Here is a 72,089-nt window from a genome sequence, read left to right on the forward strand (position 1 = left end):
AAGACAATGGCTTCGGGGAACAATGTGACAAGTATTGGTAAGTATGTTACTATATGTTATATGTACTGTATGTCTATGTATGTATTCTATGTAGCATGCATGTAGTATGTATGTAGTATATATGTGGTATGTATGTAGCATGTAGTATGTATGTAGCATGCATGTAGTATGTATGTAGTATATATGTGGTATGTATGTAGCATGTAGTATGTATGTAGCATGCATGTAGTATGTATGTAGTACATATGTGGTATGTATGTAGCATGTAGTATGTATGTAGTATGTATGTAGCATGCATGTAGTATGTATGTAGTATGTATGTAGTATGTATGTAGCATGCAGTATGTATGTAGCATGCATGTAGTATATATGTAGTATGTATGTAGCATGTAGTATGTATGTAGCATGCATGTAGTATATATGTGGTATGTATGTAGCATGTAGCATGTATGTAGCATGCATGTAGTATATATGTAGTATATATGTAGCATGTAGTATGTATGTAGCATGCATGTAGTATATATGTGGTATGTATGTAGCATGTATGTAGCATGCATGTAGTATATATGTAGTATATATGTAGCATGTAGTATGTATGTAGCATGCATGTAGTATATATGTAGTATGTATGTAGTATGTATGTAGCATGCATGTAGTATATATGTGGTATGTATGTAGCATGTATGTAGCATGCATGTAGTATATATGTGGTATGTATGTAGCATGTAGTATGTATGTAGCATGCATGTAGTATGTATGTAGTATGTATGTAGTATGTATGTGGTATGTATGTAGCATGTAGTATGTATGTAGCATGCATGTAGTATATATGTGGTATGTATGTAGCATGTAGTATGTATATAGCATGCATGTAGTATGTATGTAGTATGTATGTAGTATGTATGTGGTATGTATGTAGCATGTAGCATGCATGTAGTATGTATGTAGTATATATGTGGTATGTATGTAGCATGTAGTATGTATGTAGCATGCATGTAGTATGTATGTAGTATATATGTGGTATGTATGTAGCATGTAGTATGTATGTAGCATGCATGTAGTATATATGTGGTATGTATGTAGCATGCAGTATGTATGTAGCATGCATGTAGTATATATGTAGTATGTATGTAGCATGTAGTATGTATGTAGCATGCATGTAGTATATATGTGGTATGTATGTAGCATGTAGCATGTATGTAGCATGCATGTAGTATATATGTAGTATATATGTAGCATGTAGTATGTATGTAGCATGCATGTAGTATATATGTGGTATGTATGTAGCATGTATGTAGCATGCATGTAGTATATATGTGGTATGTATGTAGCATGTATGTAGCATGCATGTAGTATATATGTGGTATGTATGTAGCATGTAGTATGTATGTAGCATGCATGTAGTATGTATTTAGTATGTGTGTAGTATGTATGTGGTATGTATGTAGCATGTAGTATGTATGTAGCATGCATGTAGTATATATGTGGTATGTATGTAGCATGTAGTATGTATATAGCATGCATGTAGTATGTATGTAGTATGTATGTAGTATGTATGTGGTATGTATGTAGCATGTAGCATGCATGTAGTATGTATGTAGTATATATGTGGTATGTATGTAGCATGTAGTATGTATGTAGCATGCATGTAGTATGTATGTAGTATATATGTGGTATGTATGTAGCATGTAGTATGTATGTAGCATGCATGTAGTATATATGTGGTATGTATGTAGCATGTAGTATGTATGTAGCATGCATGTAGTATGTATGTAGTATGTATGTAGTATGTATGTGGTATGTATGTAGCATGTAGCATGCATGTAGTATGTATGTAGTATATATGTGGTATGTATGTAGCATGTAGTATGTATGTAGCTTGCATGTAGTATATATGTGGTATGTAGCATGTAGTATGTATGTAGCATGCATGTAGTATGTATGTAGTATGTATGTGGTATGTATGTAGCATGTAGCATGCATGTAGTATGTATGTAGTATATATGTGGTATGCATGTAGCATGTAGTATGTATGTAGCATGCATGTAGTATGTATGTAGCATGCATGTAGCATGTAGTATGTATGTAGTATTTATGTAGTATGTATGTAGCATGTAGTATGTATGTAGCATGCATGTAGTATATATGTAGTATGTATGTAGCATGTAGTATGTATGTAGCATGCATGTAGTATATATGTGGTATGTATGTAGCATGCAGCATGTATGTAGCATGCATGTAGTATATATGTAGTATATATGTAGCATGTAGTATGTATGTAGCATGCATGTAGTATATATGTGGTATGTATGTAGCATGTATGTAGCATGCATGTATTATATATGTAGTATATATGTAGCATGTAGTATGTATGTAGCATGCATGTAGTATATATGTAGTATGTATGTAGCATGTAGTATGTATGTAGCATGCATGTAGTATATATGTGGTATGTATGTAGCATGTATGTAGCATGCATGTAGTATATATGTGGTATGTATGTAGCATGTAGTATGTATGTAGCATGCATGTAGTATGTATGTAGTATGTATGTAGTATGTATGTGGTATGTATGTGGCATGTAGTATGTATGTAGCATGCATGTAGTATATATGTGGTATGTATGTAGCATGTAGTATGCATGTAGCATGCATGTAGTATGTATGTAGTATGTATGTAGTATGTATGTGGTATGTATGTAGCATGTAGCATGCATGTAGTATGTATGTAGTATATATGTGGTATGTATGTAGCATGTAGTATGTATGTAGCATGCATGTATTATGTATGTAGTATATATGTGGTATGTATGTAGCATGTAGTATGTATGTAGCATGCATGTAGTATATATGTGGTATGTATGTAGCATGTAGTATGTATGTAGCATGCATGTAGTATGTATGTAGTATGTATGTAGTATGTATGTGGTATGTATGTAGCATGTAGCATGCATGTAGTATGTATGTAGTATATATGTGGTATGTATGTAGCATGTAGTATGTATGTAGCATGCATGTAGTATGTATGTAGTATATATGTGGTATGTATGTAGCATGTAGTATGTATGTAGCATGCATGTAGTATATATGTGGTATGTATGTAGCATGTAGTATGTATGTAGCATGCATGTAGTATGTATGTAGTATGTATGTGGTATGTATGTAGCATGTAGCATGCATGTAGTATGTATGTAGTATATATGTGGTATGTATGTAGCATGTAGTATGTATGTAGCATGCATGTATTATGTATGTAGTATATATGTGGTATGTATGTAGCATGTAGTATGTATGTAGTATGTATGTAGCATGCAGTATGTATATAGCATGCATGTAGTATATATGTAGTATGTATGTAGCATGTAGTATGTATGTAGCATGCATGTAGTATATATGTAGTATGTATGTAGCATGTAGTATGTATGTAGCATGCATGTAGTATATATGTGGTATGTATGTAGCATGTAGTATGTATGTAGCATGCATGTAGTATGTATGTAGTATATATATATATATATTTTTTTTTTAAACATTTAACACATTAGCCGGATGATGGGACTACTACTGTCCCATCATTGGCTAATGTGTCAATCACTGTCATGGTAGCAGGCATCGCCCGATGGGACTTGTAGTCCCATCGGACGATGCTTGCACAGACCCCCGGACATCAGCACAGCCCCCCGGCAGGCCGGCACAGCCCCCCGGCAGGCCGGTACAGACCCCCACAGGGTGCACAGACCACCGGCAGGCCGGCACAGCCCCCCGGCAGGCCGGTACAGACCCCCACAGGGTGCACAGACCACCGGCAGGCCGGCACAGCCCTCCGGCAGGCCGGTACAGACCCCGGGCAGTCCACACAGCCCCCCGGCAGGCCGGCAGAGACCCCCGGAAGGCCCGAAATGACGGCACAACATGATGCGCACACACCGCGCATCATGATGACGTCATTTCGGCTGTCAATCAACTTTGAACTTCCGATTCCGATGCCGACTTCCGATATTGAAAAAATATCGGAAGTCGGTATCGGAATTCCGATACAGCAAGTATCGGCCGATACCCGATACTTGCGGTATCGGAATGCTCAACACTAATAATCACACATGTGGGCCAAGTTCCAGGTGTCAATAATGCACTGCCACTGCTGGGTGGAAAAGCACTTTCTAGCAAATCCACATCCCTACAGTCACGCACAAAACCTGTACTTGACCTTGAAATGTCAACATTTTCTCTTGCCCCTGAGAAGCATCCTCCTGCCCAAAATAATCATCCCCCTCATCCTCCTCCTCCTCTTCTTCCTCCACCTCGTACAGGACAGTTCCCTGACCAGACAATGGCTGACTGTCAGCAAGGCTTCCCTCTTCCTCCTCCTATTCCTCCTCCGCTGCAGACGCCTGATCCTTAATGTGCGTCAAACTTTGCATGAGCAGACGCATAAGTGGGATGCTCATGCTTATGATGGCGTCGTCTGTGCTTACCAGCCGTGTGAATTCCTCAAAACATTGAAGGACTTTACAGAGGTCTTTCAGCTTTGACCACTGCACACCCAAAAATTCCATGTCTTCCCTCAAACTGCCTGCCCGTGTATCCTCCCACAAATGCATTACAGCCTGCCTCTGTTCGCACAGCCTCTCAACCATGTGTAGGGTGGAGTTCCACCTAATTGCAACGTCTATGATTAGACTGTGCTTGGGGAGGTGGAGCAATCGCTGCAGCTTCTGCATATGACTTGAGTGTATGGCCGAGCGACGGATGTGCGAGCACAGTCTTCGCATCTTATGTAGCAGGGATGTTAACTACGGATAATTATTAAGGAAGCACTGCACCACCAGGTTCAAAGTGTGAGCCAGACAAGGGGTGTGTGAGTTTTGCAAGGGCTATGACTGTCACAAAATTACAGCCGTTATCACTGACTACCTTGCCTGGCTCAAGATGTAGACTGCCCAGCCATGACTCAGTTTGTCGCTGCAAGTAGTCGGCCAGTACCTCCACGGTGTGTCTGTTGTCGCCCAAAGACATCATCTTTAACACAGCCTGCTGACGCTTACCACTAGCTGTTCAATAGTGCGATACCTCGTGTGCACCACTGCCAGCTGCGGATGAAGTGCTCGTGCGACTGCGCTCTGTGGACGAGCTTTTGCTTATGGAGGAGGAGGAGGAGGGTCGAAAGCCTACAGCCAACTGTTTCCTATACCGTGGGCTAGGCAGCATTGTTCTGCTGCCACTGTCCCCTGTGGACCCTGCATCCACCACATTAAACCAGTGCGCAGTGATGGACACGTAACGGCCCTGGCCATGCCTATTGGACCATGCATCTGTTGTGAGGTGCACCTTTCCACTCACTGATTGCTTGAGTGCATGGACAATGCGGTCTTTCACATGCAGGTGGAGGGCTGGGATGGCTTTTCGAGAAAAGAAGTGCTGACTGGGTAGGTCATAGCATGGGACTGCATAGGCCATGAGCTCGCGGAAAGCTTCGATTTCAACCAAACAGTAAGGCATCATCTCTAATGAGATTTGTTTGGCAATGTAGGCGTTCAAACACAGTGTATGCGGATGAGAGGATGAGTACTTTCTTCTCCTACTCAGAGTGTCAGGTAGGGTGAGCTGGACAGGAGAGCTGCATATGGGGGAAGTAGCGGTGGACCGGACGGAGTAAGAGGGGGTTGGTGATAGTATTGGTGTTGATGGGCTAGATTTAGTGTTGTGTTACAAAACCATTGTGATTCCCTGAGTGATTTGGCCTTGCGACGACAGCTCAACATTTAGTGCTGGTGGTGTGCTTAACGGTGGTGGTGGTCTTACAGTGGGGGAAGCGATGGAGCATTGCTGGCTACCTTCAATCGGAGCAGGTGCACATGTGCTACCTGAGGTTTTGTAGTCCGTCCACACTTGCAAGTGCATGTTGTTTAAATGTCTAAGCATGCAACTGGTATTCAAGTTTCTGAGTTGTTTATCTCGGCTAAAGGTCGTTCCGCACTTCTTACAGGTAACCTTTGCCTCATCAGTAGGATTTTGGACAAAGAAGTGCCACACTGCACTCTTCCTACTATGTTATACATTTTCTGGCTTTTCAGGCTGTGCTAAGTTGACCGTCTGGCCAAGCTGTCCTGCAACTCTTTTAGTTTTTGGTCCTCTTTTTTGGACAGCTACGGGCCTGCCAGATAACCGCTGCTGCGATGTCAGTGCCTTCTGCGGATCCTTCTCCTTATCTGAACTATTGCCAGCACCACCATCCTCCCCCAATGGATGCCAATCCAGGTCAAGAACTGAGTCATCCATCACCTCCTCTTCAAAGTCATCTGCACATTTCTCTTTACCTTCCTCTGTGTCACCATGTAAGGTGGTATAGTATGCCGGAAGGGGCCCCTGAGTTTCATCAGGGTCAGATCCTGGCTCAGTAGACTGCGAGGGCAATGTAGTGCTCTGGGACAATGTACCAGCAGAATCATCTAGCAGTGGCTGTGCATCAGTGCACTCCATGTCAGATTCATCTTGGCCTGGGGAATTCAGGATTTGACTGGATAACCCAGGCATGGTATGTGAAAAGAGCTCCATAGAGTAATCTGAAGTGTGGGCTGCCGCATCCTTAAATTTTGGTGGGGGTTAAGGACACAAGAAAAGGTTTTTTCCTGACCAGAACCCTGCACTGACGAATCAGTGCTTGCAGATTTCGAACGTTCAGAAAAGGAGGCAATAGAGCTGGTGGCTGTTTCGGCAATGTACTCCAAAACCTGTTCCTGATGCTCCGGCTTTAAAAGCGGTTTTCCTACTCCAAGAAAAGGCAACCTTACAGGCCTTGGGCCAGACGATGGTGCAGGCTCAACACCTCCTGCCTTAGCTACTATTGTGCTTTTGCCAGATCCAGCCGATGCACCACCACCACCATCAGTACCAGCTGCGCCCCCTGCCCACGTCTGCGGCCTCTTACACTATACTTCCTCATGTTTGGGAAAATGTACCAAAAATACCAGCAGAGAGATGGTACTGTATGAGGAGTGTCCAACTGTGTAAGGTGTATTAAAAAAATTAAATCTATGTATATATTTTGTAAGTCACAGATGCTCTCCCAGTATGTATTTGACCGTAATCCAACAAGCAGATATACATTACTGTATCAGAAGTATACAGCTGTATACGTTTTTTGTGTAACTAACAATTTCCGTATATGTATTTACGGAGTTTCACACACACACACACACACACACACACACACACACACACATACACACACACACACACGCTGACTCTGTATAGATGTGACTGGAATGTGAACAGCAGATATACAATACTGTTTGAGAATCGGACAGCTCAATACGGTATATGGAGAAATGGAAATGTACGCATATGTATTTATGGAGTGCCACACACACACGCTGACTCTGTATAGATGTGACCATAATGCAAACAGCAGATATACAATACTGTTTGAGAATCGGACAGCTCTATATGGTGTCTGTATGGAAAATTGTAAATTTCTGTCTATTTTTATACGGAGTGACACACGCTGTCTCTGTAAAGTTTTGACCGTTATCAAACAGCAGATATACGAAACTGTTTGAAAAGCGGACAGCTCTATACGGTGTAGGTCTGGAAAAATGGAAAATCTTCTCTTCTTTTTTCCGGAGTCACACACAGATAGCTTGTATTTGTCCGTGATACCAGCCAGTACATGGTAGTGTGTGAGGAGCGTACACCCGCTATACGGTGTATGTATGGAAAATTTTAAATCTTCGTCTATTTTTATACGGAGTGACACACGCTGTCTCTGTATAGTTTTGACCGTGATCAAACAGCAGATATACAAAACTGTTTGAAAATCGGAGAGCTCTATACGGTGTAGGTCTGGAAAAATGGACAATCTCCTCTCTTTTTTTTCCAGAGTCACACACAGCTTGTGTTTGTCCGTAATACCAGCCGGTACACAGTAGTGTGTGAGGAGGGTACACCGCTATACGGTGTGTGAAAAAACGAACGCTCGGTAACTGACCAGAACAAAATAATAAAAGTTGGTGTGCTTTGAAAAAAGCAGTTTGAACAGCAGTGTGCACACTGCAATGCAGCTATCAGGTAGCCTTAAAAGGCAGGCTAACCACCACCAGCGCTGCAGCACACAACAAAAATCCTCCCCTTTCACTGCTTACTAACTGTACAGTGAAAAGCGCTATCAGCAGAAGCAATTTTTTTCTCTTCTTCCCTGCCTAATGCTCTCCCTATTCAGAATCAGCAGCAGCACTTCTCCCTATTCTAAGATCGGCAGAAGTATGATGGCAGTCGGCGGTCATGGCCTTTTATAGTCTCTGTGTCACGCTCGCGCCTTGCCTGAATGGCACGAGCCGGGGGGCTGTGGCCCCACTGTGCCACATACCAGACTACCCTGGAAGGGGCGTGACTATGACAGCTACCTCGGTCTTCGCTGGTGCCTCTGATATTGAGGCCAGGCTTGTGCGGCAGATAGCTGTCGGGTGCCACTCCAGGGGGGGTGTCTGGCTGTGGCTGCTGATCCCACTCAGGGACAGAGTCACTTGGACAGGTGTTACTAACAGGCAGGCTGAGACACAGGGCAAGCAGGCACGGCTTGGTACACTGGAAGGCAGGCACAGCTTCGAGACACAGGGCAAGCTGGCACGGCTTGGAGACACAGGGCAAGCAGGCACGGCTTGGAGACACAGGGCAGGCAGGTACGGCTTGGAGACACAGGGCAAGCAGGCACGGCTTGGAGACACAGGGCAAGTAGGCACGGCTTGGAGACACAGGGCAAGCAGGCACGGCTTGGAGACACAGGGCAAGCAGGCATAGCTTGGAGACACAGGGCTAGCAGGCACGGCTTGGAGACACAGGGCAAGCAGGCATGGCTTGGAGACACAGGGCAAGCAGGCACGGCTTGGAGACACTGGGCAAGCAGGCACAGTATATGAGGGAACAGGTAGAGACCTATTCACACAGCGGGTACAGGAGTTACAGGTATGGATACAGGCAGGAAGGAGTGGAATATGAAGGAACAGGTTTGGACCTGTTCACACAGGAGGTACAGGTATGGATACAGGCAGGATGGAGTGGAATATGAAGGAACAGGTTTGGACCTGTTCACACAGGAGGTGCAGGTATGGATACAGGCAGGAAGGAGTGGAATAGGCGGAGACGCAGGAGTGCGGAGTAAGCTGAGCCACAAGGTCTGCGGAGAGAAGCTGCAGCAAGAGGTTCTGCAGCTGCACAGCAAAGCTGAACCACAAGGTCTGTGGAGAGAAGCTGCAGCAAGAGGTTCTGCAGCAGCAGAGCAAGCTGAACCACATGGTCTATGGAGAGAAGCTGCAGCAAGAGGTTCTGCAGCAGCAGGAGAGGAGCAGGCAGAGCTGCAAGGGTGCAGCGGCACAGACAGAGCTGCAAGGGCGCAGAAGCTCAGACAGGGAGGACACAAGGAAAGACACAGCAGGGAAGGAAGCCAAAGAGGAAGCAGGGGTAGGACAAAGTTCAGACAAGGTACAGGGACAAAGACTCAAGGACCAGGATATTCTGCCTCCTGGCAGGTGGAAGGACAAGTAAACACAAAAGCTAGGTCCAAGACACAGAGACCAGGATATGTAGCCTCCTGGAGGGCAGACAAAGAACACAAAGCAAGGCTAAGCGTATTCCTACAGAGAAGGCGATACACAGAACAGGGCCTGGCTTCCTCAACAGCAAGATACTAACTGAGTACAGACATTGCACAGGCAAGGGTTAGTGGGTGTGGTGGAACCAAATAGTCAAGGGCTCTAGGTGATTGGTCAGGGACAGATTACACAGGTGCACCCTGACTGCATAAGAACCAGAGAGTTCTGGCGCCGCCCCCCTATACACACACATAGCTTGGAAGCATACAGGAGAGCAGAGGGACGGAGCACAGAGCACAGGGCTGGTAACAGACAGAATTCACAGCATGGCTTGAAGCAGAAAGTAAGTTGGTGTGCAGGGGATGGGAGGCCATGAAGTGATGCCAGCAGGGTTGTTACTGTACCCCCCCTTTACAGCCCCTCTTCCTCAAGCCTGCCAGAATGACCTGAAAAAGGAGTATGGAACCACACACAGTCCAGGCTGACATGATTCTCTTCAGGTAGGGAGAAGTATGTGGGCCATCAGGAATCCTATTGTGCCAAGTCTCTTGGTGTCCAACGGAGTCAGCTTCCAACACAGAGGGTACAAAGACTTCTTCCTCCTGATTGGCAGAAAGCAGGGACCTGGAAGCTTCAGACTTCACCCCTACATCAGCTGGCCAGCTAGAAACTGAAGACACCTTCACCGAGTCCATTTTTAGCCCGTTATCCCAAGAAAATTTGACCACCTCCTCCAGGTGGTTGGGAAACAGAGAAACATAGGCCATTGTTTCCACCTCTACATCCACCTGTCACATGGAAGCTGGAGGCATACATACAGGGAGCCATTTCAGCCTGTTACCCTGAAAAAACTGGACTACCTCCTCCTGGTTAGAGGTTGAGTGAAGCTCTGTCTTGGGACCTTCACCACTAGGCCACAGGGAAGCTGAAGGCATACACTCCGGATCCATCTTCAGCCGATTATCCTGGGGAAGACAATCAAGAGGCAGGGATGCTCCAGGGAGCAGATGAACGGTATAGTCGCTGGGGATGTGTGAGGAGACTGAGACTGCCTCCCCCACTTCAGAGTCATCCTCACACCTTGACTCGTCGACTAGCAAACCAGGCGAAGACGACCTTGCTGACTGAATGCATCGCAAGGGAACCAGACACCTCTTGTCACTTGGTTGTTTCAAGTGCGGTGCCCTGCTGGGTCTCCTGACGAAAATGGGCACAAGGATCTCTGATTCAGAATGACCCATGGGCATACCAGTCACCAAGTGGAAGATGAATTTCTTCATGTATAAAGCTCCGACCTGGAGATGTAGTTGTCCTTGTAGGACTAGACTGTTCTCCAATAGGGCTCGGCCACCTCGAGACAACGCCCATGTCGGCTTTGGGAGCTGTATGACAGAGACCACACACTGACTCCGTATGGCTGGCGGGTTATACACACCAAAGCTCCCTGAAGGCAGAGAAACAGTCTTTGGCTTCACAGGACAGAGACCGTCAGGATGTTCCTTCACCAGACCAGAATGTGGCTGCAGGCTTGCCAGCCGCTTTTTCTTAGACCGCTTGGATGTTACACGGGAGGCCAACTTGGCAGGCTGTGGAACAGGAGTGTCGGGGACGGTCACAGGTGGTTGAGACGATTCACCCACAGGTTCCTCTTGTCTGGTCTGTCTCTGGAAGCTTGAAGGGGAAGACTTTTCAAGAGCAGCTGGACGAGGCATGTCGAACACTTTACGGAAGGCCACCAGGAAGGACCCCAGGCTCATGAGGACAGGGTCCCCTGCTTCACAAAGGGGACAGATCAACATCAAGGCATCACCAGCTAGGTAGGACATGATGTATCCCACCTTGACCTGGTCAGAGGGGAAACAAGCTGCATTCTGCAGGATGTTGTGCAGGCACTTTTTCAGGAACCCTTGGCACTCTTTAGGGTCCCCATAGAACCTAGGCAGGTCTGCTGGATCATGCTCTTCATAGGTCAGGAGCTGCTCATAGATGGCCTTGGAGACTATGAGTGGTTCAGAAGTCTCAACAATCGGAACCACGCAAGGCGGAACAAATTCTTCCGGTGGCTCATACTGGCATTGAGAAAGTTCATCATGCTCTGCAAGTGGAAGGACATGGGACTCGGTGGGGACCATGGCCTGTGCAAACTGTCATGCTCGCACCTTGGCTGAATGGCGTGAGCAGGGGGGTTGTGGCCCCACTGTGCCACATACCAGACTACCCTGGAAGGGGCATGACAACGACAGCTATCTCGGTCTTCGCTGGAGTCTCTGATGGTGAGGTCAGGCTTGTGCGGCAGATAGCTGTCGTGTGCCACTCCTGGGGGGTGTCTGGCTGTGGCTGCTGATCCCACTCGGGGACAAGTCACTTGGACAGGTGTGACTAACAGGCAGGCTGAGACACAGGGCAAGCAGGCATGGCTGAGACACAGGGCAAGCAGGCACGGCTTGGTACACTGGCAGGCAGGCATGGCTTGGAGACACAGGGCAAGCAGGCATGGCTTGGAGGCACAGGGCAAGCAGGCACAGCTTGGAGACACAGGGCAAGCAGGCACGGCTTGGAGACACAGGGCAAGCAGGCATGGCTTGGAGACACAGGGCAAGCAGGCATGGCTTGGAGACAGAGGGCAAGTAGGCACGGCTTGGAGACACAGGGCAAGCAGGCATGGCTTGGAGACACAGGGCAAGCAGGCATGGCTTGGAGACACAGGGCAAGCAGGCACAGTATATGAGGGAACAGGTGGAGACCTGTTCACACAGCGGGTACCAGTACTGATACAGGCAGGAAGGAGTGGAATCTGAAGGAACAGGTTTGGACCTGTTCACACAGGAGGTGCAGGTATGGATACAGGCAGGAAGGAGTGGAATATGAAGGAACAGGTTTGGACCTGTTCACACAGGAGGTGCAGGTATGGATACAGGCAGGAAGGAGTGGAATATGAAGGAACAGGTTTGGACCTGTTCACACAGGAGGTGCAGGTATGGTTACAGGCAGAAAGGAGTGGAATATGAAGGAAAAGGTTTGGACCTGTTCACACAGGAGGTGCAGGTATGGATACAGGCAGGAAGGAGTGGAATAGGCGGAGGTGCAGGAGTGCGGAGTAAGTTGAACCACAAGGTCTGCGGAGAGAAGCTGCAGCATGAGGTTCTGCAGCGGCAGCAGGAGTGGAGCAAAGCTGAACCACAAGGTCAGTGGAGAGAAGCTGCAGCAAGAGGCTCTGCAGCAGCAGAGCAAAGCTGAACCACAAGGTCTGTGGAGAGAAGCTGCAGCAAGAGGTTCTGCAGCGGTAGCAGGAGCGGAGTAAAGCTGAACCACAAGGTCTGTTGAGAGAAGCTGAAGCAAGAGGTTCTGCAGCAGCAGAGCAAAACTGAACCACAAGGTCTGTGGAAAGAAGCTGCAGCAAGAGGTTCTGCAGCAGCAAAGCAAAGCTGAACCACAAGGTCTGTGGAGAGAAGCTGCAGCAAGAGGTTCTGCAGCAGCAGGAGAGGGGCAGGCAGAGCTGCAAGGGTGCAGCGGCACAGACAGGGCTGCAAGGGTGTAGAAGCACAGACAGGGAGGACACAATGAAAGACACAGAAGGGAAGGAAGCCAAAGACAAGGAGGCAGGGGTAGGACAGAGTTCAGACAAGGTACAGGGACAAAGACTCAAGGACCAAGATATTCTGCCTCCTGGCAGGTGGAAGGACAAGTAAACACAAAGCTAGGACCAAGACACAGAGACCAGGATATGCAGCCTCCTGGAAGGCAATGAACACAAAGCAAGGCTAAGAGTATTCCTACAGAGAAGGAGATACACAGAACAGGGCCTGGCTTCCTCAGCAGCAAGATACTGAGTACAGACATTGCACAGGCAAGGGTTAGTGGGTGTGGTGGAACTAAATAGTCAAGGGCTCTAGGTGATTGGTCAGTGACAGATTACACAGGTGCTCCCTGACTGCATAAGAACCAGAGAGTTCTGGCGCCGCCCCCCTATACACACACATAGCTTGGAAGCACACAGAAGAGCAGAGGCACGGAGCACAGGGCTGGCAACAGACAGAATTCACAGCATGGCTTGAAGGAGAAGGTAAGTTGGTGTGCGGGGGATGGGAGGCCATGCAGTGATGCCAGCAGGGTTGTTACACACTGTAACGCCACACAAAGCCAGCCAATCACTTCAATGCCCTTCTCTAAGATGGTGGTGGCCACTGCCCATGTCATCGCGTTGCCCACAGTGTGCATCCTCCATCATTGGCTGAGAAAAGGCGCTGGAAGCATTATTTGAAACGCGACTTTGGCGCTCGGGATGGCGACTGTTATGAGCTCATTTTCTGCTCCACCAGCTGGGAGTTCTCCTTCCGTTGTCCCTCTGGTAGTAACAGGAGGTAGTGAGGTTAGTTTAATTGGTAATGGTCTGCCACCTGACGAGGAGGATAGTGATTGGATCTCTGGAGTATCAACCTGGATATAAGACAGCCAACGCCCTATCCTGTTGCTGGTGATTCAGTCTGTTTCTCAGGTCTTGGACTTCAGCTCTGCTCCAGTCATCTCAAGTTAAGTTTGTTTTTTGCTAATGTTCACACTTGCTCTTGTTGGTCAACTCAGCTTTTGTGTGGTCAGCCAGCTCGGCTGGGCTGTGCTGAATTTCCACTCTTATTTATCTGTATTTGCCAATTTGTCTTTATGTCCTTTATTAGATTGGCCTCTTTTTGCTCTTTCTCAGAATATTCCAGAGTGCTGATATAGTGGGAGAAGTCTAGTGACTTCAGGGTTAATTTTGTTATCAGAAGCGTTGGTAGGGTTTTTTTGGCAGACTGCAGACAGTATCTTTCCATTCCTGTCCTTTCAAGTTAGTTTGGCCCCATCGTTTGCTCAGCCTATTTTTCTGCCTTTGTTTGTGTTTTCATCTTGCTTCACCGTCAATACATGTGGGGGGCTGTCTTTCCTTTGGGGTCTGATCTGGGGAGTTAGTTCTCCTCTTTTCTTACTTTAGGCTGATTTAGCTCTCCGGTTGTGACGAGGCGTCCAGGACCACCGTAGGCACGCTCCACGACTGCTTCTAGTTGTGTGTTAAAATCAGAGCTCTGCAGTCTGCATAGTTACCAACCTCTCTGGTTTTCGCAGACTTAGCGTGTGTTGCTTTTTTCCTCCTCAGTGACCCATTCATAACAGAATCACCAGCCATACCGCAGATTCTATGGTACTCAAAAGCAGGAAGGAATTGTTTAAGAAAAAAAGGGAAAAAAAAAAGTGTCAGAATTTTTTTTTTTTTTTTTATATATTTTTTCCTCTTTTTATCTGGGGCCGTAGGAGGATTTTTTTTTTCTCTCCTAAGGGAGATTAAGCAACTGTCTGATCGTGTGGAGCAGCTTGCTGCTGAAGTGCAGGGAATTTCTACCTACCTCATTCAGTCACAAGTTGCTGAACCCAAAATCCCAACTCCTTATGTGTTTTCTGGGGATCGGTCTAAATTTCTGAATTTTAAGAATAATTGTAAATTATTTCTTGCCTTGAAGCCTAACTCATCGGGTAGCTCTGTGCTGCAGGTTAAAATTGTCATCTCCTTGCTGTGCGGCGATCCCCAGGATTGGGCGTTTTCTCTGACACCTGAAAATCCTATTCTGACTAATGTGGATGCATTTTTTCAGGCCTTGGGGTTGTTGTATGATGAACCTAATGCCGTTGATCAATCTGAGAGAACCCTGTTGGCATTAAGCCAGGGTCAGGATCCTGCAGAGTTATACTGTCAAAGATTCTGAAAGTGGGCGGTCCTTACTACATGGAATGATAGTGCACTGGCAGCTCTCTTTCGGAAAGGTTTATCAGAGACCGTAAAAGATGTTATGGTGGGATTTCCTGTTCCCTCAGGTCTGGATGGCTCTATGTCATTAGCCATTCAAGTTGATCGGCGTTTACGTGAACGTAAGACTACACGGGAGGCGCTGCCACTTTCTGAACAAATGTCTGAACCTATGCAATGTGATGGGGTGTTGTCTAGGACGCAACATCAGGAGTTTAGAAGGCATAATAAGCTGTGTTTTTTCTGTGGAGATGCCTCTCATATTATTTCTGTCTGCCCTAAACGAGAGAAACGTTTTGCACACACATTTGCTGTGGGCAGTGTACAACCTAAGTTCCTTTTGGCAATTACTTTGATCTGCTCCTTGTCCACATTTTCCACAAAGGCTTTTGTTGATTCAGGAGCAGCTCTGAATCTGATGGAATTGGACTTTGCTAAACCTTGTGGCTTGTCCATGACGCCTCTGCAGACGCCTATTCCTTTGAGGGGTATTGATGCCACTCCTTTGGCAGAGAATAAACCTCAGTTTTGGACCCAGGTGATAATGCGAGTTGCCCCAGACCACCAAGAAAGTTGTAAATTTTTGGTTCTGCATAATTTACATGATATTATTGTTCTGGGTTTCCCCTGGTTGCAAACTTATAACCCAATTTTGGATTGGAAATCTGTGTCTGTGGTGAGTTGGGGTTGTCAGTGTGTTCTTAGGGACGCTCCTGTTTACTCCACCTCTCCTCAGTCTCATGATATTCCTGATTATCTGGCTGATTTCTCTAATATATTTAGTGAGAGTAAGTCTGCGTCTTTGCCACCTCATAGAAGTTATGACTGTGCAATTGAGTTGATTCCTGGGTGTAAATTTTCCAAGGGTCGGCTTTTCAATTTATCTGTACCCGAACATGATGCTATGCGATCCTATATTAAGGAGTCGTTGGAGAAGGGTCATATTAGACCATCCTCATCACCTTTAGGTGCTGTTTTTTTTGTGGCCAAGAAAGATGGTTCATTAAGGCCCTGTATTGATTATCGTTCCCTTAACAAGATGTCGGTTAAATATCAGTACCCGTTATCTCTGATGTCTGATTTATTCTCCAGAGTTAAGAGTGCCTGCTGGTTAACTAAGCTTGACATCAGGGGGGTGTATAATCTTATTTGCATCAAGCACGTGGATGAAAGGAAGACGGCGTTTAATACTCAGGAGGGACATTTTGAGTACCTGGTGATGCCTTTTGGGCTCTCCAATGCCCGTTCTGTCTTCCAGTCCTTTATGAATGATATTTTTCGAGGCTTTGTAGATAAGTTTTGATCATCTATCTGGATGATATTTTGATCTTTTCTGGTGATTGGGATTCCCATGTGGAACATGCCCGGACTGTGTTCCGGATTTTGAGGGAGAATTCCCTGTTTGTTAAGGGATCAAAATGCCTCTTTGGTGTACAGAGGATTTCATTTTTGGGATTTATCTTGTCTCCATCGACTATTGAAATGGACCCGGCCAAGGTACAGGCCATTTATGATTGGGTTCAGCCTACTTCTTTGAAGGCTCTCCAGAAGTTTTTGGGTTTTGCTAATTTCTATTGTAAATTTATAGGTAATTTTTCTAGTATTGTCAAACCACTGACAGATCTGACCAAGAAGGGAGCTCATGTGCTGAATTGGTCTCCTGAGGCTGTCTCATCATTTCGGGAGCTTAAGCGGAGATTTACTTCAGCTCCAGTTCTACGGCAACCTGATGTCTCACTTCCATTTCAAGTGGAGGTAGACGCTTCTGAGATTGGTGCAGGAGCTGTTTTGTCCCAAAAGATCCTGTGACTTCTAAGATGAATCCCTGTGCCTTCTTTTCTCGAAAGTTCTCCCCATCTGAACGCAACTATGACGTGGAGAATCGGGAATTGTTGGCCTTGAAATGGGCATTTGAGGAGTGGAGATATTGGTTGGAGGGAGCTAGACATCAAGTTGTTGTCCTCACCAATCACAAGAATCTGATTTATCTGGAGTCGGCTAAACGCTTGAATCCTTGACAGGCTGGATGGGCCTTGTTTTTCACGTGTTTTAATTTTGTGGTCTCTTTTCTTCCGGGCACTAAGAATGTTAAGGCAGATGCCCTTTCTAGGAGTTTCTTTGCTGATTCTCTTAATGTGACTGAGCCTACTACTATCCTAGGTGAGGGGGTAGTTCTTTCTGCCATTTCGCCCGATTTGAGACGCGCCCTGGAGGAATTTCAGGAGGATAAACCTGAGCGTTGCCCTATGGGAAGATTGTATGTTCCTGACCAGTGGAGAAAGAGAGTGATGTCTGAAGTCCATTGCTTCGCATTGGCTGGTCATCCAGGTATTTTTGGTACCAGAGATTTGGTGAGTCGGTAGTTTTGGTGGCTTGCCTTGTCTCGTGATGTCAGGAATTTTGTACAGTCCTGTGGGACTTATTCTCAGTCTAAACCCTGTTCTCGCTCAAGTGGGTTGCTGATGCCCCTCCCGGTGCCAAGGAGGCCATGGACCCATATCTCAATGGATTTTATTTCTGATCTTCCTGTCTCTCAGAGAATGACTGTTATCTGGGTGATTTGTGATAGATTTTCGAAGATGGTCCATCTTGTACCACTCCCAAAGTTGCCATCTTCCACTGAGTTGGTACCCTTGTTTTTACAACAGGTGGTTCGGTTACACGGGATTCCTGAGAACATTGTGTCCGATAGAGGGGTCCAGTTTGTTTTCAGATTTTGGAAAGCCTTTTGTTCCAATCTGGGAATTCAGTTATCCTTCTCCTCCGTGTTTCATCCCCAGAAAAATGGGCAGACTGAGAGAACAAACCAGACCTTGGATTCTTATTTAAGATGCTTTATATCTGCTGATCAAGATGATTGGGTCTCATTTTTGCCCTTGGCCAAATTTGCGCTGAACAATAAAGCTAGTTCTGCCACTTTGATGTCACCCTTTTTTTGTAATTTTGGGTTTCATCCTCGATTCTCTTCAGGACAATTGGAATCTTCGTCCTGCCCAGGTGTGGACACTGTGGTTGTGAGAATGCAGCAGATATGGGACCAAGTGGTGGATAAGTTGTCACTCTCTCAGGAAAAGGCCCAGCGTTTTTCCATCCGGCATAGGACCATTGGTCCCCGGTTTAAAGTGGGTGATATGGTTTAGTTGTCGTCAAAGAATATTCCTATGAAAGTTGCACCTCCAAAATTTAAGCCAAGATTTATTGGACCTTATAAGATTTTGGAGATTCTTAATCCTGTTTCTTTTCGATTGGCTCTTCCAGTTACGTTCAAAATCCATAACGTATTTCAGAAATCACTGTTGAAGAGGTTTGTTGAGCCAGTAGTTCCTGTGGCGGCTCCTCCTGACCCTGTTTTGGTTAAAGGCAATGTGGAATATGAGGTTGAGAAAATATTGGATTCTCGCTTGGTCAGACGGGAACTCCAGTATTTGGTCAAATGGAAGGGTTATGGCCAGGAGGATAATTCTTGGGTCTCTGCCACGGATATTCATGCCGATAGATTGGTTCGTGCTTTTCACCGGGCCCATCCTGATCGGCCTGGTGGCGTGGATGAGGGTTCGGTGACCCCTCCTCAAGGGGTGGGTACTGTTATGAGCTCATTTTCTGCTCTACCAGCTGGGAGTTCTCCTTCCGTTCTCCCTCTGGTAGTGACAGGAGGTAGTGAAGTTAGTTTAATTGGTAATGGTCTGCCACCTGACGAGGAGGATAGTGATTGGATCTCTGGAGTATCAGCCTGGATATAAGACAGCCAATGCCCTATCCTGTTCCTGGTGATTCAGTCTGTTTCTCAGGTCTTGGACTTCAGCTCTGCTCTAGTCATCTCAAGTTAAGTTTCTTTTTGCTAATGTTCACACTTGCTCTTGTTGGTCAACTCAGTTTTTGTGTGGTCAGCTAGCCCGGCTGGGTTGTGCTGAATTTCCACTCTTATTTATCTGTATTTGCCAATTTGTCTTTTTGTCCTTTATTAGATTGGCCTCTTTTTGCTCTTTCTCAGAATATTCCTGAGTGCTAGTGGGAGAAGTCTAGTGACTTCAGGGTTAATTTTGTTATCAGAAGCGTTGGACATTATTTTTGGTAGGGTTTCTTGGCAGATTGCAGACAGTATCTTTCCTTTCCTGTCCTTTCAAGTTAGTTTGGCCCCATCATTTGCTCAGCATATTTTTCTGCCTTTGTTTGTATTTTCATCTTGCTTCACCGTCAATACATGTGGGGGCTGTCTTTCCTTTGGGGTCTGCTCTGGGGAGTTAGTTTTCTTCTTTTCTTACTTTAGGCTTATTTAGCTCTCCGGTTGTGAAGAGGCATCCAGGACCACCGTAGGCACGCTACACGACTGCTTCTAGTTGTGTGGTAAGATCAGGGCTCTGCAGTCTGCATAGTTACCAACCTCTCTGGTTTTCTGAGACTTAGTGTGTGTTGCTTTTTTCCTCCTCGGTGACCCATTCATAACAGGCGACCTCATGGCCGACCTCACACTATGGTCAGTTTTCGATTGGCGAAACCAGACTTTAGCTAAAGTCGGCGACTTTTGAATTTGACTGACCCGTTTCGCTAAACTCTACTTAAAGCCAATGAAAACCCAAAAGTCATTATCACAGTAAATTAGAACAATTAGCAAAAAACACCAGCAAAGATTTCCTAAGTGTTTGAAAAGGTCTCTTAGTCTGTTTCTGTAGGCTCCACAATCATGGGGAAGACTGCTGACTTCACAGATGTCCAGAAGGCAGTCATTGACACACTCCACATGGAGGGTAAGCCACAAAAGTTCATTGCTAATGAAGCTAGCTGTTCACAGAGTGCTGTATCCAAGTGTATTAATGGAAAGTTGAGTGGAAGGAAAAAGTGTGGTAGGAAAAGGTGCACAAGCAACCAGGATAACCACAGCCTTGGAAAGATTGTTATGAAAAGGCCATTCAAAAATATGGGGGGAATTCACAAGTTGTGGACTGCTGCTTGAGTCATTGCTTCAAGAGCCACCACAGACAGACATATCCAGGACATGGCCTAAAAGCATCACATTCCTTCTTTCAAGACACTCTTGACCAATAGACAATGGCAGAAGCATCTGAACTGGGCCAAGGAGAAAAAGAACTGGACTATTGCTCAGTGGTCAAAGATGTCACTTTCAGATGAAGGTAAATTTTGCATGTCATTTGGAAATCAAAGTCCCAGAATCTGGAGGAAGAGTAGAGAGGCACACAATCCAAGCTGCTTGAGGCCTAGTGGGAATTTTCCACAATCAATGATGGTTTCGAGAGCCACGTCATCTGCTGGTGTATATCCACTGTGTTTTATCAAGACCAAAGTCAGTGCAGCTGTCTACCAGGAAATTTTAGAGCACTTCTTGCTTTCCTCTGCCCACAAGCTTTTTGCAGATGGATATATCATTCTCCAGCAGGACTTGGCACCTGTTCACACTGCCAAAAGTACTAACACCTGGTTTAAAAACAATAGTATCACTATGCTTGATTTGCCAGCAAACGCGCCTGACCTTAACCTCATAGAGAATCTATGGGGTATTGTCAAGAAGAAGATGAAAGACATCACACCCAGCAATGCAGACAAGCTGAAGGCTGCTATTAAAGCAACCAAGGCTTCCATAACAACTCATGAATCATACAAAGAGAAAAGAAAACCATATGCCATAAAAACAGTAGAATTTTACTATAAATAAATTATAAAAAGCATTGAAATACAATGCAATCTTATTTGGAGGCAATAAATGCAAAAGAACAACGGCCTATACAACAGGTACAATAAATTGTGCATACATATGTAATTCAACAGTCCATATGGAGATAAAAAGGCTTCCAGGGAAACGCACAATCCCTTGAGCTAAAGCTTCACTGCGAAACGCACGTCAGGTGTGCCTTGGCCACTTAGGTACAGTATTGTTTTTAAGTTTTTATGGCATATGGTTTTCCTTTCTCTTTGTATGATTCATGAATTTATTGGAAATGCTGCCGTTATTAGGCAATATATAATAGTATGATTTCCATAACAACTCAGCAGTGTCACAGGCTGATCGCTTCCATGTCATGCCGCATTGATGCAGTACTTGATACAAAAGGAGCCCAAGTATTGAGGGCATTTACTGAGCATACATTTAAGTCGGTCACCATTTTGTGTTTTAAAATCATTTTTCAAGCTGGTGTTATAACGTTGTCCCAGAGTGACTGACCAGTGTGACACGACCCAACGGTTGGTTGGTCAGCAAACGGCACAACACAACGCCAATGGAATAGGGGAGAGGAAGGCCCTGACAATAGGGAATCATTGATGGTCGCATCCTGAGCGCCAACCTGAGCCTGTCCCTGTTCTCACCTAACATCCTATGCAGGGCAATCCCCCTGCCGACGTCAGGATACCTCATCCCTATTTGTCACCTAGATCTGCCCTGGCTAGTGCACTGGCCAGGAAGGAGCTATAACCTCACCTCTGCAGATAAAACACACAGGGGGAAGTGACAGACACCAAAGGGACAAGGTAACAAAAATATAGCACTTAGCTTGTGCACACTGCTTCTTAACTCCACACCACAGATAGAACAGCAACAGGACTCCAAACATCCGACTTGGTTCATACCAGAGAGCTGCTTCTGCAAAGGTTCGTCTCCAAAGAGGAACTGTATCACAAACAGTCAGCTGATACATCAGGTGACCTTTTAAAGGATGTGGGAGTGTTCACGAGCAACATGAACAAACTGGAGAAAGTTCAGAAAAGAGTGACCAGAATGGTGACCGGTCTGCAAACCATGTCTTATGAGGAAAGGTTGCAGAATTTGGGAATGTTTAGCTTGCAAAAGAGAAGACTGAGAGGAGACTGAATAGCTGTCTACAAATATCTCAAGGGCTGTCACATTGTAGAAGGATCATCTTTATTCTCATTTGCACCAGGAAAGACTAGAAGCAATGGGATGAAACTGAATGGGAGGAGACACAAATTAGATATTAGAAAAAACTTTTTGACAGTTAGAGTGATCAATGGGTGGAACAGGCTGCCACGAGAGGTGGTGAGTGTGGAGGAACACACACACGGACCCGTTCCTCGCACGTCACCACCGTGACGTAACTACACAGGCACAGCTCTCCGGTGCCCCCCTTTGTCTCTCAGGTCAGTAAGGGAACTGCACCTAGAGCAAATGGTCGCCAGGGAGGAGGTCCTGTTACCCGCTGGGGGTTCTAAGATTCGTGATCAGAGTAAAAGCATCAGCCCAGATTAAGTTTATAGTTTAATTGCCTTAAGGGCGCACTAGATAATTACAGAAATATACAGTAAATTTGCAGTCAGAGAAAAGATATAACAATAGGTTACAAGGCTTAGAGATATTAAGCTGAGGTCAATTTACCAGATTGTATTGTAGGGTGCATGCGGTTGCCGGGGAGCTCTGCAGTCCACAGGTACAAGAATCTTAGTTGCTGGACAGACCCCCAAAGCATGGGCCGCTGCTCTCCTCAGCAGGTCTGTCCCCAGGTCCTTCTTAGATCATCATCGTCTGGATCTTCTTTGTGAATGACTGAATGCCAGGGGCTGCCAGCCCTTTAACACGCTGGGTTCCTCCCCCTGTGTCAGAGGGTGGGATAATAATCTCCACCCTTTAGCTCTTTGCAGAACTAATTTCCAATATCTAAGAAAGGGGATAACTTTCTACAGCATAATCGAATCAGAACATGAGAGGTACCATTGAATGCGGTTTGCTTTGCCGGTCATGTGGAGTGCAAACATGGCCCTATTGGGTCACTGTAGAGGGCCAATCTCTATATCTCAGGAATCAGTGCTCTCATCGACTCGGGAGTCACACTGCCAGATGCACGATTCCCTCAGGGTCACTCAGATATTTTCATGTGTCCATAACTCGAAAGATGAGCTCATAATTCGTGTTCATAGGATGGAGCCACAGTGTCTGGGACACACAAAGGATGCATATTCCTGTGTCTGCTAGCAGGCACATTCTAATTGAAGCCCTCAGGCTTTATCTGGCCCCCTGCTGGCACGGCTCTGTACCTGGGCTTTGAAGCTCTGTTTTGGGCCTATCCTCATTATCACACCAATGCCCTGGCTATTTAGCATTGGAACACTAAATCCTGCTTGTATTCACTAAGTACACAGCGCCTGGGGGTATAGAAGCCTTTAGCTGCCTGTAATTTCTGAACTTAGACCAAAACGGATGCCAAGCTCAGATATGTGGCCCCACATCTAAGATGGTGGCCGCTCCTTCATCACACCTCCCTGCTTTAGAGGGCGCTAGGGGGTATCACATTCCTGTGATCCCCCATGCGCCCTTCTGCACCCTCTCCTTGCCGGGACAGCCCATCAGCGTTACCATGGTCCCTGCCTCTTTTGTGGCAAATAGTGAAGTGATACTGTTGGAGAGAGAGGCTCCAGCTTAGCAACCTCCCATTCGTCCCAGAGACCGTGTGTAACAAGCTGAGGGGGTTGTGGTCTGTTTCCACGGTGAATTGGCGTCCGTACAAGTATGGCTGCAGACGCTGCAGGGCCCACACAATTGCCAGACATTCCTTCTCCATCGTGGAATAGGCCACTTCCCTCGGCAGGAGCTTCCGGCTCAGGTACATGGCCCGTAGTGTCGACCTGGCTGAGCACAGCACCGAGGCCGAAGTCACTGGCGTCGGTCTGCACTACGAACGGCCGCGTGAAGTCGGCTGCCTGTAGTACAGGAGAACTAGAAAGGGCAGTCTTGAGCGCCTGGAAAGCTGTCTCGCAGGCGCCTGTCCAGTCGACTACGATGGGCAGCCTCTTCTTGGTGAGGTCTGTCAGGGGCTTGGCCAGGGCACTATAGTGTGGAACAAACCTCCTATAGTACCCGGCAGTCCCCAAGAAGGACATCACCTGCTTCTTGGTCCTGGGGGTGGGCCAGGATGCGATGGCATCCACCTTCCCGGGCTCTGGCTTCAGAGCTCCCCCACCTACCCGGTGCCCCAGGTAGTGGACCTCTCTCATACCCAGCTGGCACTTTTCGGGCTTAATGGTCAAGCCTGCTCGCTGGATCCGCCCGAGCACCTGCGCCAGGTGCTCTAGGTGATCTTCCCAGGTGGGACTGAAGATAGCGATGTCATCTAGGTACGCGGTCGCATATCCTTCCAGTCCCTCGAGCAGTGTGTTGACCATCCTCTGAAAAGTGGCAGGGGCATTCTTCATGCCGAATGGCATCACCGTGGACTCGTACAGTCCGAATGGGGTGATAAAGGCAGAGCGTTCCCGTGCCCCTGGGGTCAGGGGAATCTGCCAATACCCCCTGCTCAGATCCATGATGGTCAGGTACTTGGCCCCAGCCAGCCGATCGAGCAGGTCATCGATGCGCGGCATTGGGTACGCATCGGTGACCGTCACAGCGTTGAGCCCCCAGTAGTCCACGCAGAACCGCGTAGTTCGGTCCTTTTTAGGGACGAGGACTACAGGTGAAGCCCACACGCTGTTGGACACTTGGATCACCCCCAGCTTCTGCATATCGTCTATCTCTTGGCGCATGTGCTGCTGCACCTCAAGAGAGACCTGATATGCTGAACACCGGATAGGGGGGTGGTTGCCGGTGTCCATGTCATGGACAGCTGTCTCAGTCCTTCCGGGCAGGCTGCTGAACAGCTCCTGAAAGGGGTGTAGGGTGACCCTCAGCTGGGAACGTTGGTCCTCCGAGAGCTGGTGGCCAACCCCCACATCCTCGATGGATCCACCCACCTTGGCTTGGGTGAGCAGATCCAATAGGGTTTCTACCTCTCCTTCATCGGGAAGGTTGCACACTGGGTGGGCACAAGCCTCCCGCTCATGATGGGCCTTCATCATGTTCACGTGGAAGGCCTTCCTCCTTCCACAGGCGTGGTCCAGGGTGACCAGATAGATGACAGTGTTGAGCCGCTGGTGCACGAGGTATGGACCCTCCCAGGCCGCCTGAAGCTTGTTTTGGGGTACGGGGACCAGTACCCACACCTTTTGACCCACCTCGTAGGTCCGCTCACAAGCATTCTAGTCGTACCACCGCTTCTGGTCAGCCTGGGCTTGGGCCATATTGTCATGCACCAGCCGTGTCAAGGCCATCATTCTGTCCCGGAAGCGCACGACATACTCAATGACCGACACTCCAGGGGTAGCCAAATCCCCTTCCCATGCTTCCTTCACCAGAGCAAGGGGCCCCCGTACACGTCGCCCGTACAGGAGCTCAAAGGGAACCCTGTTGAGGCCTGTGGGACCTCTCGGTAGGCAAATAGCAGGTGTGGGAGATACCGCTCCCAGTCTCTCCCGTGGGAGTCGACCAACATCTTCAGCATCTGCTTTAAGGTGCCATTGAACCGCTCACACAGGCCATTGGTCTGTGGGTGGTACGGGCTGGCTACCAGATGTTGCACCTGTACCTGCTTACAGAGAGATTCCATCAGCTGCGACATGAACTGGGTCCCTCGGTCGGTGAGCATTTCCTGGGGAAACCCCACTCTGGAGAAAATCTCCAGTAAGGCAGTGGCCACTTTGTCGGCCCGAATGGACGACAAAGCTACCGCCTCCAGGTACCGGGTGGCATAGTCCACTACCGTTAGTATGAAGCATTTCCCGGAGCGGCTGGGAGTGGACAGAGGTCCAATGAGATCCACAGCCACCCTCGAGAAAGGCTCTTCGATGATGGGCAGAGTTACCAGTGGGGCTTTGGGGTGCCGCCCCGCCTTCCCCACCCTCTGACAGGTGTCACACGAACGGCAGTAGGCAATCACCTCGGTCCTCATTCCTGGCCAGTAGAAATGCTGAGCTAGCCTGGCCCTGGTTTTAGCGATCCCTAGGTGTCCGGCCATGGGAATCTCGTGTGCGATCCGCAACAATTCTGCCCTGAACGGATAGGGTACCAGTAACTGTCGGTCCCTGGGCCACGCCTCCGGTGAACACTGCTGGACCATTACCCGGTACAGCCGTCCCTGGTCCCAGACCACTCGCTCACGGTCGGACTCCAGGGGAGGCTGTGCCGCCTGCTCCTTGAGAGCTTTCAGGCTAGCGTCAGCTTCCAACGCTGCCTGAAATCCCTGACTCGATGTGGCAAGAATTGACGAAACTGCCACCTCCTCTGTCAGCTCCCCGGGATCTGTCTCCTGGCCGCTGTCTGACTCGGCAGCCACTTGGTCGGAGAGAGGGGAACCGTCGGACCTCCACGAGGCTCCTTGGGCTCCGGCGCTCCTACTCCTGGTAACAGCGGCCACGACCGCTGAGACCACAGGTAGCGCCTGCTTCCCCTCGGCCCCCGACCAAGCCGCCGGGTCAGGCAGACTTCCCTGGCCTCCTGACATCCCGGATGTGGGGAACTCCTGCCCTGGGGTCTTACCTGGTGGCTCCTCTCCTGGGACGCCCCCTCCCCCCATGGCCTGCTCCTCCTTCTGCAGAGGACCTAGACTCAGCAGGCTGGATTCACTTAGGGGCACTATACTGCCCATAGCAGCTCCTCCCTCCACCTCTGAGCTCCACCCTGCAGTCTTCTCACCTGTCCTCACTGTGAGCCCTATGTGGGTAGTGTCAGTGCATGGCTTACCATCAGGTTTCACCCCCTCCTCCACTGTTGGAGGCACATTCAACACATTAACATTAGCATTCACAGTAGAGACATGACATTCTTGGGGAGCCGGACTTGGGGGTTCAGTGGCCACATACTGAGACACTAGCCGCCCCAAATCGGTCCCAAGCAACACATTGGCAGGAATATTAGGCGTTACTCCCACCTCCACTGTTGGAGGCAACTTCAACACATTAACATTAGCAGTCACAGTAGAGTCATGTCATTCTTGGGGAGCCAGACTTGGGGGTTCAGTGGCCACATACTGAGACACTAGCCGCCCCAGATCGGTCCCAAGCAACACATTGGCAAGAATATTTGGCGTTTCTCCCACCTCTCGCATTCCCCTCCCGGCGCCCCAGTCCAAAAACACCTTGGCGACGGGCAGCGCCGGTTCAACACCTCCAATTCCGGAGATGGAAAGGATTTTCCCAGGCACCAAGTCTTGAGGGGACACCACCTCAGGACGTACCAGGGTTCGTTCAGTGCCTGTGTCCCGCAGTCCCATGACCGCTGAGCGGCCGATGGTGACGGGTTGGTAATTGTCCAGGGACCTCCCACCACCCCCTCCCACACACAAAACAGTGAACGGTTTCTGGGACAGGGATGGGGCCTTATGGCGCTGGGGACACGCAGCCTTAAAGTGTCCCGGCTGGTTGCAATGATGACAACGTCTGGGTTCTGCTCCTGGCCTGGAGAGGGCAGCAGGGGGGTACATCCCTTGCGCTCTGGGGGCTGGGGGGACTGGGCTTACCCCCTCTCCAGGTGCTGCTGGCTCAGGGGCCCTGTTGTTGGCATACTCGTCTGCCAGGGCGGCTGTAGCAGAAGCCCCCTTTGGTTTCCGGTCACGGAGGAACTGCTGGAGGTCCTCTGGGCAATTCCACAAGAACTGCTCCGTGACAAACAGTTCCTGGACCTCCTGGCGGGTGGTGAGCTCTAGACCCGAGGTCCAGTGCTCCGCAGCTCTCAGCAGGGCTCGCATGTGGTCGGTCCAGGTGTCCTTGGAGCCCTGCTGCAGGCTCCGGAACTTCCTGCGGTACGACTCCGGGGTGAGGTTGTAGTGCTGGATCAGGGCCCGCTTGATGCTGTTGTAGTCCTGCTCCTCCCCGGCAGGTAAGTCCCCCAAAACTTCCAGGGACTTACCCCTCAAACGGGGGTCAGGTACCTTGCCCACTGATCCAGGGCCAGATGGTGTTGGAGGCAGGTTCTCTCAAAGGCCAGCAGAAAGGAATACAGGTCTCCATCCTTTTCAAGCAGGGGGAAGTCCTCCGCCCGGACCTTGGAAGCCTTGGTCCCCGGTGGGGCTGGTGCGTCCAGCGGGAGCCCGTGCTGAGCCATCTCCAGTCGGTGCCGGCGCTCCGCAGCTTCACGGCGTTCTGCCGCCTGCAGCACACGTTCGGCATGTTCACGCTGTGCTGCTTTCTCCGCCGCCACCAGGAGTCTGTCATGGGCGGCGTCGTTACCAGCCTCGAGCTGTGCCATAGCCACTTGGAACAGGGCCTCTGATCTGGACAGGCTGGGGTGGGCAGGTGGTGGGCAGTCCACTGTGGGACTGAGCACGGGGGTCTGGCTCCTTAGGGAGCCCTGGCTGAGCTCTCCCTCGCCTTCATTGGTATTGTCCACCACCACCTCCTCATAGACCATAGCATTGGCCTCCCCCTTTGCCTTACTCCTGGTGCCTTCCGCCATCTTGGGCACCACTGGTTACTGACACAGCTGCAACCCTGGCCTCACACACAACTTATTATATTTGCACTCTAATCTTCTAGTGCTGGGCTGACCTTAAGACCCCAGCAGTGAAAGTTACTGCTGGTAGTCTCTAGTGTATTGGGGGTAGGGGTCCCATGCACACTATTACTCTGATCCCACCGCTGCCACCAATTGTGGAGGAACACACACACGGACCCGTTCCTCCCACGTCACCACCGTGACGTAACTACACAGGCACAGCTCTCCGGCGCCCCCCTTTGTCTCTCAGGTCAGTAAGGGAACTGCACCTAGAGCAAATGGTCGCCAGGGAGGAGGTCCTGTTACCCGCTGGGGGTTCTAAGATTCGTGATCAGAGTAAAAGCATCAGCCCAGATTAAGTTTATAGTCTAATTGCCTTAAGGGCGCACTAGATAATTACAGAAATATACAGTAAATTTGCAGTCAGAGAAAAGATATAACAATAGGGTACAAGGCTTAGAGATATTAAGCTGGAGGTCAATTTACCAGATTGTATTGTAGGGTGCATGCGGTTGCCGGGGAGCTCTGCAGTCCACAGGTACAAGAATCTTAGTTGCTGGACAGACCCCCAAAGCATGGGCCGCTGCTCCCCTCGGAAGGTCTGTCCCCAGGTCCTTCTTAGATCATCATCGTCTGGATCTTCTTTGTGAATGACTGAATGCCAGGGGCTGCCAGCCCTTAAACACGCTGGGTTCCTCCCCCTGTGTCAGAGGGTGGGATAATAATCTCCACCCTTTAGCTCTTTGCAGAACTTATTTCCAATATCTAAGAAAGGGGATAACTTTCTACAGCATAATCGAATCAGAACATGAGAGGTACCAGTGAATGCGGTTTGCTTTGCCGGTCATGTGGAGTGCAAACATGGCCCTATTGGGTCACTGTAGAGGGCCAATCTCTATATCTCAGGAATCAGTGCTCTCATCGACTCGGGAGTCACACTGCCAGATGCACGATTCCCTCAGGGTCACTCAGATATTTTCATGTGTCCATAACTCGAAAGATGAGTTCATAATTCGTGTTCATAGGATGGAGCCACAGTGTCTGGGACACACAAAGGATGCATATTCCTGTGTCTGCTAGCAGGCACATTCTAGTTGAAGCCCTCAGGCTTTATCTGGCCCCCTGCTGGCACGGCTCCGTACCTGGGCTTTGAAGCTCTGTTTTGGGCCTATCCTCATTATCACACCAATGCCCTGGCTATTTAGCATTGGAACACTAAATCCTGCTTGTATTCACTAAGTACACAGTGCCTGGGGGTATAGAAGCCTTTAGCTGCCTGTAATTTCTGAACTTAGACCAAAATGGATGCCAAGCTCAGATATGTGGCCCCACATATAAGATGGCGGCCGCTCCTTCATCACAGTGAGTTCTCCTTCAATAGAAGTCTTCAAACAGAGGTTGGACAGACATCTGTCTGGAATGATTTAGTGAATCCTGCTTTGAGCAGGGGGTTGGACCAGATGGCCCAGGAGGTCCCTTCCAACTCTATGATTCTATGATTCTATGATCAGGTGACCAAGCAGCACTACAGTAACACCATCTCACCAACGGGGAAAAACTGCATTTAACCCGCGCTGGCCTGAAAGGAAAAAAGTTTTAATGTGAATGGAACCAGAGCTGCCACAAATCCAAAAATGGATCGTGACAAAAGTATTCTAATTTACTGAGATAATGACATTTGGGGTTTCATTGGCTGTAAGCCATAATCATTAACATTGACTATATGTAGCCCCTCAATTTAAAGCTTTAAGTGCAGACAGTGTCCTTTTGATAAAAGACATTTTAGAAAAGTCAAGATGCACTGAATGTACAACAAATGTCACAGGATTTTGTAAACTGTATAAAAGTTATTATTTGCATAATCATTCATAAATATCATGATTATATTTATTTTCTTTCACAGCCTTCCTTTATATATTTTTACCTGTATATCTTACAATATTTTCTCTGCAGATGTACAAATCAGAACATAAGGCAAGTTCTGTATTCAAAGTTTTATTCTAAAATACATTCTGTCAGTTCAATAATAAAGTCTCACCTTTCGTTGTAAATCTTTGGCATCTTTAACCACCTTCATCTTCTCTGCACTTGCAACGTTTAGCTGGAAACAGATGAAAGACTGTGTCCCTGACTGAGGTGTTAAGAATTTATCTTTTTGACCCTATATGTCTTCTTGTGGGGTAGGTTAAACTCGGATTTTCTTTTATACCTTGTTCTTTCAGGTAGAAAATATTTTGCAAGAACTCGAATGCTTAAACATTGAAGCCATCTATACCCCTTCTTTTAATATTTCCATTCCAGAAATATCTATAAAAATATAGATAGAATACTCATAATTTTATAACTGGGTGTTACCAATCTTATGTAAGGGGCGCAATAAGTGACAAAACGAAAGCATTTAAAGAATTTAAGCAAGGAGTTAGTGATAAGGCATTAAATAAATACAGAAGATTAAATCAATTCTGTAAAAAGAAAATCAAGGCAGCAAAGATTGAGACAGAGAGACTCATTGCCAGAGAAAGTAAAAATAATCCCAAAATATTCTTTAGCTACATAAATAGAGAGAAACTAAAAAATGATAGTGTTGGCCCTAGAGATGAGCGACTTTGCCTTTTTTCGGGTCGAGTTGGGTTTCATGAAACCCGACTTTCACAAAAGTCGGGTCGAACAAAATCGGCTGACTACAGGGAAAAGTCGGAGGCCGACTGAAACACGAAACCCAATGCAAGTCAATGGGGAAGCAAAGTCGGCAGGGAGTGGAAGATAGTAATGTTAGGCGTCGAGAATCCCGAGCCTTACTTCCAGCGGTCTCCTTTTCCTCTCCAGCCGCAGAGGAGGTTGCTCAGCAAACTCGTCGGTCCAGGTGCTCTGCCAAGACCAGCTCCGTGGGTTTTCTTGCTGCTGCCACCTCTGGCAATACATGCTGCTCAGCAGCAAGATTCTCCAGGGACTAAGTCCTCATGTCAGGCCACTGAGCATGCCCGTGGAGATCGAAGGTCACGTGCTCAGGTCCTGCTCGTGTTCGGATTGGCCCATCCGAGAAGCCAGGAAGGTCCCGGACGCTTGCGGCTATAAAAGGTTCGCATGGCCGCTCGGCCATGCACTAGGATAAGACTATTTACAGACTATGTGGAGTGAGTGATGTATGCATGTATGAATGTCTCTGGTGAATGACTCATTAAGAAACCCCTACCCTTGGTACGCATGTGTTGTGCAACCTAGCCTGCTAGCACCCAGGCTTAGGTGTAGGTAGGACAGAGAGTGAGTCAGGCATCAGCCCTTAACAGGGACTCGGCACGCCTCAGTGCATGTGCTCCACTTCATAGCCAGCGTCTATAGCGGCGCACGCGGCAGCGACGCCGCACGCTCAGCGGGCCTAGAAGGACTCTAACCCCGTGTCCTTGGGGTACAGTTCTGTGGCTGTACACTGTGCGCTCTTTTGGCCGGGCTCTGTGAGCTAAACAGGCTCCGGCATCAACGTTCAGCGGTTGAGCGACTCTGTGCATTAACAGAGTTTGCACATGTTCACATTGGGTGATGTAACCCACGTGAGACTGTTTTTACGCCGCTCTATTCTTCCGCCATTACCTAGCAGCAGTTTACCACCTCTGCACGGTGGACCCCGGGCTGCGAACGCACCTACAATTATAATTATAATTATACAATTATACAATTATAATTATAATTATAATTTGGTGTGTTCCGCCAGCCTTAACATTATCCTAGCGCCAGGGTCTGGCTAGTAATGGCGGACGAACAGTGACTGCTGCTGTACATCCGGCAGCTGCAGGGCAGGTTGGTGGCTCTCGAGCGTCCAGCCTCAGCTGCGGATGCTACTGCGGTCGCTGTTCAGGCAGCCACAGAGGCTGTCTCCATGTGACCACTGCGATCCCTGCCCCGACTTTGTCCCGCCTCCCACTGCCCGAGAAGTTATGATAGTGCGTCTTGTAGGGGTTTCGTGAGCCAGTGCTCCATACAGCTGAAGCTGCTGGCAGCACGATTCCTCTCCAAGCGGGCCAAAGTGGGATTTATTATCTCCCTCTTGTCGGGCAGTGCTTTGGAGTGGGCCACACCGCTGTGGGAGCGTTGTTATCATGTGGTGCAGAGTGCCTCTCGGTTCCTGGACACTCTGAAGCATGTCTTCCTGGGATCACGAGTCACCCATGACACCGCGCTCCGGCTGCTGGCATTGTCACAGGGTTCGTCCATGGTCAGCCACTTTGCCATCCAGTTCCGGACGCTGGCCTCGGAGTTAGAGTGGCCAGATAAGGTCCTCATTCCGGCATTCTGGAGAGGTTTGGCTGGCCATGTGAGGGACACTCTGGCCACCAGGGAGATTCCTGCTACACTGGAGGAGCTTATCACCATCTCCACCCATATAGACCTTCGCTTTGCCGAGCGAGGGTTGGAGCAGACCCAGTGTAGGCAGAGGTTTAGGTTGGCACCCAGTTTTGCTAAACCTCTGCAATCTCCCGATTTGGCGCCCGTGTGTCAGGGGGCTTCCCGCGAGGGATCCAGGCCCCGACCCGCTCGAGCCCCTGTGATCTGTCATGGTTGCCGGCAGTCCGGTCACTTTGCCAACCAGTGCCCACAGCAGCTGGGAAGATGCTCGCCCCTAGTGGCCGCAGGAGGCGGCTCACTAGAATCCGCTGCGTTTTCCTCCAAGTTGTCCTTTAAGGGGACACTTGGGTTTGGTTCTTCCACTCTGGCGGTGGAGGTTTGCGTGGATTCCGGGGCAGAGGGCAATTTCATGTCATCAACCTTCGTTCAACGGCACGCTATACCCCTGGTTATGATGTCTACACCAGTCACCGTCAAAGTGGTGAACGGCACCACTCTACCCTCACAGATAACCCACCAGACCGCCCTCGTGTTACTCTCACTGGCTCCATCTCATCAGGAGACGATATCCCTCCTCGTCATGCCCGAGGGTATTGACCAGGTACTTCTAGGGGTCACCTGGTTGCGGTACCACTCCCCCCATATAGAGTGGTCCTCAGGGAGGATTATTGGGTGGAGTAAATCATGTGAGGGCAGATGTCTGAGGGAGTGCGTTCAGGTTGCCTCCACGAGGTTCCCGCAGATCTCTCCTCGCTCCCCAAACACTATCGACAGTATGCGGACATGTTCTCCAAAAAGGCGGTGGAGACCCTTCCACCGCATCGCCCCTACGACTGTCCTATTGACCTCTTGCCTGGTGCTGAGCCTCCCCGGGGTCAAGTCTATCCCCTATCTCTCCCGGAGACAGAGGCCATGTCTCAATACATCAGGGAGAATCTGGCAAGAGGATTCATTAGGAAGTCAGTGTCACCAGCGGGGGCGGGATTCTTCTTCGTCCAGAAGAAGAGCGGGGAACTATGTCCTTGCATTGATTACAGGGGTCTTAATGCCATCACTGTTAAGAATAAGTATCCTCTGCCCCTGATATCAGAGCTGTTTGATAGGGTACAGGGAGCGAGTGTGTTTTCCAAACTTGATCTGCGGGGGGCTTACAACCTGATTCGCATCAGTGATGGGGACGAATGGAAGACGGCATTTAACACCAGGGATGGGCACTATGAATACCTGGTGATGCCCTTCATCCTCTGTAATGCCCCGGCCATCTTCCAAGACTTTGTGAACGTTATCTTCCGGGATATGCTTACCACCTCGGTTGTAGTCTATCTGGATGATATTCTCATCTACTCACCAGATATTGACTCCCACCAGAGAAATGTTTGCAAAGTTTTCGATCACCTGCGGGCAAACTCCCTCTATGCCAAGTTGAAGAAGTGTGTGTTTGAGCAGGAGTCCTTGCCTTTCCTGGGCTATATCATCTCCGCCCGGGGATTGGCCATGGATCCTGCCAAGCTACAGATGGTGATGGATTGGCAGGAACCTCATTCTCTCAAAGCGGTGCAGCACTTTATGGGGTTCTTAAATTACTATTGCCAATTCATCCCCCACTTCTCGACTTTGGTAGCACCCTTGGTAGCCCTCACCAAGAAGGGTGCAAACCCCAAGATGTAGTCGGAACCGGCCTCCAAGGCCTTCTCCTCCATTAAGTCCCATTTCGCTAGCGCTCCCATTCTACATCGCCCCGATGTAGATAAGCCCTTCATTCTGGAGGTGGATGCCTCTTCCTTTGGTGCTGGAGCGGTCCTGTTCCAGAAGGACTCGCAAGGTTGGAAGCACCCATGTTTCTTCTTCTCCAAGACATTCACACCGGCGGAGAGGAATTATTCCATCGGGGACAAGGAGTTGCTAGCAATGAAGTTGGCCTTTTCAGAGTGGAGACACCTCCTGGAGGGGGCTCGCCACCCTTTCCAGGTGTTCACTGACCACAAGAATTTGGTCTATTTACAAACAGCCCAGCGGCTGAATTCTCGCCAGGCGGTCCTTGTTCTTCTCCCGTTTCCACTTGACACTGCATTTTCTCTCCAGGGAGAAGAATGTCCGGGCTGATGCTCTCTCCCGCTCCGTGGTGTCATCGGAGGAGGAGCCTTGGCTGATAGTCCCGTCTGAGAGCCTGAGGACCGTGGCTCCGGTCGCCCTCAAGTCTGTACCTCCGGGCAAGACTTTTGTCCCTGCCCATCTGCGACCGGAGGTCCTCTCTTGGGCTCATTCGTCCAGGCTGGGTGGACATTTTGGGACCAAACGGACCTCTGAGCTTCTGGCGAGGACGTACTGGTGGCCGCATATAGCCCGTGACGTCAGGGACTATATACGGGCGTGCGTCTCATGCGCCCAGAATCGGCCCTCTCAGCAGCGACCTGCTGGGTTACTCTACCCTCTGTTTCTATTTGTCCATGCTAGAAGGCGTTACACGGTAGTGTGTGAGGAGCGTACACCACTGTACGGTGTGTGCATGTAAAATTGTCAAGCTCTGTGTATTGGTATACGGACTGACACACGCTGTCTCTGTCTAGTTTTGACTGTAATCAAACAGCAGATATACGAAACTGTTTGAAAAATGGACACGACTCTAAGGTATACGTGTGGAAAAACGGACAAACTCCTCTTTTCTTTTTTCCAGAGTCACACACAGGTAGCTTCTATTTGTCCATGCTAGAAGGTGGTACACCATAGTGTGTGAGGAGCATACACCGCTGTACGGTGTGTATGTAAAATTGTCAAGCTCTGTGTATTTGTATACAGACTGACACACGCTGTCTCTGTCTAGTTTTTACCATAATCAAACAGCAGATATACGAAACTGTTTGAAAAACAGACACAACTCTAAGGTGTAAGTGTGGAAAAACGGACAAACTCCTCGTTTCTTTTTTCCAGAGTCACACACAGGTAGCTTCTATTTGTCCGTGATACCAGCCGGAATACATGGTAGTGTGTGAGGAGCGTACACCGCTGTACTGTGTGTGTATGTAAAATTGTCAAGCTCCGTGTATTTGTATACAGACTGACACACGCTGTCTCTGTCTAGTTTTGACTGTAATCAAACAGCACATATACGAAACTGTTTGAAAAATGGACACGACTCTAAGGTGTAGGTCTGGAAAAACGGACAAACTTCTCGTTTTTTTTCCAGAGTCACACACAGGTAGCTTCTATTTGTCCGTGCTAGAAGCTGGTACACGGTAGTGTGTGAGGAGCGTACACCGCTAGACGGTGTGTGAAAAAATGAATGCTCAGTAACTCACCACGACAAAATAATAAAATTTGGAGTGCTTTGAAAAAAGCAGTTTGAACAGCAGTGTGCACACAGCAATGCAGCTAGCAGGTAGCCTTAAAAGGCAGCCTAATCACCACCAGCGCTGCTGCACACAACAAAAATCCTCCCCTTTCATTGCACACTAACTGTACAGTGAAAAGCGCTATCAGCAGAAGCAGTTTTTTTTTCTTCCCTGCCTAACGCTCTCCCTGCTCAGAATCAGCAGCAGCACCTCTCCCTATTGTAAAATCGGCAGAAATAATATGGAGGTCGGCGTTCAGAGCTTTTTATACCCCCTGTGACACCACACAAAGCCAGCCAATCACTTCAATGCCTTTCTCTAAAATGGTGCTGGCCGCTGCACATGTCATTGCGTTGCCCACAGTGTGCGTCCTACATCATTGGGTGAGAAAAGGCGCTGAAATCATTATTTGAAAAGCGACTTTGGCACGCTGATCGGCGACCTCATGGCCGACCTCACGGTAGGGTCGGGTTTCGATCGGCGAAACCCGACTTTGGCAAAAGTCAGCGATTTTTGAATCTGACTGACCTGTTTCGCTCAAATCTAGTTGGTCCCCTTAAAAATAGTCTGGGTGAAATGGTGGATGAGGATGAGGAATAAGCCAATATGCTAAATATCTTTTTTTCAACAGTATTTACACAAGAAAATCCTATGATGGATAACATGATCAATGATATCAAAAATTCTCCATTAAATGTCACCTGCTTAACCCAGCAGGGAGTACGGCGATGTCTAAAAATCACTAAAATTGACAAATCCCCGGGCCTGGATGGGATACACCCCCGAGTACTGCAGGAATTAAGTACAGTCATAGATAGACCATTATTTTTAATGTTTAAAGATTCCATAATAACAGGGTCTGTACCACAGGAGTGGCATATGGGAAATGTGGTGCCAATATTCAAAAAGGGGACAAAAACTGAACTTGGAAATTATAGGCTAGTAAGTTTAAACTCAACTGTGGGTAAAATCCTGGAGGGTTTTCTAAGAGAAACTATACTGGAGTATCTGAAGAATAACCTCATGACCGAATGTCAATATGGGTTTACAAGGTACCGTTCCTGTCAAACTAATCTGATAAGCTTCTATGAAGAGGTAAGTTCCTGACCGGACCAAGGGAATGCAGTGGATGTGGTGTACATGGACTTTTCAAAAACTTTTGATACGGTGCCACACAAAAGGTTGATACATAAAATGAGAACAATGGGGATAGGGTAAAATATGTTTAAGTGGGTTAAGAGCTGGCTCAGGGATAGGAAAAAAAGGGTGATTATTAGTGGAGCACACTTGGACTGGGTCACAGTTAGCAGTGGGGTACTGCAGGGGTCAGTGTTGGGCCCATTTCTTTTTAACAAATTTATTAATGACCTTGTAGGGGGCATACAGAGTAGGAGTTCAATATTTCCAGATGACACTAAACTCTGCAGGGTAATCAATACAGAGGAGGACAATTGTATATTACAGGAGGATTTATGTAAACTAGAAGCTTGTGCTGATAAATGGCAAATGAGTAGAGATGAGCGACTTTGTCTTTTTTAGGGTCGAGTCGGGTTTCATGAAACCCGACGTTCTCAAAAGTCGGGTCGAACGAAATCGGCCGACTATAGGGAAAAGTTGGAGGCCGACTGAAACACGAAACCCAATGCAAGTCAATGGGGAAGCAAAGTCGGCAGGGAGTGGAGGACAGCAACCACACCTACAGTGCCCATTTCAATGCCAAAAACATCAATTCTTATTACTGAAGCTTGTCAACCTTAATTTACTTCATAATAATAGTTACGCATTGAAAACAGGGGGTTATTTGGCTAAAGTTGTGGGGGGGTAAGGCTGGCTCCAGGTTTTCATGCGCCTTGGGCCAAAGAGTTTCAGTGTGCCCATTTAACACATACCACAACTCATGATGCTCCAATACAGCACAGATATATAGGCATAGTACAATGACAAATACTTCACTGCTTACATGACATGACTGATCTATTTTAAATTGTACAATAGCTCAAAAAAGACAGTTCATTACTCCATACAGTATTATGGCCACCACATTGTGCGCCATACAGAATAATGAGCCCCATATATTTCTCCATACAGAATAATTGGCCACATATAATGTTCCATACAGTATATGATGAGCTCCACATAATGCTACAGTATATGATGGTCCCCATGGACGATGTTCCAGTGTGTTATGGGCCAAAATAATGCTCCACATATAATGGGCTCCATTTCTAATGCTCCAGTGTATAATGGGCCCTGTAAATGCTGCTCCAGTGTCTGATGTCCCCCATCTGGAATGCTCCAGTATATGATGGGCCTCATTGATGATGCTCCAGTGTATGATGGGCCCTAATAATGCTCCATATATAATGGGCTCCATTTCTAATGCTCCAGTGTCTACTGGGCCCCGTAAATGCTACTCCAGTGTCTGATGTCCCCCATTTGGAATTCTCCAGTATATGATGGGCCTCATGGATGATGCTCCAGTGTCTTATGGGCCCTAATAATGCTTCATATATAATGGGCCCTATTTCTAATGCTCCGGTGTATCATGTGACCCGTAGATGCTGCTCCAGTGTCTGATCTGCCCCATTTGGAATGCTCCAGTATATGATGGGCCTCATGGATGATGCTCCAGTGTATGATGGGCCTCATGGATGATGCTCCAGTGTCTTATGGGCCCTAATAATGCTCCATATATAATGGGCCCCATTTCTAATGTTCCAGTGTATCATGTGCCCCATAGATGCTGCTCCAGTGTCTGATCTGCCCCATTTGGAATGCTCCATTATATGATGGGCCTCATGGATGATGCTCTAGTGTCTTATGGGCCCTAATAATGCTCCATATATAATGGGCCCCATTTCTAATGTTCCAGTGTATCATGTGCCCCATAGATGCTGCTTCGGTGTATGATGTCCCCCATTTTGAATGCTCCAGTATATGATGGGCCCCATTTTTAATTAACCCAGGCATGGTATGTGAAAAGAGCTCCTTGGAGTAATTTTGAAGTGTGTGCTGCTGCATCCTTCACTTTTGGTATTGGTGAAGGACGCAAGGAAAGCGGTTGGTCCTGACCAGAAACCTGCACTTACGACTCAGTGCTTACATTTTTTTAAACTTCAGAAGAGGAGGCGATAGAGCTGGAGGCTGTTTCAGCAGTGCAAGCCAAAAACAGTTCCTGATGCTCCGGCTTTAAAAGCAGTCTACCTACTTCCAGAAAATGGAGCCTTACAGGCCTTCCAGAGCTACACCATGATGCAGGCTCAACACCTCCTGCCTTAGCTGCTATTGTGTTTTTGGCACTACCAGGAGATGCACCACCATCACCATCAGTACCAGGTGGCCCCCCACTCCCACATCCGCATCCTCTTCCACCATACTTCCTCATGTTTTAGAAAATTGACCCAAAATACCAGCAGATATATAGTACTCTATCAGAAGCGTACAGCTCTATACAGTCTAGGGATAACAGTAAATCTCCGTATATATTTCATGAGGCATACACAGATGCTCACAGGCTCAGAATGAATTACCCAATAAAATAAAAAGGTGAAAAAGGGTACAATGTCACCAGATACAAGGTATATATAGTACAGTGTAAACATTCTGAATCTCTATATACATTTCAGGAGGCAGACACAAAAGCTCTCAGGCCCAGTATGGATTACACAAGAATATGAAAAGCTGTAAATGGGTAATGTAACATGTTAGGTGTCGGGTTCCTGCAGCTGCACAGCAGGAATCCAGAGCCATGCTGCCAGTAGTGTTGAGCGATACCATCCGATATCGTGAAATATCGGATCGGATTGGATCGGACCAATACCCAAAAAGTATCGGATATCGCTGATTCCGATACCGGAAACCAATGCAAGTCAATGGGACAGAAGTATCGGAAAAAAAAAACCCCTTTCTTTCCTTGTAGGTTAATTCTACATGAAGAAAAACAACTAATAATAATGTAGAATGTATTGGGAGAGGTGGAGGAGACATTAAAGGCATAGAGGTTTAGCCCAATCAAATGGAATAGCAGGATTATTTTTTTTTTTAAAGACGTTCGGAGTTACAAAGATATTGACTATGTGAACCTGTTTTATATTTTGTCAGATATGTGTGTTTCACTACTTCCATGCTCTTCACCTTCTTTTTTACTTCTCCCACACTTTCTCCTTCATGATCCTCAGCAGCAGCAGCATCTTTTTCATCAACTTCTTCTTCACCATATTCATCTTCTTCTTCACCTTCTTCCTATTATTCTACAGGGGGTGCTTGTCCTATTGGCACTACAGAACCAGCCTTTGTTGCCAGATCCCGCAGCCCACATAGGAAGCCCATAAACTGCAGGCACCATAGACTCGGCTAACCTGACCGCAACACGACAGAACAACGTATTGGTGGCAAAGTGACATTGACACTACCCAGAAAAAGCAGGCGTGCTGGAACCAGGCTGGGCAGGAGGGAGTACCTGTGCCAAAGACACTGCCGAGAACCAGCTGACGGTGCTTGAACCCGGATGGGTAGCAGAAGCTGCAAGAGCCAATGGAACTAGCGAGGACCAGCTGATGGTGCTGGAACCCGGAGGGGCAGCAGAAGGAACAAGAGCCAATGGCACTACCGAGGACCAGCTGACGGTGCTGGAACCTGGTTACTAAGCAGGAGGTACCTGTGCTAGAAAGCACTACCAAGGACCAGCAGACGTTGCTGGAACTCGGATACCGAGAAGGAGGCACCTAAGCCAAAGGCACTGCCGAGAACCAGCCGACAGTACTGGAACCCGGATGGGTAGCAGAAGGTACCCATGAAAAACAAAGTTGCAAGGCCGAGAGCCAGCCGCAGTTACCGAAACCCACAGTCGTATAGGGGGTGCTTGTCCTATTGGCACTACGGAACCAGCCTTTGTTGCCAGATCCCGCAGCCCACATAGGATGCCCATAAACTTCAGGCACTATAGACTCGACTAACCCGACCGCAACACGACAGCACAACGTATTGGTGGCAAAGTGACATTGACACTACCCGGAAACAGCTGACATGCTGGAACCAGGCTGGGCAGGAGGGAGTACCCGTGCCAAAGACACTGCCGAGAACCAGCTGACGGTGCTGGAACCCGGATGGGTAGCAGAAGCTGCAAGAGCCAATGGAACTAGGGAGGACCAGCTGACGGTGCTGGAACCTGGTTACTAAGCAGGTGGTACCTGTGCTAGAGAGCACTACCAAGGACCAGCAGACATTGCTGGAACTCGGATACCGAGAAGGAGGCACCTAAGCCAAAGGCACTGCCGAGAACCAGCTGACGGTGCTGGTACCCGGATGGGTAGCAGAAGCTGCAAGAGGCGATGGAACTAGCGAGGACCAGCTGACGGTGCTGGAACCTGGAAGGGCAGCAGAAGGAAAAAGAGCCAATGGCACTACCGAGTACCAGCTGACGGTGCTGGAACCTGGTTACTAAGTATGAGGTACCTGTGCTAGAAAGCACTACCAGGACCAGCAGACATTGCTGGAACTCGGATACCGAGAAGGAGGCACCTAAGCCAAAGGCACTACCTAGAACCAGCTGACGGTACTGGAACCCGGATGGGTAGCAGAAGGTACCCATGAAAAACAAAGTTGCCAGGCAGCGAGCCGGCCGCAGTTATCGAAACCCACAGTCCTACAGGGGGTGCTTGTCCTATTGGCTCTACGGAACCAGCCTTTGTTGCCAGATCCCGCAGCCCACATAGGAAGCCCATAAACTGCAGGCACCATAGACTCGGCTAACCCGACCGCAACACGAAAGGACAACGTATTGGTGGCAAAGTGACATTGACACTATTCGGAAACAGCAGGCGTGCTGGAACCAGGCTGGGCAGGAGGGAGTACCTGTGCCAAAGACAATGCCGGGAAACAGCTGGCAGTGCTGGAACCCAGGGAAAATACTACAAACAGAGTGGAGACAGAGGCCTAATTGGAACAAGTTTAAAATCTGTAGTTGTGTGAGTGTGGACAGAGCAGGAAAAATTGCCGGATACACAGCTGGGGATCAGATGACATTTCTGAACCCCAATAACACTAGAGCATATGTTGACTCTGCAGACGGCACTTCTGAGAAGCAACTGGCGATGTTGGAGCCCAGGGTCAATCAGGGTGTAGGCTGAGGCCTAATTTCATCAAGTTTAATATCTGTTGTAGACTACTACTGTTTTTAAACGTGCTCCAATTAGGCCTCTGGCTCCACTCTATCTCTAGTATTTACCCTGGCCTCCAACACCGCCAGTTGCTGCTCAGAAGTTCCATCTGCACAATCAACACTTGTTCCTGTGTTACTGGGGTTCAGTAACGTCATCTGATCCCCTGATGTGTGTCCGGCAATGTCTCCTGCTCTGTCCACATTCCCACTACTAGAGACAGAGTGGAGACAGAGGCCTAATTGGAGCAAGTTTGAAATCAGTAGTAGTGTGAATGTGGAGGCAGAGGTATACATTGCCGGACACACAGCAGGGGAGCAGCTGGCGTTACCGAACCCCACTGACACTGGAGCAGGTGTTTTTCTCTGTGCAGATGGCACTTCTGAGCAGCAACTGGCAGTGTTGGAGCCCAGGTTCAATCAGGGTTTAGGCTGAGGCCTAGTTGGAGCAAATTTTAAATCTGATGTAGTGTGAATGTGGGGGCAGCAGTAGACATTGCCGGACACACAGCAGGGGAGCAGCTGGCGTTACTGGACCCCACTAACACTGGAGCATGTGTTTTTCTCTGTGCAGACGGCACTTATGAGCAGCAACTGGCAGTGTTGGAGCCCAGGGTCAATCATGGAGTAGGCTGAGGCCTACTTGGAGCAAGTGTAAAATCTGATGTAGTTGGAATTTGGATGGAGCAGGAGATATTGCCCTACACACAGCAGGGGAGCAGCTGGCGTTACTGAACCCCATTAACACTGGAGCAGGTGTTTTTCTCTGTGCAGATGGCATTTCTGAGCAGCAACTGGCAGTGTTGGAGCCCATGGTCAATCATGGAGTAGACTGAGGCGTACTTGGAGCAAGTGTAAAATCTGATGTAGATTGAATGTGGAGGGAGCAGGAGATATTGCCGGACACACAGCAGGGGAGCAGCTGGCGTTACTGAACCCCACTAGCACAGGAGCTAGTTATTTTCTCTGTGCAGATGGCACATCTGAGCAGCAACTGGCAGTGTTGGAGCCCAGGTTCAATCATGGTTTAGGCTGAGGCCTAATTGGAGCAAGTTTTATATCTGATGTAGTTTGAATGTGGAGGCAGCAGGAGACTTTGCCGGACACACAGCAGGGGAGCAGCTGGCGTTACTGAACCCCACTAACACAGGAGCTAGTATTTTTCTCTGTGCAGACGGCTCGTCTGAGTTACAACTGGCAGTGATGGAGCCCAGGTTCAATCAGGGTTTAGGCTGAGGCCTAATTGGAGTAAGATTTATATCTGATGTAGTTTGAATGTGGAGGCTGCAGGAGACTTTGCCGTACACACAGCAGGGGAGCAGCTGGCGTTCCTGAACCCCACTAACACAGGAGCTAGTGTTTTTCTCTGTGCAGATGGCACTTCTGAGCAACAACTGGCGGTGTTGGAGCCCAGGGATTACAGTTCAGGTGGTAGAAACACAAACACAACAGGAGACCTGGATATTGTTGGCAACCAATTATTTATTCTGGAAGAGTACTGGCAAATTCCGGTGGGATCCAGGCCTTGTTCATTTTCAGAAAAGTAAGCCGGTCAACGTTGTCAGAGGATAGTCGTGTGCGATGGTCTGTTAGTACACCACCTGCGGCACTAAAGACGTGTTCCGATAATACACTAGCAGCAGGGCAAGCCAGCACCTCCAATGCATACTGGCTAAGCTCTGGACATGTATCCAGCTTAGAGACCGAAAACTTGAAGGGGGAAGAGCCGTCTGGGAGTACACTGACAGGGCAAGACATTTAGTCTACATACAGTACTGACTACTAGAGCATAGTGTACCTTCCGCCTCTAGAGAGATGTCTTCCTCCTCCACTGACTCCTCCTCATCCTCCTCACAAAGTGTCCCCTGCCTAGGCCTTTGTGTGGAAGCACGTTGCGCAGATTTGCCAGAAGCAGATGGCATTTGTGACTCCTCATCCTCTACCTCTTCCAAAACCTCCTCCCTTAGTGCTTACAGTGTTTTTTGAAGCAGGCAGATAAGGGGGACAGTCATGCTGACTAATGCATCATCTGCACTCGCTATCCGCACGCAAAACGTGGCAGATGTTGAGCACATGTGCCAGACATGGGATGTGAGTGAGGTTGCCTAGGCCCAGAGCTGCAACCAGATTTCGGCCATTGTCACACACTACAAAGCCTGGCTAGAGATTCGCTGGTACAAACCACACATCGCTCTCCTGCTTGATGGCATTCCAGAGCTCCTGTGCTGTGTGGTTTCGATTCCCCAAAGAAATTAATTTCAGTACGGCCTGTTGACGTTTGGCCACGGCTGTGCTCATATCGGTCGTAACTAGTGTTGAGCGATACCGTCCGATACTTAAAAGTATCGTATCGGATGGTATCGGCCGATCTAAAAAAAATATCGGGTATCGCCGATTCCAATACCGGAAGTCTCATTCAAGTCTATGGGATTTCCGGTATCGGAATAAGAAAAACCCTATTTTTGCCTTGTACAGCCTCTCTGGGGTCTGTACGGGCCTTACGGGGGGGCTGTGCCGGCCTGCCGGGGGGTCTGTGCAGGCCTGCCGGTGGTCTGTGCAGGCCTGCCGGTGGTCTGTGCAGGCCTGCCGGGGGGCTGTGCCGGCCTGCCGGTGGTCTGTGCAGGCTCCGGGGGTCTGTGCCGGCCTGCCGGGGGGGCTGTGCCGGCCTGCCGGTGGTCTGTGCAGGCTCCGGTGGTCTGTGCCGGCCTGCCGGGGGGCTGTGCCGGCCTGCCGGGGAGCTGTGCAGGCTCCGGTGGTCTGTGCCGGCCTGCCGGGGGGCTGTGCCGGCCTGCCGGTGGGCTGTGCAGGCTCCGGGGGTCTGTGCAGGCATCGTACGATGGGACTACAAGTCCCATCGGGCGATGCCTGCTACCATGACAGTGATTGACACATTAGCCAATGATGGGACAGTAGTAGTCCCATCATCCGGCTAATGTGTTGAATGTAAAAAAAAAAAAGAAAAAAATTTACATGCTACATACATACAACATGCATACTACATATATACTACATGTAACATACATACTACATATATACTACATGCAACATGCATACTACATACATGCTACATACTACATGCATGCTACATACATGCTACATACTACATACATACTACATACATAATACATATATACTACATGCATGCAACATACATACAACATATATACTACCTGCATGCAACATGCATACTACATATATACTATATATACTACATGTAACATACATACTACATATATACTACATGCTACATACATGCAACATACACACTACATGCTACATACATGCAACATACATACTACATGCTACATACATGCAACATGCATGCTACATACATACACACTACATGCTACATACATGCAACATACATACTACATACATGCTACATACTACATACATGCTACATACATACTACATATATACCACATGCATGCAACATGCATACTACATATATACTGCATATATACTACATGCATGCAACATACATATATACTACATACAATACATACATATAGACAAACAGTACATATAACATAGAGTACATTCTCACCGTCACTTGTCACTTTGATCCCCGAAGCCATTGTCCCCTTGAGGAATAAATATCAAAATAAAAAAACACCAATATACTTACCCCGATCTGCAGAAGTCCACGAGGGTCCCACGTCCATCTTGCATGGAGAACAGCAGCATCAGCTGATGCTACCGTTCTCTACCAGCTCCAGGAATACAATGACGGAAGGTAGGTATCCTTCCGCACTGTATTCCTCCACCACTTTAAAAAAAAAAAAGTCCCTAGTCTCACTTTATGCCATTGCTGCATGGGAAATTCCCACGCAGCAATGGCATAAAGTGAGACTAGGGACTTTTTTTTTTTTTAAAGTGGTGGAGGAATACAGTGCGGAAGGATACCTACCTTCCGTCATTGTATTCCTGGAGCTGGTAGAGAACGGTAGCATCAGCTGATGCTGATGTTCTCCACGCAAAATGGACGTGGGACCCTCGTGGACTTCTGCGGATCGGAGTAAGTATATTGGTGTTTTTTTATTTTGATATTTATTCCTCAAGGGGACAATGGCTTCGGGGATCAAAGTGACAAGTGACGGTGAGCATGTACTCTATGTTATATGTACTGTATGTATTGTATGTAGTATATATGTATGTTGCATGCATGTAGTATATATGCAGTATATATGTAGTATGCATGTTGCATGCATGTGGTATATATGTAGTATGTATGTAGCATGTATGTAGTATGTAGCATTTATGTAGTATGTATGTTGCATGTATGTAGCATGTAGTGTGTATGTATGTAACATGTATGTAGTATGTATGTTGCATGTATGTAGCATGTAGTGTGTATGTTGCATGTATGTAGCATGCAGTATATATGTAGTATGTATGTTACATGTAGTATATATAGTATATATGTAGTATGCATGTTGCATGCATGTAGTATATATGTTGTATGTATGTTGCATGCATGTAGTATATATGTATTATGTATGTAGTATGTATGTAGCATGTATGTAGTATGTATGTTGCATGTATGTAGCATGTAGTATATATGTAGTATGTATGTTACATGTAGTATATATAGTATATATGTAGTATGCATGTAGTATATATGTTGTATGTATGTTGCATGCATGTAGTATATATGTATTATGTATGTAGTATGTAGCATGTATGTAGTATGTAGCATGCATGTAGTATGTAGCATGTATGTAGTATGCATGTTGCATGTAGTATGTATGTTACATGTAGTATATATGTAGTATGCATGTTGTATGTATGTAGCATGTATGTAGCATGTATTTTTTTTTTTTTTATTTTTTTTTTACATTCAACACATTAGCCGGATGATGGGACTACTACTGTCCCATCATTGGCTAATGTGTCAATCACTGTCATGGTAGCAGGCATCGCCCGATGGGACTTGTAGTCCCATCGGACGATGCCTGCACAGGCCCCCAGAGCCAGCACAGACCACCGGCAGGCCGGCACAGCCCCCCGGAGCCTGCACAGACCACCGGCAGGCCAGCACAGCCCCCCCGGCAGGCCGGCACAGACCCCCGGAGCCTGCACAGACCACCGGCAGGCCGGCACAGCCCCCTGGCAGGCCGGCACAGACCCCCGGAGCCTGCACAGACCACCGGCAGGCCGGCACAGACCCCCGGACAGTCGGCACAGCCCCCCCGAAGGCCCGAACTGACGGCGCATCATGATGCGCACAGACAGCGCATCATGATGACGTCATTTCGGCAGCCAATCAGAGCCACAAAAGTGTCTCATTGCATTTTGGACTTCCGATTCCGGTATCCGATACGAAAAAAGTATCGGTACTCGGTATCGGAATTCCGATACGGCAAATATCGGCCGATACCCGATACTTGCGGTATCGGAAAGCTCAACACTAGTCGTAACAGGCTCCTGCAGCGCTGATTTTAGAGGACCTGGAGTATGAGGAGGAGTCAATGTGTACAGACTGGATTCCTGCAATCCTTGGAGTTGGCAGAACACGTACAGCGCCACTCTCAAGATCTGTACCCGGCTCCACAACATTGACCCAATGGGCAGTGAGGGAAAGGTATCGTCCCTATCCATTGTTACTGGTCCATGCATCGGTGGTCAGGTGGACCTTGCTACTGACGGCGTTTAGTAGCGCATGTTTAATTTTTCCCTCCACATGCTTTTGCAGGGCAGGGACGGCTTGCCTGCTGAAATAAAAGCGGCTGGGCACGGTGTATTGTGGGACTGCCAATGCCATGAATTTACGGAAGGTGTCAGTTTCCACCAGCCTGAATGAGAGCATTTCAAGGGCCAGTAGTTTTGCAATGCCAGCATTCAGAGCCTGTGCTCGGGGATGGTTTGCCGAGGATGGCCACCTTTTCTCCCATGCCTGTGCTACCGATGGCTGTAGACTGGCCTGGGAGTGTGAGGATGACAGGGAACGTGGTGCTGTTGGTGGAATGTCACTGGGTCTCTGGACAACAGTGCCAGAGGTTCTTCCATGGCGATCCTGTGAGGAAGCTGAACCAGCTGTGTGTGAGCTGGGGGAAGAGGCTACAACACAAGCTGAAGAGGTGGTAGGTGGTGCTGTAGATTGGCCTACGTCTTCAGTGTGTGTATTTGTAACTCCACCACATGCTTGGTTTTCACATGTTTCCACATATTTGTGGTATTGAGGTTGCACAGTACGCACCAGAAAGTGGCACCTGAGTCTCATCATCTGATGCGTACTGAGGTGTGCTGACCATAGGCACTGGCCCACCTGCCTCTTCAGATTCAGAGGGACAAAGCAGTTGCACATCACTGCATTCTCCCTCTTCTTCACATTCTAGAATGCTGCTTGGCTGGCCCCCTGTTTCCAAGCCAAGAGATTCAGAGAACAGAAGTAGAGATGGCTCCTGTCCAGGGCTCTCTAACTGCCTGGGCAATTTGGCAGGTGGTGAAGAGACAGATGGTTGCTCTTCAGTGCTCTGGCCCTGAGAGGATGTGGAAGTAATTGAAGTCGATGCGTTAGCTGCCATCCATCCGACAGCGGCTTCAATTTGTTCGTCCCGCAGCAGTGGTGTGCGGCGAGGTCCTACAAAGCTGCGCATAAAGTACCGTTGCCTGGTAAAACTGGGGGATGCTGAGTCACTGGTGCCCGCAGCAGGCACAGAATCCCCACGTCCTCTCCCTGCTGAAACTCCACGCCCTCGACCACGTGCCTTACTCCCTGCCTTCTTCATCTTGGTAGACTGATAAAGATAGGCAGAAAAGTACAAAGGGGGGGCTTAGTGTGCTTATTCCTGAACAGCTGCTAACAGGTATAATAAACACTAATTTTATAAAGTGTGTGGACTACACTTTAATATGAGCTAATGTGGCCTACACAACTGTCAAGTAGAGTGGCTGGTGAACTTTACTTACATGTTTTTTTTTCAAAAAAACAAAAAGGATGTGACCAAAGATGTGAAAGCGATAGTATCACAAACTTTTTGGAGCTATTACAATGCAGAAAGGTAACCTACAATGTAATAGATGAGGCTCAAAAAATAGGCTAATACTAATCTGGCTGCGGCTGCAGGGCACAAGCCAGAAAAAAGTCTCCTCTATCTACTCCTATATAGTGTTTGCAACCAACCAATGTAGATGGATACTGATGGAAGCACATTAATAGGAGAAAAAAATCAGGAAAAATGAGCTGCAATAAAACAAAAAAAAGACTATGTATGAGGCAGTGACGCACGCTGAGCGGACTACAACAAGAGGTGGCTGCAGAACACACTACAATGTGAGCTGCACTCACACACAGAGACCTCACAGACAGGTGTGAACAGTGCAGAGAACTGGGCACTAGCACTGAAAGGTTGCAGAAAGGCTCCGCTGTCTACTCCTATAGTGTTTGCAGCCAATGTAGAGGGATACGGATGTATGCACACTAATAGGAGAATTAATGAAAAATGAGCAGCAATAAAACAAAAATAAATATGTATGAGTCAGTGATGCCCGCTGAGCGGCCTACAACCAGAGATGGCTGCAGGACACACTACAGTGTGAGCTGCATTCACACAGACCTTGCAGACAGCTGTGAACAGCGCTGCAAGGCAAAAGAAAGCTACAGTGATTGATAATGTAGCGTGGGTAAAGCACAATATTATATAGCAAATCGCTATCTCTAACTGTCCCTCAGAGTCTTGAACAGCAGCCTGTCCCTAACTGAATTCACAGCAGAGTGAACCCTAAATGGCGGCAGCAGCTTTTATAGTGCATCATGACATCATTTCAGCAGTCAATCACAGCCATTGCCATTAGTTAACATGCCTACATGCCTAACAGAATGTGCCCACACTTCTGAGGATTCCTCATTGACTGAATCAAATCAAACTGGCTCATAGCATTATGGGAACTTCCAATTCCGGTATTCGATATGCAAAAAGTATCAGAACTCAGTATCGGAATTCCGATACCGCAGATATCAGCCGATACCCGATATTTGCGGTATTGAAATGCTCAACACTAGCTGCCAGCGGTCTCCCATTCCCCTCCGACCTCTCAGGGACCTGCACAGCAATCTCGGCGATCCAAATACCCTGCTCAGACCAGTTCTCTGGGTCTGGTTGTTGCTGCCACCTCTGGACCAGCAATAGTAGCACAGCATGCTCTGCAGCAAGCCACTCCAGAGGCTAAGTCCTCTCGCCGCGCTGCTGGGCATGCTCACGAGACGATCTCCAAGTGGAGATCGGGAGTCACATGCTCAGGTCCTTCTCCTGATCTGATTGGTCCATCTCAGAGATCTGGAAGGTCCCAGAAGCGCACGGCTATAAAAGACCCGCATGGCTGCTCGGCCATGCGCTAGTATAGACTCTACTTGCTACCTGTGTGAATGATGATGGATGCATGTGCCTGCAAATGACTCATTAAGACTCCCCACCCTCTGATATTACGTGTGTGGATAGGGACTTAGTATTTGAGTCAGCGCCAGTCAGTGGCATGATACAGGCCACAATGCATATCTTCATCTAAATAGCATGCGACAGTGTGCCTCCTCTGGGCACTGTCGTATAGTGGCTGAGTCTGTCGCATTGCTGAAATCAGCAGCATCTGTAGGCATCCGCTGTAGCGAAGCCCCACACACGGTAGGTCTAGATGGACCCTGACCCTCTGCTTTGGGTTCAGCTCCTGTTACCATACGGTATACCGTGCATGCAGTTCTCTGAGACCTGTGAGTTCAACAGGCTCAGAACTTACGTTTATGTTCCTAGCATCTCTGTGGAGATAGCAGAGTACGCTCTGTGCACACCAGGTGACGTTCAACCCGTGTGTGATATACCGCCATATTGTGCCATTATCTAGCAGCAGTGTTTACACTTTCTGCACGGCGAACCCCGGGCGGCAAACGCACTTTACGTTATTTAATATTTAGTGTGTTCCGCCATCCCTAACAGTAACACAAGCGTACAGCTGTATACAGTGTTGGCCAAATTTGAAATCTCGGTATATATTTCCGGAGTCACCCTCTGACGCTCACTCAGTCTGGGTTTGACCATAATAAAAAATGTTGTAAAAAAGGTACTGGATAACAAGAAAGCAAGTATATATATTTTAGGGTACAATTGAAATCTCCATATACATAGTCCCGTAGTCAGTCTCAGACGCTTACTAAGTATGGATTTGACCGTAATACTAAATGTCAATCAAAGGTACTGTATAACAAGATGCAAGTTGTATCGAGTATAGGGTAAAAATTGTTATCTCCGAATCACCATATATATAGAAGGCGTAAACCACACATGCTCACTCACTATGGATGATACCGTAATACAAAATTTTGAACAAAGGTACTGTATCAGCACATACCAGGTGTATCCAGTCTAGGGGTAATTGTAAATGTCCATCTATACTTCTGGAGTCAGGCACAGACACTCACAGGCTCAGTATGTATTACACCAGAATTTAACAAGTAGGAAAAGGGAAATGTAGTTAAAGCGTACAACAGTATACAGTGTTGTGGTACTTTCAAATCTTCATATGTATTTCAATCTCAGTTAGCCAGTCCAGACTCTCCGCTACTGGAAACTAAATGGATACAAGTACAGACGGAAAGTCGAGTGTTAGCAGAAATTTGGGAATTACTCATCGCGGGAAAACCTCCCGGTTGATGTTGCAGAGGCGATGCAGACCATCAATTACTGTGTCTGTAGAGACAGTGAAAACGCTTCTTTGCTGAAGAAAGGATTGCTTTATCGCAGTAGCGTGGATCACACCACCGTTACTCGTCTCCATCAAATTGTGATCACAGGGAGAGATGTAGACATGGTCCTCACTGCCTATCATGATGTTTCTGGTCATTTTGGAGTGCAAAAGACAGAAGCCACAGACCGTAGGCGATTCTATTGGATTGGCATGAGAGGAGACATTGAAAAATGGTGGCAGGAATGTCACACATCTGTGAGTATCACAACTGTGAAAGGTGATCATAAAGCACCACTGCATCCGCTTGTAAGTTGACGTCCATTACAAATGGTAGCCATTGATCATCTGAAGGTAGAGGCCAGCAGGACAGGGCATAGCTACATTTTAACCATCATCGATCGATACACCAAATTTCTAGTGGCTGTCCCTGTGAAGGATTTAACTGCCCAGACTACACAGCGGTGGAGTAGGGAGAGGTAATTATTGCAACTTGCAAGTGCTGTGGCCATGACCAAGCAGGGGGGCACACTTGTGGTCGACGGTACTGGCACAGGGCCCCTTATAGTACGCTGGTGTGTCTGACGGCGAGTGGGCCCCCCCACCATCAGAGACACTGTATTGTACTATGAGGGGCCCTGTGCCATTGCCGTTGGCCATCTGTGGGCCCATCCTCCTGTTCAGAGCAATGGCACTTGCCCGGGTGTGCCAGGTGTTAACCCCAGCCATTGGGGGGGTGGGCAGCCCAGTTAGGGAGGTTTAAAAAATGGCATATATTGATGTGTTGGCTGGACTTTCAGCTGCTGCAAAGGGCGGAATTGGGCAAGTCTGAGGAAGAGGAGGACAAAAGCGAGACAGTTTTCTGGCAACCTATGTGTCATCAGGGGAAGGTGGGACAAAATCCTTTGAAACCCATGCATGGTTCATTTTAATGAAGGTTAGATCATCAACATTTTGAGTAGACAGACAGGTCCTTTTTTCTGTCAGGATTGATCCAGCAGTACTGAAGACTCTTTCAGATAACACACTAGCAGCAGGGCCAGCGAGCTCCTGTAAGGCATATTGTGCAAATTCAGGCCAATCGTCCAGTTTAGAGGCCCGATAGTCAAAGGTGAATGACCTGTGAGGAAGAACATCGACATGGGAGAAGTAGTTTGCAACCATTGTTGACAAATGCTGTCTCCTGTCACTTTTAATCGATGCAGCATTAGCAGTCGTGTGAGCGGTACTTGAGAAATCATTCCACAACATGGTCATTAAACCCCTGTCTCAAACACCACTTCGGCTGTGTGCACCACGAACACCTCTTCCATTGTGCTCACTACGGCTCGTAGGAGAACAAGCACCGCTGCTGTGTGCTAGGAAAGCATCAAACAAATGGTTTACCAGAGTTGCTTGTTTGTTAGCCAATATTATCTCTAGGTTCTCCTGTGGCATGATGTTGTGTAATTTGCCTTTGTAGTGTGGATCGAGGATGCTGGCCAGCCAGTAGTCGACATCCCTCATCATTTTGGCAATGCAGGGGTCCCTTTTTAGGATCCACAAGGCATAATTGCACATGTGGGCCAATGTTCCAGGAGTCAATGATGCACTGCCAGTAGTGGGTGGAGGAGCACTTTCTGGCAAATCCACATCCCTACAGTCACGCACAAACACTGTACCTGACCTTGGAGCGCCAACGTTTTCTCTTGCCCCCTATGAGGCATCCTCCTGCCCAAAATAGTTATCCCCCTCATCCTCCTCCTCTTGCTCTTCTTCCTCCACCTCGTCCAGGACAGTTTCCTGACCAGAAAATGTCTGACTGTCATCAAGCCTTCCCTCCTCCTCCTCCGCTGCAGACGCCTGATCCTTAGTGTGCGTCAAACTTTGCATGAGCAGATGCATAAGTGGGATGCTCAAGCATATGATTGCGTTGTGTGCGCTTACCAGACATGTGCATTCCTCAAAACACTGAAGGACTTTACCGAAAAAGAAATACAGATGGCACTCACCGGTTAAAATCTTCTTTATTCTATTTCTTTAAAACATCGGCATAGGGAGGATGGGAGCAGAAGTGGAGATGACGACAGCTGTTTCGCGCTACAGTGGCGCTTCTACTGGTCTCAGAGGGGAGTGAGCCAAGACTCATCTCTTAACAGAGGGAGACAATCAAACCCCCCCACTGCTTCAACACATATGCAGCAATTAACAATGACAGTTAAAATATTTTAGAAAAACAAATAAAAAAACACATATACAATCATGAAAGCTTATTATAGGAAAACAGACATATCCAATCTCTCATTTAGACCAGCAGATTCTTGTGCCCGAGTGCACATGATCCATATGGCCTCTCTTTTCAATAAAAGTTTATGTAAATCTCCCCCTTGCACTGGAAGAGACACCCTTTCCAAGCCAGCAAAAGAAAGTACCTCTGGATTTCCTCCATGAGATTCCCTGACATGCTTAATTAGGCGTGGGACACCTTTACCTGATCCAACCGAATTATAATGCTCCCTAAATCTCACATATAGGGGGCAAATGGTCTTACCGATGTAAAAAGCTTTACAGCAACATAAAACAACATAAACCACATGAGTTGTTTTACAGGTGATGAAATCCTTAACAACATGATACACTCCCCCGATGCATAGTGTTCTATCTACAATATGGTAAGTACAGAATGGACAATGTCCACATTTAAAATTAACATGTGGGATACTCTTGCTTAACCAATTCCTTTGTTGCTTCACCATCCATTTTTTTACTACTATGTCACCCAAGGTAGTACCCCGTCTATTGGAAATAATGGGACCACTTGCTGCCACCTCTACGATATCCTTATCACGCTCCAAAATATGCCAGTTCCTGCGAATGGCTGATCATATAACCTCATCCATAGGGCCAAATTTGAAACAAAAAAGGAATCTCTTTTCAGATCCATGGGCAGGACTAAGATTGCAACCTCCTGCCTGATCAGCCATAGCCTTAGCCTCATTAAGAAGACCAATAGGATAGCCCCTACAACAGAGCCTATCACATAATTCCTCTGCTTGCTGATTATAACCTTCCTGGGTATTATTAATTCTCTTCAATCTTAAGAATTGGCTATAAGGGAGAGACCGTTTTACATGATTTGGATGGAAGCTATCAAACCGAAGAACGGCATTTGTGGCGGAGGGTTTACGAAATACCTTGGTCTGCAACTCATCATCTACAACACTGATCTGTACATCCAAAAAATCGAGGTTAAGACCTCCGTATCTAGACGTGAACGATATATTCATGCCATTGGACTTATTTAGGTACTGGACAAATTCATCCAATGATTCACAGGGTCCATCCCATATCATGAATTTATCGTCCACATAGCACACACAAATTCTGATATGTCTCAGAAAATTGTTCCCCACATTGTACACATAGTCCTCCTACAACACAGCTAGAAAGAGGTTCGCAAAAGTACAAGCAACCGGAGTTCCCATCGCTGTCCCAGTGCATTGTAAAAACCATGCATCTTCAAACTTAAATGCATTGTGTTTTAGAGCAAAATCAACCCCTTCGCATACAAAATTGACAAAACTGTCACTTCTCTTTAAAGACCCCAAAATCCTCCTCAAAACCACAATACCCAGATCCTGGGCGATCCTCGTGTATAGGCTTTCTACATCAATCGACACCAAAGAGAAGCCTGTTTGCCACACAATGCCTTTAAGCGCCCCCAAAAATTCATTAGTGTCTTTGATGTAGGAAGGGATATCTTGCAATACGGGGTGCAACAACCAATCCATATATTGTGGCAATGGTTCTGTGAGGGATCCAATCCCTGACACAATGGGGCGTCCTGGTGGAGCAATAGGGGATTTATGCACCTTTTGAATATAATACCAATGGGGGCGGTGTTGGAACTCCGGTAATAGCCTTTTTCTTAGACAGCACGACTAATTCCACATTTTTCCGTAAAAAACTCCGCAATTCATTTTTATACTTAATCGTCGGGTCCTGTGCCAATTTTACATAAGTAGACGTGTCAGATAACTGTCTCATAACCTCCATCATATACTGCTCTCTTTGTAATATGACTATATTACCGCCCTTAACAGCGTTCCTCACGACCACATCAGACCACTCTCTGATCTGAAAGAGGGCACGTCTTTCCGAGGCCGACAGATTGGGTGAAGCGGTCGGATATACAATGGACTCAACATCCTTCAACACCTACATTTTAAATAAATCGATTACATTCCCAGGGACCACCTGGGGCATGGAAGTGGATGGTACACCTCCTGTAAAGGGTTTCAAGGGATCTGAATCTGCAGAATGAGCCAATTCTGGAGCAGTCAGATGGCACAAAACCAGGGCATCCGCCCTAACATCGGCCAGTGAATTGGTGCCAGCAAGAAACCCCAAGGGGCCCACCTGACATGGCTCTCTCCTTCTAATGCTGTTACCTCTGAAACACCGGAAGCAAATGATTTGTGTAAATGAATTTTTCGCATAGCTCTAAAGAGATCTATTTTAAAGTCCACAAAATTAAACGCTTCTGAAACACAAAAACCCAATCCCTTTGAAAGAACAGACACATGTGAGCTATTCAGAGCATGATCAGTTAAATTCAACACCATATTGTCACAAGAGTCAATTGCTGTTTCTGCCTCCAAGACACACGTTTCCTTTTCCTCTGGCGTCCTGCGCATTCTTCCCTTCCCCCCTCTGCGCGTTCTCCGCCTAAAGGGGGCGCCAAAGCGGAATCTGCTGCATTAGCATAAGTCCTTTCTGAAAAACCTGGTGAAGTGAGGGATTCTTCTTGCGCGCTCGAGTCAGACTCTGTTGTCAGATATTCATTCCTATATTTCTTTCCACCATATTTCTTATTATTTCTCTTATAATGAAAAAACCTTTGTGGTTCCCATTCTCATGTTCAGTCTTATTTTTATTCCATGAAAAAATGTGGATGGAATCATAATCACCTTTATCACGGATAAACTTGTCCCTTTTGACCTGTTTCACATTCGCCTGAATGATAATCAATTTTGTGTCCATTTTTTTATGCAGGGATAGCCACTGTGGATCCGTTAGTCTAGATTTGACCTCGTCCTTGTTTTTTTTTTGATATCCAACTCTAATTGAGTATAGCTTTTCATATTAAACTCAAAAACCAACTTCAGTAATTTTTCTGAACATTCCAAAAATATTATAATTCGGATGGATCAGATAAAGGTGTCCCACTCCTAATTAAGCATGTCAGGGAATCTCATGGAGGAAATCCAGACGTACTTTCTTTTGCTGGCTTGGAAAGGGTGTCTCTTCCAGTGCAAGGGGGAGATTTACATAAACTTTTATTGAAAAGAGAGGCCATATGGATCATGCGCACTCGGGCACAAGAATCTGCTGGTCTAAATGAGAGATTGGATATGTCTGTTTTCCTATAATAAGCTTTCATGATTGTATATGTGTTTTTTTTATTTGTTTTTCTAAAATATTTTAACCGTCATTGTTAATTGCTGCATATGTGTTGAAGCAGTGGGGGTGGGGTTTGATTGTCTCCCTCTGTTAAGAAGTGAGACTGGGCTCACTCCCCTCTGAGACCAGTTGAAGCGCCACTGCAGCGCGAAACAGCTGTCGTCATCTCCACTCCTGCTCCCATCCTCCCTATGCCGATGTTTTAAAGAAATAGAATAAAGAAGATTTTAACCGGTGAGTGCCATCTGTATTTCTTTTTTGGTGAAGTTGTTGTGCCTATTGCTTTGGAGTGGCACCCCGGTCTATGGAGAACTTCTTATACTGCACGCACTCTTAGGCGGCAGTTCGCACAAGCATGTGCACAATGAATGCATTTTCTTGCTGTGCGGATTAATTCCTGGTTGGAGATATTTTGGACTGTGATATATATCCAGCACGCTTGTGGCATTTTTGAAGGTTGGCACTTTGCAAGATTGTGTGAAAGAAAAAAATCCCAGCTGATGGAGTCAGAAGTTGCTCCAGATATAAATGGACTACGTGCGGGCAGGGAGGATGTGGCGGCATTTTTTCATGGAATAAGAATGAACATGAGAGTGGGAAACCACAAAGGTTCTTTCATTACAAGAGAAATAATAAGAAATATGGTGGAAAGAAATATAGGAATGAATATCTGACAACAGAGTCTGACTCGAGCGCGCAAGAAGAATCCCTCACTTCACCAGGCTATTCAGAAAGGACTTATGCTAATGTAGCAGATTCCGCTTTGGCGCCCCCTTTAGGCGGAGAACGCGCAGAGGGGGGAAGGGAAGAAAGCGCAGGACGCCAGAGGAAAAGGAAACGTGTGTCTTGGAGGCAGAAACAGCAATAGACTCTTGTGATATGGTGTTGAATTTAACTGATCATGCTCTGAATAGCTCACATGTGTCTGTTCTTTCAAAGGGATTGGGTGTTTGCGTTTCAGAAGCGTTTAATTTTGTGGACTTTAAAATAGATCTCTTTAGAGCTATGCAAAAAATTCATTTGCACAAATCATTTGCTTCCGGTGTTTCAGAGGTAGCAGCATTAGAAGGAGAGAGTCCATGTCAGGTGGGCCCCTTGGGGTTTCTTGCTGGCACCAATTCACTGGCCGATGTTAGGGCGGATGCCCAGGTTTTGTGCGATCTGACTGCTCCAGAATTGGCTCATTCTGCAGATTCAGATCCTTTGAAACCCTTTACAGGAGGTGTACCGTTCACTTTCATGCTCCAGGTGGTCCCTGGGAATGTTATCGATTTATTTGAAATGCAGGTGTTTAAGGATGTTGAGTCCATTGTATATCCAACCGGTCCACCCAATCTGTCGGCCTCGGAAAGACGTGCCCTCTTTGAGATCAGAGAGTGGTCTGATGTGGTCATGAGGAACGCTGATAAGGGCGGTAATATAGTCCTATAACAAAGAGAGCAGTATATGATGGAGGCTATGAGACAGTTATCTGACACGTCTACTTATGTAAAATTGGCACAGGACCCGATGATTAAGTATAAAAATGAATTGCTGAGTTTTTTATGGAAAAACGTGCAATTAGGTGAGCTGTCTAAGAAAAGGGCTGAAAGGCTATTACTGGAGTTCCCTCACCGCCTCCATTGATATTATATTCCAAAGGTGCATAAATCCCCTATTGCTCCACCAGGACGCCCCATTGTGTCAGGGATTGGATCCCTCACAGAACCATTGTCACAATACATGGATTGGTTGTTGAGCCCCATATTGCAAGATAACCCTTCCTACACGAAAGACACTGATGAATTTTTGGGGGCGCTTAGAGGCATTGTATGGCAAACAGGCTTCTCTTTGGTGTCGATTGATGTAGAAAGCCTATACACGAGGATCCCCCAGGATCTGGGTATTGTGGTTTTGAGGAGGATTTTGGGGTCTTTAAAGAGGAGTGACAGTTTTGTCAATTTTGTATGCGAAGGGGTTGATTTTGTTTTAAAACACAATGCATTTAAGTTTGAAGACGCATGGTTTTTACAATGCACTGGGACAGCGATGGGAACTCCGGTTGCTGGCACTTTCGCGAACCTCTTTCTTGCTGTGTTGGAGGAGGACTATGTGTACAATGTGGGAAACAATTTTCTGAGACATATCAGAATTTTTGTGCGCTATGTGGACGATATATTCATAATATGGGACGGACCTCATGAATCATTTGATGAATTTGTCCAGTACCTAAATAAGTCCAATGGCATGAATATGTCGTTCACGTCTAGATAAGGAGGTCTTAACCTCGATTTTTTTGGATGTACAGATCAGTGTTGAGGATGGTGAGTTGCAGACCAAGGTATTTTGTAAACCCTCCACCACAAATGCCGTTCTTCGATTTGATAGCTTCCATCCAAATCATGTAAAACGGTCTCTCCCTTACAGCCAATTATTGAGATTGAAGAGAATTAATAATAACCAGGAAGGTTATAATCAGTAAGCAGAGGAATTATGTGATAGGTTCCGTTGTAGGGGCTATCCTAATGGTCTTCTTAATGAGGCTAAGGCTAGGGCTGATCAGGCAGGAGGTCGCAATCTTAATCCTGCCCGTGGATCTGAAAAGATATTTGTTTTTTGTTTCAAATTTGGCCCTATGGATGGGGTTATACGATCTGCCATTCGCAGGAACTGGCATATTTTGGAGCGTGATAAGGATATCGTAGAGGTGGCAGCAAGGGGTCCCATTATTTCCAATAGACGGGGTACTACCTTGGGTGACATAGTAGTAAAAAAACGGATGGTGAAGCAACAAAGGAATTGGTTAAGCAAAAGTGTCCCACATGGTTATTTTAAGTGTGGACATTGTCCATTCTGTAGTTACCATATAGCAGATAGAACACTGTGCTTCAGGGGAATGTCTCATGTTGTTAAGGATTTCATCACCTGTAAAACAACTCACGTGGTTTATGTTGTTTTATGTTGCTGTAAAGCTTTTTACATCGGTAAGACCATTCGCCCCCTATATGTGAGATTTAGGGAGCATTATAATTCGGTTGGATCAGTTAAAGGTGTCCCACTCCTAATTAAGCATGTCAGGAAATCCAGAGGCACTTTCTTTTGCTGGCTTGGAAAGGATGTCTCTTCCAGTGGAAGGGGGAGATTTACATAAACTTTTATTGAAAAGAGAGGCCATATGGATCATGCGCACTCGGGCACAAGAATCTGCTGGTCTATATGAGAGATTGGATATGTCTGTTTTCCTATAATAAGCTTTCATGATTGTATATGTGTTTTTTTAATTTGTTTTTCTAAAATATTTTAACCGTCATTGTTAATTGCTGCATATGTGTTGAAGCAGTGGGGGGGGTTTGATTGTCTCCCTCTGTTAAGAGGTGAGACTGGGCTCACTCCCCTCTGAGACCAGTGGAAGCGCCACTGTAGCGCGAAACAGCTGTCGTCATCTCCACTCCTGCTCCCATCCTCCCTATGCCGATGTTTTAAAGAAATAGAATAAAGAAGATTTTAACCGGTGAGTGCCATCTGTATTTCTTTTCTGGTGAAGTTGTTGTGCCTATTGCTTTGGAGTGGCACCCCGGTCTATGGAGAACTTCTTATATTGCACACACTCTTAAGTGGCAGTTCACACAGGCATGTGCACAATTAATGCATTTTCTTGCTGTGCGGATTAATTCCTGGTTGGAGATATTTTGGACTGAAGGACTTTACAGAGGTCTTTCTGCTTTGACCACTGCACACCCGACAATTCCTTGTCTTCCCTCAATCTGCCTGCCCGTGTATCCTCCCACAAATGCATTACAGCCTGCCTCTGTTCGCACAGCCTCTCAACCATGTGCAGGGTGGAGTTCCACCTTGTTGCAACATCTATGTTTAGGCAGTGCTTGGGGAGGTGGAGCAATAGCTGCAGCTTCTGCATATGAGTGGAGTGGACGTTTGAGTGACGGATGTGGGAGCACAGTCATCGCACCTTATGGAGCAGGGATGTTAACTCCTGATAATTATTAAAGAAGCACTGTACCACCAGATTAAAAGTGTGAGCCAGGCAAGGTATGTGTGTGAGTTTTGCACAAGCTATGGCTGCCACAAAATTACGGCCGTTATCACTGACTACCTTGCCTGCCTCAAGATGCAGACTGCCCAGCCATGACTCAGTTTGTCGCTGCAAGTAGTCGGCCAGTACCTCCGCGGTGTGTCTGTTGTCGCCCAAAGACATCATCTTTAACACAGCCTGCTGACGCTTACCACTAGCTGTTCGATAGTGGGACACCTCTTGTGCAACACTGCCAGCTACGGATGGAGTGCTCGTGCGACTGCGCTCTGTGGACGAGCTTTCGCTGACAGAGGAGGAGGATCGAAAGCCTACAGCCAACTGTTTCCTATACCGTGGGCTAGGCAGCACTGTTCCACCGCCGCTGTCCCCAGTGGAGGCTGCATCCACCACATTAACCCAGTGTGCAGTGATGGACACTTAACGGCCCTGGCCATGCCTACTGGTCCATGCATCTGTTGTGAGGTGCACCTTTCCACTCAGTGACTGTTTTAGCGTATGGACAATGCGGTCTTTCACATGCTGGTGGAGGGCAGGGATGGCTTTTCGATAAAAGAAGTGCCGACTGGGTAGGTCATAGCGTGGGACAGCGTAGGCCATGAGGTCGCGGAAATCTTCGCTTTCAACCAAACGGTAGGGCATCATCTCTAATGAGATTAGTTTGGCAGTGTAGGCTTTCAAACACAGTGTACGCGGATGAGAGGATGAGTACTTTCTTGTCCTACTCAGTGTCTAGTAGGGTGAGCTGAACTGGAGAGCTGCATATGGGGGAAGCAGCTGTGGACCGGACGGAGTGAGAGGGGGTTGATGATGGTAATGGTGGTGATGGCCTAGATTCAGTGTTGTGTTGCAAAACCATTGTGATTCCCTGAGTGCTTTGGCCTTGCGACGACACCTCCACATTTAGTGCTGTTGGTGTGCTTAACAGTGGCGGTGGTCTTACAGTGGGGGAAGCGATGGAGCGCTGCTGGCTGCCTTCAGTTGGAGAAGGTGCACATGTGCTACCTGAGGTTTTGTAGTCCGTCCACGCTTGCAAGTGCATGTTGATTAAATGTCTAAGCATGCAACTGGTATTCAAATTTCTGAGTTATTTACCTTGGCTAAAGGTCCTTCCGCACTTCTTACAGGTAACCTTTGCCTCATCAGTAGGATTTTGGACAAAGAAGTGCCACACTCCACTCTTCCTACTATGGTATTCATTTTCTGGCCTTGCATGCTGTGCTAAGTTGACCATCTGGCCAAGCTGTCCTGCAACTCTTTTGGGTTGATGTACTTTTGGGTCGATGTACCAGCAGAATCATCTAGCAGTGGCTGTGCATCAGTGCACTCCATCTCCTATTCATCTTGGACTGGGGAATTCTGGATTTGACTGGATAACCCAGGCATGGTATGTGAAAAGAGCTCTATAGAGTAATCTGAAGTGTGGGCTGCCGCATCCTTAACTTTTGGTGGCGGTGAAGGACACAAGGAAAGGTGTTTTTCCCGACCAGAACCCTGCACTGACGACTCCGTGCTTGCAGGTTTCGTACGTTCAGAAGAGGAGGCAATAGAGCTGGTGGCTGTTTCGGCAATGTATGCCAAAACCGTTTCCTGATGCTCCGGCTTTAACAGCGATTTTCCTACTCCAAGAAAAGGCAACCTTACAGGCCTTCTTGGGCCAGACGATGATGCAGGCTCAACACCTCCTGCCTTAGCTGCTATTGTGCTTTTGCCAGAACCAGCCAATGCACCACCACCATCAGTACCAGCGGCGCCCCCCTGCCCACGTCCGCGACCTCTTCCACCATACTTCCTCATGTTTGGGAAAATGTATCAAAAATACCAGCAGAGATATGGTACTGTGTGAGGTGCGTCCAGCTGTGTAAGGTGTATTCAAAAAATTAAATCTACGTATGAATTTGACCGTAATCCAACAAGTAGATATACGGAACTGTGTCAGATGTGTACAGCAGTATACGTTTTTTGTGTAACTAACAATCTACTTATATGTATATATGAAGTGTCACACACACACACCCTGACTCTGTATAGATGTGACTGTAATGCGAACAGCAGATATACAATAATGTTTGAGAATCGGACAGCTCTATACTGTGTGTGTATGGAAAATTGTCAATCTCCGTCTATTTGTATAGGGACTGACACACACTGTCTCTGTCTAGTTTTGACCGTGATCAAACAGCAGATAAACGAAACTGTTTGAAAAGTGGACAGCACTCTAAGGTGTAGGTCTGGAAAAACAGAAAAACTCCTTGGCTTTTTTTCCAGAGTCACACACAGATAGCTTCTATTTGTCCATGATACAAGGCGGTACACGGTAGTGTGTGAGTAGCGTACACCGCTATGCAGTGTGTGAAAAATGAACGCTCAGTAACTCACCAGGACAAAATAATAAAAGTTGGAATGCTTTGAAAAAAGCAGTTTGAACTGCAGTGTGCACACAGCAATGGAGCTAGCAGGGAGCCTTAAAAGGCAGTCTAATCACCACCAGCGCTGCTGCACACAACAAAAATCCTCCCCTTTCACTGCACACCAACTGTACAGTGAAAAGCGCTATCAGCAGAAGCAGTTTTTTTTTTCTTCCCTGCCTAACGCTCTCCCTATTCAGAATCAGCAGCAGCACCTCTCCCTACTCTAAGTTCGGCAGAAGTAAGATGGCGGTCGGCGGTCACAGCCTCTTATACACACTGTGACGCCACACAAAGCCAGCCAATCACTTCAATGCCCTTCTCTAAGATGGTGGTGGCCCATGTCATCTCGTTGCCCACAGTTTGCGTTCTCCATCACTAACTGGAAGCATTATTTGAAACGTGACTTTGCGCTCTGATCGGCGACCTCATGGCCGACCTCACTCTATGGTCAGGTTTCGATCGGCGAAACCCGACTTAAGCTAAAGTCGGCTATTTTTTAATTTGACCGACCCGTTTCGCTGAACTCTACAAATGAGCTTTAATGGGAATAAATGTAAGGTCATGCACTTTGACAGAAGAAATAAGATATATAATTATGTGCTTGATTGTAAAACACTGGGCAAAACTGTCACTAAAAAAAACCTGAGTATATGGGTGGATGACAAACTCACGTTTAGTGGCCAGTGTCAGGCAGCTGCTGCAAAGGCAAATCAAATAATGGGATGCATTAAAAGAGGCATAGATGCTCATGAAGAGAACATTATTTTACGTCTATACAAGTCACTAGTGTGACCACAATTAGAATACTGTGTACAGTTCTGGTCTCTGGTGTATAAGAAAAGCATAGCTGAACTAGAGTGGGTGCAGAGAAGAGCGACCAAGGATATTAGAGCACTGGGGGGTCTGCAATACAAGACAGGTTATTACACTTGGCATTATTTAGTTTGGAAAAACAAAGGCTTAGGGGGTGATCTTATTACAATGTATAAATATATGAGGGGACAATACAAAGACCTTTCTAATGATCTTTTTCCTCTAAGACCTGTGATAGGGAAAAGGGGGCATCCTCTACATCTGGAGGAAAGAAGGTTTAAGCATAATCACAGACGCGGATTCTTTACTGTAAGAGCAGTGAGACTATGGGACTCTGTTATGAATGACTCACTGAGGAGGAAAAAACAAAAAGCAAGCTAAGCCCCGAAAACCAGAGAGGTTGGTAACTAGTGGATTGCAGACCCCTGATCCTATCCACAACAGCTAGCAGTAGCCGTGGAGCGTGCCTTCGGTGGTCCTAGACACCTCGTCACGGCCGGAGAACTAAATAAGCCTAAAGAAAGAAAGGGAAAATCTAAACTGCCCCAGAGCAGACCCCAAAGCAATAGATAGCCCCCAACATGTATTGTCGGTGAAACAAGATGAAAACACAGACACAGGTAGAAAGATAGGCTGAGCAAAAGATGGGGCCCTCGCTAACTAGAAAGGACAGGAAAGAAAAGCTGCTGTCTGCAATCACACAAAAAACCCTGCCAAAAAGAATGTCCAACACGTCTGATAGGAAAAGGCCATGAAGTCGCTAGACTTCAAATCACTAAATCAGCACTCAGGTATATTCTGAAGACAGAGCAAAAGAAATCAACTGATCAGAGACAAAATGGGGATTCAGCCCAGTCCCAGCCAGGGCGGGCTGAACACAAAAACGAAGTAAACCATACAAAAGCTCATATGAACAATAGCAGAGAAAACTTAGCTTTAGGAAGGCAGGAACCAAACTGGAAACCAGGAGCCACAGTCAGGAAAAATCACCAGCAAGAAACTAGGGAGTCGGATGCCTTAAATCCAATCAGAAACTCCTGATGTCCAATCGCAGTCCTCTTCCTCAGGTGGCCGGTCTCTGCCATTTAGATCAGCTTCATTACCTCACTTCACCAACAGAGGGAGTCCAGATAGAGAACTCACTACTCCTCTGTCAGCACAGCCAGCTCCATAACCCTCACCAGAAGCCAGAGCAAACCAGAAAATGAGCTCACAACAGGACTCTCTGCCGTATGATGTTGTAATAAGTGATTTAAGTAGGGACTGGATGCCTTTCTTGAAAAGTATAATATTACAGGGTATATAAACTAGTTTCCTTGATATTGCATTGATCCAGAGAGCTAGTCTGATTGCCGTATGTGGAGTTGGTAAGGAATTTTTTCCTCCATGTGTAGTTTAGTGTTTGCCGCATGTTTTTTTTTTGCCTGCCTCTGTATCAACATGTTAGGCTATGGGTTGAACTAGATGGACTTAAAGTCTCCCTTCAACCTTAAATACTATGTTACTATGATCTTTTTGGATCCTTTAACCAGCTTGAATAAAGACTCATAAGTAGAGATGAGTGAATATGTTTGGAACCAGGGCCAGCGTCAGCAATTTTGAAAAGGAAGTGATCGAGGGTAAGAAACAAAAATTCAAAAGGGATCAAAATGATTTTAAGAGTGGACAGGCCTATAGATGGGTACATAGGGGCAATAAAAGGACCCTGGGTCCAACTTCAGCATCAGAGAAAAATATAGCCTCTTTGCATGAACTTCCATCTAGCAATTTTTTTTTTCTTTCTTTTTTTTTATCGTCCGAACAAAGCGATGCCAAAGGCGCAACTGGAGGGGCCGACGGAAGAGACACGTCCCAAAAGAAACGCACTCGGAACTTCAGGGCATGGTCTCCCAGGTACAAACGGGAGACACAGCAGAACAGGAGACGCTGAATCTGACATCTCTGTTCCACTCTGACATACCCCCCGATGTCGGTAAGCTACAAATTATTAATCTTTCATCTTATGTGCTTACTGACTTGGAGATCAATGTATTAGAGAAAGGTCTCTCGTTTTGTACAACCAGCTGTCTGGACAAATTTACTTTAACCAAGGATGTCTATCTCTTTTGTGGACAGCTCACTTTCAGATTATTACATTACCAGCCATCCGCTATTGATGACCTCCCTATGATTGAAAGACAGGCTTTCAGAGATTTGCTAGACTTGTTGGACGAGAATGAAGAGGGGTATACGAGGAGGAGAAGATTCTCCGGTAGGTTACCATCCCAGGCTATCCCCTCTTTCTCACTATTTCCATCAGTACAGACCTTTTTCAACACGGTGTGTAGTGAGATAAAAGCCTTGAAGTTGGACTTCAATAGGGATAGGAATCTGAGTAAGCTTGAACAGTCTACCATTGCCAAGTTGGGGTCAAATCGGGAATTTGTCATCCGTGAGGCAGATAAAGGGGGGAATCTGGTTATTTGGCCTATTAAATTATATCTGGACGAAGCCAAAAGGCAATTATCAAACTCTAATTGTTACTAGGTTCTTCCCTCAGATCCCTCCTGTGCGTTTAAAGCAAAACTGAATCATCTATTTGACTCGGCATTTACATGTAACATCATTAATAAAAGAGAAAAGGAGTTTATGATGAACCACCATCCCAGGACACCGACCTTCTACATGCTACCTAAGGTACATAAATCTCTACAGGTGCCGCCAGGGCGGCCTATTGTGTCCGGGATGGGTGGTTTTATGGAACGATTTTGTATTTACGTCGACTTTTTTCTTCTGCCACTTGTTTCTTCCCTTAGTTCATTTGTGAGGGATTCCACGTTCCTTATTCAACTGCTATGGGATCTTAATGTTCCTCCGAACACTTGGCTTGTAACCCTAGATGTTGAGTCGCTTTACACGTGCATACGGCATGACCTGGACATACAGGCTGTTTCCTTCTTTCTGGACCAGAACACGTCGGGTGATCGAAAACATGATTCATTCCTGTTGGATTTGTTACACTTCATTCTCAACAAAAACCATTTTATCTTCGACCGGGTCCATTATAGGCAAGTGACTGGCACTGCGATGGGGGCACGGTGTGCGCCCGCGTATGCAAACCTTTTTTTGGGGTGGTGGGAGCTCACCAGAGTGTACTGTCTTGAATCTTTCTCTATCCATGTCAACAGATGGTTTTGTTACATTGATGATATTCTGTTTCTCTGGACAGGCACTCTGGATGAATGCCATCAGTTTGTTGAGACACTAAATAACAATAATTTGAATATATGGCTTACCTCTCACCTCTCCCAAACAGAAGTGTAATTCCTGGATTTGGAGCTTGGTATCCCCAAGGGTCAACTTTATCGTGTGAAAAGAAATTGCAGCACGCAAGAGGATTTTTTGGCCCATGCACAGGACTTGACTACTCGATTCAAGAACAGAAGCTAACCTAAAAAGGTAATTTCTCGAGCCTTTATGGCAGCAAGGGATGCTGACAGGGATAGCTTGCTTGTGCCTTGGGTTAAGGGACCTCCTAAACCACTTGGAGTAATTACTACTTACAACAACCAGTGGCGTGACATCGGTAGAATCCTCACTAAACATTGGGGGATCCTCCTGAGTGAGCCCAGATTAAAACCCCACATTTCGGCACAACCTAGTCTGGTTGCAAGAAGAGCTAGCAATCTTAAAGATCGTCTGTGCCATAGTCATTTTAAGCGACCAGTCACCAGACTTAATAGAGGTGTACGACTGATGGGCACGTTTCCCGGTGGCAATTGTAATATCTGCCCGTTTACCATTAGTACTAGTGTTCTTACCTTGCCTATCTTCCCGTTCCAGGTTACAACATGGAGTTATTTTAATTGCAAATATCGTAATGTGGTCTATGCCTTGGTGTGCCCGTACCCAAAAATATACGTTGGACAAACAACGCAGGAATTAAGGAGGAGAATACATCATTTCTCAAGCATAACAACAGCTAAGAAGGATTTGGAGAAGGGCAAAACACCCACCTCTGTAGCATCGCATTTTCTGGACACGCACAACTCCCGGTGGAGTGGTACCAGGATTTTGGGACTTGAGACTGTTCAATCTGACATAAGGGGAGGGGATATCACCCTTGAACTTCTCAGATGGGAATCCAAGTGGATTTTTAATCTTGGAAGTTTGGATCCCTCAGGCCTGAACTAGGATTTACTATTTACCGTGTTCTATAAACAGATTTGATCACATTTTGTGTGTTTTTTTTGGATCTAGGTACTGTACTTCTGTGTGTGACATTGTTTATATTCTTACCTTATAGCAATCCTCCTTTCTCTGTTTGGGTCCATGTAAACAGTATTGTAATTTTGTCCGTCTAAACAGCATACCCTCCTCTAACTGACTCCTTTAAATGGTGTTTTATGGTGAGTTTACTACAATAGCCCTTTACTACCCATAATTTTGCTCAGTTTTTCATATGTTTCTCATATGTTCTCTCTGACTCACCTCGTGGGCTCCCTTTTTCCTATCAAGGGGTTTATACACTCTAAGATCTACTTCTTATTACCCTCTTTTGGGTCTAATTGCTCGTAGTCTTGAGAGCCTTTTTTGATGGACATCTGCCCCATGATTGTGCCCCCATTGATGGGTGTGCATTTCAATAAAAGCATTGTCCGACTTCGGTTATACCCAAGGTGAATGCTCTGTTCTAAAAAATATTTATAGTGCTGCGTTTCCATCATTGACTGCAGATAGGTGTGGCCTTTTTTAGGCACATAGGGATTGACTTATTATATTAGGCATTAATGTACTCATATGCGCCGTTGCTTCTTGTATTAAGCAAGAAGTTGACATTACCATCTTTATTATGGCCTTTTTGGCACTTTGTTCTCGCTACATCCACTAGTTCTTATCCTAGTCATCTTTGGATGCCTTTGATTGCAACACGTGGTTTTTCAGGCCTTCTCCATATGGGGATTAATGCTTGATTAGTATATGTTCTTGTATACATCTTATATCTTTTGATTTTTGTGCTTCTATTCATCTGGTGATGTCCCTGAGTGTAGCATCTTAGGCCTTCTCCGGAGGGGTAACAATGCCACACTAGGACATGGTTATACACATATTTACTATATGCGACGTTAATAATTTTTTTTTATATTATCTGTCCTATAACACCTGTGTCAGGTTACCCCCTTTTTATGTGTTTATATGTTTGCTGCTATATTTGATATTTCCATACCTTTGTTGGCTTTAATAGCCTAGCCCTATATCTAGAACTTCCTTTGGAAGGTTGCTCCAGAAGAAGGTAGATTCCGTGGCTAATATGAATACAGCTCTATGATGCATCTTTGTGTCAAAATACTGTTGTTATTTTCCCGGTGGGGTTTTTCCTAATAGTAACGTCACCTGTATATATGCTATTATGCTTTTTTTCCCTTTGTATTCTCGACGCTTATTTATTGTTTGAGACCAGCACTCGCGCAATATAACAGGGTGTTTTTTGCAATTTATGTGTGCGCAACACAATTGATTACAAACACAATATCATTTGCTCTTTTGATGGGAGGTTTTTTTCTCTCATTTCATTGGCGCCTGGACAGTATTCTTAATTGGCATGCGTCTAACAGAATTGTGTATGTTTTAATTCGACTATCATGCGCATAGCTCTTTTGGTCAGTATAACAATGTCATCTGTTCTTTGATGGAATGCTGGTCCTTATTGGACTATCTTGCGTATACCTGCCAAAATAGATTATTTATGTCTTATTTTGACTAATGTTTATGTAGTCTATTCTGTTTTAAAAAATAATGCCATTTTTTATTCAATCTAAGTATCTGTTCCTGTATAGTGGCTATAGGTTGCGCATATGCTTTTGTATTCTATTTTCACTGGCATGTGTGCAGCAGGACTTATTGGGACCACAATGGTATTGTTATACCTAATCCAATTATTTGTGCCTTTACGTTTTCTTTAGCCTTAATGTGCAAACACAGCCTATGTGCCCACGTAGCGATTCTGAAGCAGAATAAACCTGAGCAGAATCGCACACCCTGCTCCCGGGAAAACGCATGCGTTTTTTGACGCGCTTTTGTAAGCATTTGTCAAGCGTTTTCCTAAGCGTTTTTGCCAATACGATTGATGGTATGCGGAATCGCATGCGATTCCGCAAAATTAATGAACATGCTGCGTTTTTAATCACTAAGCATTTCCGCAGCGGTTAAAAACGCACCATTGGCACAACATGTGCGTTTTTCATTAAAAATCAATTGGATGCTTTTCTTAATCATTTCTGCAGCAGAATCGCTTGTCTAAAAGTGCTGCAAAAACGCTTAAACGCTACGTGGGCACACAGCCTAAAACTTATTCTAACACTTTACTTTATTATTGCCTTTCTCACTGGCGCTTGTGCGGTCAGGCTATTCACCCTGCATCTGGTTGATCTGCCTGGTTACCACCCACACAGTTAGTTAATACAGCAACTGAGCTGTATACAATACGATGTCTATCTGGCCTCATGACTTTAAGCGCCTGCACAGTAATGATGTTTGGTTTCTTCACTTCCTTCCATCTGTGATGCATGTTCGGCCTCTTGGATGCCGACACCTGCGCAGTTGATGCAGTCCTGCACGCTTTGTGACATCACATGCCGGCGCTATGAGCTTACAGCCACCGCTATGGATTACTGGCCAGTCTTATGTCTTCAGGTGTTTTCTGCTATTGATTTTGTTATGGTAAGCAGCGGCGCAGCTGTCCCCAATCAAATGATTTAATAACCATATATATTGGCACAACAGATGGGCAGGTAGTACCCCTGACAAAGCCACCTAGAGTGGTGACACGCGTCGGGTCTTTACACTCTGCCTGCTCCACACCACATGGGTTTTGTATACTGCTGATATGCGTGTGTTGACTAATAAGGGTGGCTAATTTTTCCTACTTGATCCCCTCTACTCTTTATGGGTTTAGTTGATGTGGGTTATTTGTACTCTATATGCCTAGCTTTTAGCTTGGGGTATTTATACTCCTGAAGGAGGTTTACCTGGACTGCACTGCCTTTATGATTTATGTACCTTATTTGAATTAGATATTTCCTAGGCATTGTTATTCTATGTGCGGTGTTCTTTGTGACCAGTGTTTATCTTTTTCAGGTTATGAATTCATTACCCTCTATTATTATATATTGATCATTTTCTAACTCATGTATGGTTCCATGTTTCTATTTGAAGGTGTATATAACTTTTATTTGGGTATGCGATTTACATGGACATAGGGTTATAAGCATTATTCCCAGTGGGGGTTT

This window comes from Dendrobates tinctorius, unplaced genomic scaffold (genome assembly GCF_039654945.1).
Source record: "Dendrobates tinctorius isolate UK_male_01 unplaced genomic scaffold, ASM3965494v1 ptg000074l, whole genome shotgun sequence".
In the NCBI taxonomy this organism is placed as follows: domain Eukaryota; kingdom Metazoa; phylum Chordata; class Amphibia; order Anura; family Dendrobatidae; genus Dendrobates; species Dendrobates tinctorius.